This window comes from Orcinus orca, chromosome 6 (genome assembly GCF_937001465.1).
Source record: "Orcinus orca chromosome 6, mOrcOrc1.1, whole genome shotgun sequence".
Taxonomy (NCBI): Eukaryota; Metazoa; Chordata; class Mammalia; order Artiodactyla; family Delphinidae; genus Orcinus; species Orcinus orca.
The window spans coordinates 36327059-36399147 of record NC_064564.1 but is presented as its reverse complement, the minus strand read 5'-3'; the positions used below and the strand labels follow the sequence as shown (position 1 = coordinate 36399147).

At 40.5% G+C, this 72089-nt stretch overlaps 1 long non-coding RNA gene across 1 annotated transcript; it reads left to right on the top strand.

Moving 5' to 3' along the window:
- The first annotated feature begins 20783 nt into the window (after positions 1-20783).
- LOC117197851 (uncharacterized) lies at positions 20784-38377 on the top strand. The gene is made up of 3 exons (XR_004478755.2): positions 20784-20920; positions 36979-37049; positions 37901-38377. It is a non-coding gene; the product is annotated as an uncharacterized LOC117197851 (long non-coding RNA).
- The last annotated feature ends 33712 nt before the right edge of the window (positions 38378-72089 follow it).

The window sequence follows — 72089 nt, the reverse complement described above, 5'->3', positions numbered from 1 at the left end:
TTTGTAGACCAAAGGGCTAGCATGAGCTGCAGCGAGATGAGCTGAAAAGGCTGCAGGCAAACAACCAGTGTTTCTCAGCAAGCTGTACCAACACGATGCAAAAGAGAGAGCCCAAGCAGAGAAGGGCAGCTCATGAACTTATGATGCCAAGCCCTGTCAAGTAAGCCTTTGCAAACTCAATGGTAATCAGTGCCACCCAAGGGCACCAGATGTACCAATAAAAACCTCTTGCACCTTCAGCTGAATGTGTCTTGAGACTAGCATTGGGTGAGAGGGTCTGTTGTTTCTAGGCACTCCGGACTGCCGAATACAAAAGTGACTCTTTTGATATTGATAAATGATGTGACACATGATTCCCACCATAGAAATTGTGCAAATGCTTAATTATGAGGGTACTTTCTCAGGGGCGCATTAGAATATTATGATCAATTGAGTTGCTATCTTCACCTTTGCCAAGGCTTTTGTACAACTGAACAGTAAGCTGCCCTTAGAAGTTTTTGCTTTTGTTTGTAAATCATCAGTTCAACTTGCATTAAGCGTTCCAGGAATTAAAAAGAAAAAAGTCCAGAAAAATTACATACAGTGAAATTCCTAAAGTAGGGTTTTTTCCCCTGTTGGTGAATGGGTCACAAGCTTGCAATTCTAAACAATCTCACAATTAATTCTTGAGTTATGCAGTCCAATTAGAACAAATGAGTCCTTTCTGGTTTAATTAGAGATGAGTATGTGCCTGTGAGCTTATTTGTATAAAATACGTGCTCATTAAACAAGGTTTGGATCAGGTTCAGCTTGTTAGAAATACCATGAAAAGGGAGCTTTCTCTCTCTGTCTCTGGCCCCTTTAACCCCTTAAATGCCCAGAATAATCTCAGATGTGAAGAATATAAAGAGTATCTTTGCAGAATGCTGGTGAGCTTGAAAGAGGTGATGCATTTGTTGGAACTGTTGGTAAACAAGGCCATCCTCTCTTCTCAGCATCTTTCTGTCTTTTCCCCAGGCCACTAGAGGAGGGAAATCCAGCCGGGGGGCTGATGAAGGCCACTCCAAGTGTAGAAAGAGTAGGCTTCTGTGTGATGTGTGTCGCTTCAAGCCTCCCTACTCAGAACCTGAGTTGTGGGCCAGCAGCTAGCTGCAGCATCACCTGGGAGCTCGTTAGAGCACAGGATCTCAGCCCTCCACCCCAGACCTATGAGAATCTGCCTTTTATCAAAACCCCCAGGTGATTTGTGTGCACACGGCAATTTGAGGAACACTGGTCTAAAGGCAGGGAATGATGGAGATTTTATTTTAGAAGATGAAGGGTCCTTGGGAGCCCCTGAGGATGTCACTTCACTTGAAGAGAAACTGGCCTCTGGTCCCCTGTCTACAGTTGGGGAATTATCACTTTGACCTCCCCTCCCCAGCCCCCCTACCAAACTCTATGCTAAAGACTCGAATGTGTCCCCTCCTGCCTCATCCTCTAGTAAGCTGTCAGGACTAAAAGGACCCAGGTCAAGGGGCAGCCCCTCACCATATCTGAGTCTTGGGTCTCTTACTCACCTCTTTAGCACATAACCAAAGCCCTGCTGGCTCTCTGGCTACAGGTAGAAAGGATTTCTGCCCTTGAGGGGCTCCCACTCTCATGGGCTGATGCTGGATGGAGAAGGATGGGTGGGAAAAGTCATGGGACCCCGCCCCCACCCCCAGGCCTAAGATGCCACCAGCGACAGACTGATCAGTAGAGCAGAGGTTGGAAAGGCCACACGTCTCCAGGGAGGAGGGAGCCTTGTCTTGGTGGGAAGGCTCCATTGTGTAGTATCCTGACTTGGGCCAAGAGACAGCTTCCAAGGCTGTCAGTACATTAAAGAGAACTTAACTTGCCAAGCGGGTTAAGTGGCAGCTTGATTTATTATTCTGCTCAACAAGAGTTTGTCCATTTTTTTCTCATTTATTTTGTCAGAAAGTAAAACTTGGGTATAACAAAATGTCAGCCTCAAGACAGTTACTAAGTGGCCTGAGAATCTCTACATTGTTCAGCACTGGCGCTTTCTTTCAAGACCCCGGTGGAGAGAAGATGGTATGCTCCTTCTTCACCAAGTGGTGCCTGGAACAGGGTTGAGCAGGCAGTAACAGATTTAAAATTTCTGTCTTTCCATCCCAGACTCTGAGACTAATGTCATTATTCATTAGGGAACATTGAAGGAGCCCAGACCAGCAGGTAAATTGTCATCGATGAGCCTTGTAGCTGGCCCTGGTCTGACTTGGTACCCTGTTTATTGCCACTGCCCTGGTGATGGACCCAGCCCTGCAGCCCTCACTGTCTCGAAGCTGGAGCAGGACCACAGGCATCTCTGCACAGCCTCAGCTGCTCTTCTCTGACCCTCAGCTCCAGCACGTGCGATGCCCTGATTCCCCCATTCCTGCTCCCTCTTAGATTTCGTTGGTGAAACAAGAACCTGGAGAAAGAGCAGGAAGGGGAATGGGGAAGGAAGCATTGCTCCCTCTCCTTAAGTATGATTTCCCTAAGACCGTGATGATGATGTCATACATCAGCTCATCCAATGGGGATGGAGTATTGGAAGGTGATGGGGGAGAGGCAGGCTCAGCTGGGGCGAGGCTAACTCTGGAAGGGACAAGAATAGGGAGCTGGGATCATGTAACCATGTAGCTTGCTGGAACACTTGAACATTTTGAAAAGTTCATTTGGAGTTCTGGTATAAATGTTTAAATATAAGTTTGCTATTTAAAAAAATCACATAAGCAAAATATGCTCAATGTTGAAAAATAAGAAAATAAAAATTTAAATGATCAAACATCACTCAATCCACCACTCTTAACACTTTGGTATGTCCTTACATATTTTATAGATAGATATTTGTAGATTTAGATGCAGTATAAAGTAGAATCAGTGCACATACTCATTTGCATTGTTTTTTAGTTAATCTGGTATCATGAACATCTACAGTCTCATTATGAACATCTACAGTCTCATTATAAAAGTCATCATTATACATAGTTTTGTATTAATGAATATATTACAGTTATTGCAGCTGATTTGCTATTATTGGATATTTAAGCTATTTTCTATCTATCTATCATCTGTTTATGTTTTACTACCATAAGTACTATTAAATCATATTCTAAGAGTTAAATCTTTGTATATATCCTTACTTGTTTCCTCAGAATAAACACCTAAATATACAATTGATTGGTTAAGGAGAATTTGTGCTTTAGGAATTTTGAATCATATTGCCAAATTGTCTTCCAGAATGCTTGTACTAATTTGTACTCCCTTGTGAAAACCACCTTTCTCACTCTAGCCAGTGGTTTCTGGGGAAAAAAAATTCTCAGTGGTTTGAGGCCAACAATTGGAGTCAACTTTGATAATAGTTCCACCCAGAACTCTCCTGGGGCTCTACTTCAATGACAGATAAGAGAAAATCTGAGGCTTTAGGAGCCTAGAATCTAGATGATGGCATCTGGAAGCCTTGTTCTTATTGCTGGCCTTTCTAACTACTTGGGAGAGCAAATTAAACAATGGAAATCTGAGGCTCTAAAGGGAACCTGGTGTGGGTCTTCAGTTGTCTGTGATGTCTGGGTGCCAGCTAGGGGTCCTATGGAACAGGAGAAACTAATACAGGTTCCAAGACTGCCTGAGAGCCACAGCTACAGGCAGCAAGAAAAAGTACAAAAGTATGCTGTGTTTGAGAATGAAATCAACTGAGGGAGGAAGACCAATGTGATGGGTCAACCAGAGTAGAAGAGATAAAGGAATGCTTAACTTAAAAAAAAAAAAAAGTAAACTCTCAGGGAGATACATTCACAGAACGCCCTCCCCAAAGAATTTTTAACTAAAATGTTTTCTAATGAAAATATTTAACAGAAGAAGGGATAAAGAGAATAATCACTGCTGATGACTAAATTAAATATTTCACAAAGGAAAAATGTGAAAGGAAGGATGGAAAGAAGGAAGGAAGAAAAAGCAACGAGTGAAGTTATAAGTGACCTGGAGAATTTAGAAGATCATATTGAGGAATTTCAATAGGAAAAAAAGGTATAAAGAAGTTATAAATAAATAATAAAAGAAATCATTTTGAACTAAAGAACTTCAATTTTGAAAAAGAAAGGTTCAGCAAGTGTCATGTAGGATTAATAGTAGTATTATTAATAATGATAATAATACAGACCAGACTAGAGCTGGCCAATAGAATTGCCTGCAATGATGCAATGTTCTGTGCCATTCAGAACGGTAGCTATGATCCACACGGGGCTACCGAGTGTGTGAAATGTCACTAGTACGACTGAGGAACTGACTTTTAAATGGTATTTAATTTTAACTAACATTTATGTTGAAACAGTCATACGTGGCAGGTCACCATCACACAGGACAGCTCAGATCTAGACATTTCCTGATGAAATTTCTGGAATGTAAACATGAATGTAAAAGCTTATAAGCTTCCAGACAAATATAAATGCTCACCTTCGAAGTATAGAGAATCGGATTAGTATTGGACTTCTCATCTGCAATTCTAGAAGTTAAAAGAAAATAGAAGCACATTTACAAACTATTAAAAGAGAACGTGATTAAAAATCCTCTATTCTGCCAGGACGTCTTCTAATATAAGGACAAAAAAAATGGAGATTATATATGTAACTATACAGAAAATGCAACACCTTCATCTGAAAAAAGACTCAAAATGTTCTGAAATATACACAGATGAAAGCACAGCAAAGATTCACATGCAGGAAAAATACCATTGTCAAGAAGTTTTGGTGCGTTAATGAATCTTATAGACAGGGTGAGATGTGACTAGAAACTGTGATTTAAATGTTAAATAAAATTTTTTCAACCAAAAAAAATTAGGAAAATCTAATAATCTGACAATTGTAAAACTGTATTATCTCTGCACACAGAGAATATACCGTCTTCTTTTATAATTCATGGAGTGGGGACAAAGATTGATTTTGTCTTTGATTAGAATGAAGACCTAGGAAATTTCAAATAAGGGAGCTTTTGTAAATATCCTTTATCCCCAAACCCTCAAACCTAGAAGAGCTCTAACAAAAAGATGTTACCCCAAATCTTAATTAGTTAAAACTTTAGAAACATTTATCTAAATAACTCTCTATATGAAAGAGTAAAGATTGGAATTAGAAATCATATAGAAAAATTAAAATGAAAACTTAGGCAATACAACCATAGCTATGCTGGGAGGTATATTTATAATACATAGCCTTTATTATATTAAGAAAATTAACTAAAGAAGAATATAGTAAATGAAAGGAATTAGGAGATAAGGATTAATAAAATAAAACTTGAAATTAATGAAATTTTAAAAATAAAATAAAAAACTAGTTTTTTAAAAGATAAAATATATAAAACCATAGAATGGAATGAAAAACAGATAGAAACCAAAAGTTCAACATAAAGAATAAAAAATAAAGTATAATGATAGATACTAAAAAAAACTAAAGGTGGATATTATATGCCAGCGGTACCCAACATTTTTGGCACAAGGGACTGGTTTCGTGGAAGACAAGTTTTCCACGGACCAGGGTGGGGGGTGGTTTCGGGATGATTCAAGCACATAACATTTATTGTGCACTTTATTTCTATTATTATTACACTGTAATATAAAATGAAATAATCATACAACTCACCATAATGCAGAATCAGTGGGAGCCCTGAGCTTGTTTTCCTGCACCTAGATGGTCCCACCTGGGGGTGATCGGGGACAGTGACACCGAAGTGTGTTGCTTATGTCCAGTCTACTCCGTAATCTTGTTTCGGTTGCTGTCACTGCAGAAAACCCTGCTTCACAAAGATAGGATGTTGGAAATGGAAACAGGCTTCTCAGTGCTTCTGTGGCCATCTCAGGATATTCCGCTTTGACTTTAATTCAGAACGTATGGAGATTTGAAGTTGTCTCAAACGTACTTTCAAGGCCACCGTCATTTGCGATCATAAGCAGTTAATCCTCTTCTAGCACGGACAAAGTCGATTCACCTGGCTTTTTCACAAATGGGTCACAGATCCATTCCTTCCCAGTTTGGGAGTGTTTTGTGGTTGGAAAGTAATGCCCACACTCTTTTGAAAGCTGAGATAGGTGATCATGCACCAGCTGGGAGAAAGAAGGCCCCGGCTCAGTCTCTTTCAAAATCTCTGCTAATGTTTGAAACACGTCAAAAATCCCAATGTTCACTTGTCACCCCCATAATTCCAGTTTGGCTTTGAATGCAGCTACTTTATCTGCCAACTTGAACATAGTTGTCGTTCTCCCCTGAAGTGACAGATTGAGTTCACTGAGCAGGTTGAATATGTCACACAAGTAAGCAAGTTTTGCAACCCATTCTGTGTCACTGAAATGTGCTGCCAGTGGTGACTGTTTTTCTAAAAGAAATCTCTGGAGCTGCTCTCGTAACTCAGAAACTCTGGCCAGTGATCTACCTTTAGAAAAGCCATCTCACTCCTGTGTGTAAGAGAAGACGTGTGTGCTCTGCGTCCATCTCCTCACAGATCTGCTTGAACAGACGTGAGTTAAGGGCATGTACTTTAATGTGGTTAATAATTTTAATCAATCCTGCAAAACTTTGTTAAGTTCAGGTGACATTTTTCAGCTAGCCAGCATTTCTTTATGGATGACACAGTGCATAGACTCACATTCAGAAACGACCTCTTTGACCTGAGTAGTGAAACCAGAAAGCCGTCCAGTCATGGCGGCCGCTCCATCTGTGCATATACCGACAGAAAATGACCAATTCAGTTTTCCTGATATGTAATCTTTCAAAGTCTTGAATAGTTCCGTAGCTGTGGTGTTGGTTGGCAACAAAAGTGCACATAACATATAACCTCATGCACATCCTCCTGAAAAATATATGGCACAAAAGCAAGCATTGTTCCCTTGTCGTCAACACTGGTAGACTCGTCAACCTGGGTTGCATACCAGAGTGACTCATTAATCCTCTCTAACAATTGTGCCTCAATAGCCTCTGCTATTTCATCAATTCGTCTAGTTATGGCGGTAGCCGAAAGAGCAACACGTGCCACCTTGTGAACTGCAGCCTCTCCTAAAAGTTCACGACAAATGTCCTTAGCAGCAGGCAGGATCAACTCTTCACCATTAGTAAAGGGCTTCTTAGCTTTAGCAATATGCTTAGTCACTAAGAATGTTGCTTTCAGTGCAGACACATTTGATCAAGTGGTGGCCTTCAATAATTGCTTCTGTTCTTTGTGTTCACATTTTTTTCTTTTGAAAAACTCCAAAGGCTTGTCTTTCAATGCAGGGTGCTTGGTCTCTATGTGGCGCAGCAGTTTTGAAGGTTTCATGGCTTCGTTCGATAGCCAGTTGCCACATATTATACAAAGCGGGCTTGGAGAATGTGAATCCCCTGTTTCAATGAACCTGTAATTTAAGTAGGACTCTTGGTATTTTCTTTTAAATGCAGCTTTTTGTTGTCAGTCTTAGGGTCTTCTGCTGTCTCATCATCGGTTCTTTCCCCCTTTTCAAAGAAGTTCTCCAGCAATGTTTGATTTTACTCATGGCTAGGGTTAGCTTGTGGGCTTAACAAAACTGTGACTGAGACAAGTGCGCAGTGCAGGAAAGAGGCGCGACGGAAGTGGCAAATAAAATAATGGGCGGGCCACGCACGGACTAAAATAAGTGTTGGATTCTGACTTAAAGCCTGCCACCAGATGCAGCTGTACAATTGAAGTACATCAAGTCACTTGCCACTGTAAAGCCTGCCACCAGATGCAGCTTAATTGGTCACTATAAAGCCTGCCACCAGATGCAGCTTGGCTGTCACTTGCCACTCACTGATTGGGTTTTGATATGAGTCTGCAAGCAATTGATTTATTATGGTCTCTGTGCAGTCAAACCTCTCTGCTAATGATAATCTGTATTTGCCGCCGCTCCCCAGAGCTACATCACCATCTCAGCTCCACCTCAGATCATCAGGCATCAGATTCTCAAAAGGAGCACACAACCTACATTCCTCACATGTGCAGTTCACAGTAGGGTTCGAGCTCCTATGAGAATCTAAAACCGCCGATGATCTGACAGGAGGTGGAGCTCAGGTGGTAATGTGAACGATGGGGAGCGGCAGTAAATACAGGTGAAGCTTTGCTCACTCGCTTGCCTGCCACTCACTTCCTGCTGTGAGGCCCCGGGGGTTGGGGACCCCTGTTTTATGCAACTCTACAATACATTTGAAAAATACTGGAAATTGATGATTTTCTAACAAAATGTAAAGCAACAAAGTAGGCCTAATGGTAGAAAACATAAACATACCAAAAATCTACCAAGCTCTGTTGATTTTCACAGCTAACATGCATTTTATAGTCAAAGAATAGACAATCTCTATGTTATTAAAATTTTCTGGTATATCGAAAATGATAGCAGTTTCCCCAGTTCATTTCAAACTGTCATAACCTTGGTATCAAAATTTGAGAAAGATGGCACTGAAACAAAAATTATAGAACAATCAACATATGAATAAGAGGACAAATTCTGAATAAGAAATTACCAAAGGAAGTTCAGGAAAATGCTTAAAAAATGAATATTATAGCATAACACAGTAGGATTTATAATTGAAAAAATTGTTCACCATCAAGAAATCTAGAAATATAATTCTTTAATTAAAGGAGAAAGAACAAATAATGGTATTAATAGATTCTAAAGAAGCATGTGATGAAGTTTAAAGAATGTTCTTCATCTTCTTCTAACTCAGTTTAGACAGAAGTAAACTAAGTAAATATGCTAAAGACTATAAACAAAACATGAAGGGGTAAAATATTTTCAACAATTCAAAGATAAGAGAGTGCCCATGGCCACCAGTATTGTTCAACATTGTTCAAAGGTTTTAGAAAGTTCAATCAGCAGAATACATGTTAGAATGAAAAATCCCCCAAATAATCTTTGCTTTCAGAAAATATTAATTATTCTTAAAAAACTTGAAAGATTATTAAAAAAACATTTAGAATTCATGAGATTTTAATAAAGTATATGTGTTGACTATACATATAAATATACAAAATCAATGAATAGCCCTTTTGTTCTGATATAGCAATAATTAGTTAGAAAAGGGAAAAGGAAAATCCTATTTACAAAACATATGAACACTATAAAATAATCAGGAATAAATTTAATAAGAACAAAAAATGCTATACACTGTATCGAAGGACTTAAAACAAGGTAGAACAAATAGAGAAATATACCACGTTCTTGGAGGAAAAATTTCACATCTCAAGTCTGGACCCTCATGAAATCACTGGCTACATGAAAGGCATTTCCCATCAGGATTCTTCTTTTTTTAATATGGGGCATTAGGAATTGTACCTCTTTATTTGCAATATATATGAAAGTACAAATGTGTAAGATTTTCTAATAAAAATTTGATAAAGGAAAATACCGAGGAATGGCAGAGAGGACTTGCTGAGCCAGCTATAAAACTTCTGGAATCAAAATAGTATGGCACTGAAACTAGGATGGGAAAATACCATGTGAGCCCTCATGTTCCTGGCAGCGGGCAGCTCTGGAGGAAAACTTAAATGACAGGAGAAAGACATGCGGAGAGGTTTTCAAATTGGTGTCTGTGGATATTTGTTGGGATCTGACAATTCTCTCTGCAAACCTAAAATATTTTTTATTTGAAATTATAATGGCAACAAATAAACATAATCCTATTCTGGGTCATCCGCTGGCCACTGATAACTAAGGACTGCCACAAAATCTCCTTGTTATATTTGCTTTTACGGTTACAATGCATTTATTATTGTACTGGTGATAAGTAACACTGATTTAATAGTCCTGTACTAATAAGAATAGAGGTAGATTTAAAACACTGACAATGTGTTTGTGTTGAATGCCAAATACCATTGTGGCTTAGGGACAACAAAAGTGGACATCAGGTCAAACAACAAGACAGCATAAGGCCTTCACGTGACAAATATTCTCGGCATCCCCAGCTAGAAGGGACCTACCCTGTAGGACTGAGTACCTTGTTCAATTCTGATCAGGAACTGTGTTATGGCAACACATTTTTAATTTGTGTTAATTTGAAGTGTACTGGTTTTGTGATTTTCTTTTAAATAAATTTATTTATTTATTTGGCTGCGTTGGGTCCTTATTGCTGCACGCGGGCTTCCTCTAGTTGCAGTGAACAGGGGCTATACTCTTCATTGTGGTGAGTGGGCTTCTCATTGTGGTGGCTTCTCTTGTTGCAGAGCATGGGCTCTAGGCATGCAGGCTTCAGTAGTTGTGGCTCATGAGCTCTAGAGCACAGGCTCAGTGGTGGTGGTGTATGAGCTTAGTTGCTCCACAACATGTGGGATCTTCCTGGACCAGGGATCAAACCCATGTCCCCTGTATGGGCAGGTGGATTCCTAACCACTGAGCCATCAGGGAAGTCCCTGGTTTTGTGATTTTATTTCCATTTAGTTTGTAAAGCAGATTTAGTTGTAAGGCTATAAAAATAAGGAGTTTATACCTAGTATATGTCTGCATTTTGTAATAAAAAATAACAAGCTAAACAAAATTGGATAGCAATGGTACAAGAATAGAAAAACAGATCAGTGGAAAGATCAGAGGCTCTGAAAACAGAGTGCAGAAATAAAGATATATGTGAAGAAAATATGGGATTAAATAACATTTTATTTCAGTGAGAAAAGAATGATTAATAAATAATGGATATGGACATAATTAACGATCCCTATAAATGAAACAAAGATACACCTTTGCCTCACCCTACTTACAAAACTGTATTTTAGGCAGAATTCTCCACCTTGGCACTGTTGACATTTGGGGTTGGATGACTGTCTGTTGTGGGGGCCAACCTGTGCACTGTAAGAGGTTTGGCAGCATCTTTGCCCTCTACCTACTAGATGCCAGTAGCCTCCTCCTCTCCCCAGTTGTGACAAACAAAAATGTGTCCAGATATCATCATGGGGAGGGGGGATGAAATTGCCCCCAGTTGAGAACCACTGGTTTAGATGTACTAAAGCCTTAAATGTAAAAAAAACAAAAAAACAAAAAAACCCCCCAAAAACCCAACTTCATCATCATCAGAAATGTACCAGCCATATTCATAAGAGAAAGCTCCATGGCCATATTTTTAGTGGTAAAGTACAGATAAACAATCTGATATCTATCTATATGGGACTGATTGATTAAACCGTGGTGTCTCCATGCAGTGGAGTATTACGCAACTACTAAAAAGGTTCAGTTATCTCACTGAGAGGGACATCCATGATATAATCTTAAGCAGCAAAAGAGGTTTACAAAATTCTTTGAAAGGCCCTGTGTATGTGTATGGGTGGGTGTGTATAAATATATATTTTCCATGTTTGTATAAGTGTTAATGTTGTGGGGAGAGCACAAACAAAACTGCTAAGTCTGGCCACCTTGAGGAGCAGAGGCAAGACCCTGAAACTGGATTAGGCTGAGCATGGGAGAATCTGGCTTTACTTTTACTGCTCGTCTACTGTAACAAGCACATAATGACTTTGTGATCTGAAAGCAAGAGCCAGCAGAGTTTATGCAGTTCAAAGACTTGATTGTGGCAGCAAGGGGAGGCATTTATGGCTCAGTGTGCTAAGTGCTATAACTTAGTGATAGACATATTTGGGGGGCTATAGTATGCGGTGGGGTGGGGTGGTGGGTTTTTGGTTAGGGGGTAATGGTGGGTTGAAAGCTGGTCAACAAAAAGATCTGTGTGTGTCCAAATCCCTGGAACCTATGAAAGTGACCATATTTGATGAGATGGGGCACATTCAGGATGGTATGGCCTTATTTAGAAAAAGGGTCTTTGTCGATGTAATTAAGGATGTTGAGATGGCATCACCCAGGATGACCCAGGTGGGCTCTACCTCCAATGGCATGTGTCCTTATAAGAACAGGCAGAGAGAGATCTGAGCCACACAGAGAAGGTGATGTGAAGAGGGAGGCAGGTGGGTTTGTTGGAGTCCCAAGCCGAGGATGCCTGGAGCTGCCACAGGTTGCAAGAGGCAAGAAGCAGATTCTCCCACAAAGCCTCTGTAGGGAGCCTGGCCCAGGCCACACCTTGGTTTCAGACTTCTGGCTTCCAGAACTGTGAGAAAATAACTTTCTATTGTTTAAGCCATCCAGTGTGTGGTATTTGTTAAGGCAGCCAGGGGAAACCATGAGGGGGATAATTTATTTTTTCTGGGATGGTTGAGGGAAGCTTCAGTAGAATGGTGGCCCTTGTCTTGCACCTTAAAGGGAAGTGGAAAAAGAAAGGAGGCTGCTCTAGGGGGAGCAGGGGAAGCAGCCTGAGCAAAGGCCCAAGGGCAAAAGGGCAGGGCTGGGTGAGTTTGGCTGGGGCGTGTGGTGTATTTAGTGGTGAGGGTGGGGTGAGAGGTGAAGCATCATCCCGATTTTTTAGCTGGAGAAACAAATTCACAAGTAATTTAGAGATATTTTCCAAGAAGATTGAGCAAATTCATGTCAGAGTCAGAGCTCTTATAAAATCGACCTTCAGTATCACATTCACAAGTGGGGAGATTACAGCCCTGCAAAGTCCCCAGAAAAAGAGAATGTGAGCAGTGACTCCTTGGATTCAAAATGCAGCAGCTTGTTGGATCTTGAGGGCTCTGTTCACCAGCCAGTTTGCTCACATTCCTAGCAGACGGTTTGCTTTGGCATCTATGTAATCCCTGCCAAAATGGGAAGCCCCCAAGCAAGGTAGAAAACAAAATATTTTCATCATTTGACATGATAAAGCACGTGGCTCTTGAGTAAGAAGAACTGGCACCGCCGTGGGCATGTTCTGTCTCATCCCATCCACTCCAACTCCAGGGGAAACAAGTCTTCATCAGCCAGCATGTCTGAGGGGGTCTTCTCGTGGCCTGGGAGGGGACAGGAGCCATGACCTTTCTTTGAGAACCATATATGGCTTGACTTTCCAACAGCATGGATTCTGCTGCTGGTTCAGCAGAGTTTCTGTTGGAGGTGACTGTGCATCCCCCTGTTACCCTTAGAAATACCCTAGTGGGGAACTTCTGGTGGTGCATCTTGAGAGCAAGAAGGAATGAGCTTAGAGCCAGAAATGCTTGCAGATGTATGGTCGAAACATTTGTTTCACAGAACTACTGCTATAAATAGGATGTGGATAAGCAAGAAGGCAACAGTTTGCATGGGTGGCCTTGTCTTTGTGGCAGAGATATTTCCCATAAGCACGCACCACTGGGGCTGACTCTGGATCTAATGAAGCTTCTAAGTCATCACTGTGACATGGCTCACAGCTGCCTTTATGCCAAGTTTTTCCCCTCACTGTTCAAAACCCATCTATAATCATCTGCAAAAACTTCCATGAGAGGCTGGGGACTCTCATCCAATGGTCGTGTGCCATGCATGTGAAATCCTGTCTCCTCTGTGGATGGCGGAGGGTGTGTGTACATATATGTTTGCACGTGAATGTATCTGCGTGAGAGTGTTTAAACATGTGCATGTGTGTGTGCTCCAAAAGTCTCAACCAATGAAAAGTTCTAAGATCTCAGGGCCTGTCTGCCTCTCAAGCGCACGCTGTGGGAGTTCTCACTTGTCCCCCAAGCAGAGGAGAGACTGAAAACTTGGAGCAGTGACAGAGAGGATGCCAAGGAGACTGCAGATTGGGGACTTACCTGGTGGGTGACCAGGAGCACAGTGCAAACAGTGGTGTGTGGATAGCAGTGGAGGTTACTGAGAAAGGATGCAGGCAAAGCTCATCTTTGGACTTCCTGTTCCTGGCCTGTAACCCGTGTGGATCAACCAGAAGTGGAGAGTTTAGAAGCCAATGTGAATATTCAGTCCCAGCAGCCGATGCAAGAAGAGAGAGAATGGGTCAGAAAACAACACTTTTCTGTGACGGAACACGAGCTCAGCAGAGCAGTTGGAGAGCCTTTGTCTGGAAGCTGGTTATAATAAAGCTTTCACATGGTTGGGAAGAAATCATGAGCCTCATTTTCTGTGCTTCCCAAACATTTGTTTCCCATCCCAATTTAGAAATACATGATGGCACTGGGCAGGGTTCTCGGACCTCCATTATCTGGGTCAAGGCTCACAAATCTGAGGTCCATCTCACAAAAGGGGAAATTGAGGCTCAGAATGGTGAAGCAGCTTGTTCAAGATCATAGGGTAGGATCAAAGACCAGGTCTTTGGTGACAGGCCTGGGCAGTCACAGGAGGTCCTGGTCCTGCTTTTCCTGAGGAGTTTGGAGATACTTTTAATGACAACAGAGTTTCTCTTCTCCTGACAGAAACCCCAAGTTCTTATTTCACCTGGGAACTGTAACAGTCACTAAAACACACTATGTCATTTGTTCCTCACAACCCTACAAGCTAGATATCATTACCCCATGGACTGGAGCAACTGAGGAAACTTCTCCAAGGCCACGCAGCAAGGTCATGCCCAAGCCAGGATTCAACACAGACCTGTCTGGTCCAAAAGGCCATGCTCTGGTCCACTGCACTGTGCTGCTTCCCTAGTGGAAAGAAGGCACAACTGGGGACACTCCCTGTCCCTTCACCCATGTCTGCTGGCTCTCCCCAGGAGAGGAGGTACACCGAGGCCATGATGCCCACTCCACATTCCTCACAGGCCTCCTGGGCCTCCCAGGGATTAAGCCCTTAGAACTTCCCCCTGGCCCTGGGTGACATCATAGCATAATGAGGGTGACTGTGATGGCCAAGTTCATGCACTAAACAGAGGTCCCTGGTTTTAATTTATCATCCGAGAGCTCCTTGTACAAGACTGAGCTCCTACTGGTCATTAAGGAAGATGCTTTAACCTGGCTGAATGAGAGCAGGGCTTGGGGCAAAGTGGCAAAGTGGCAGCAGAAGAGAGCTGATGTCATCTCTTAATTTGACATGGTAATGAGGGCACCGGTACAAGATAATAGGGGTAGGCTGACCATGGAAAGGCAGAGCGCAACACTCATCTGAAGGCTTCCTTTTATGTAATTTTCTTGTCAAGTAGCTAAATGATTCTTTGCCTCCTTTTATTTCTCAGCTGACCCTTTGATGGAGCTACTGCTAAATGGTCACATGCTCTGAGCTTGATCACTGTCTACACAGAGCACAAAGATTCTGCAGCATAAACTACAAAGGTTCAAACCCAGCTTTGTCACTTTCAAGCTGCGTGACCTTGGACAAGTTACTTCAGCTCCCAGTACCTCAGTTACTGCATCCATAAAATGGTCATGATGATGCTAGTACCCACCTCATAAGGCTGTTGTGAGGATTAAAGCGATAAATGTTGGGCTGAGGACAGAGCCGAGCGAGTGCACACGTAATAATAATAATTTGTTATTATTACCTTGAAAACTTTAACTATCTTTGTACAATTTTATAGTGTCTTTCATAGAGCAAGTGTTCAATAAATATCCCTTCTCACCACAAAAATGAAATGGTAATTATGTGACAGGATGGAGCTGTTACCTAAGGCTACTGGTGGTAATTGTTTTGCAACATGTAAGTGTATCAAATCAATACCTTAAACTTATACAATGTTACATCTCAATTATATCTCAATAAAGGTGGGAGAAAATCATAATAAATGTCCCTTGAATACATTTTCCTTCTCTTCCTCTTCTTTTTGTCCCTTTCTCTCCACAAATGGGGGCTTCATTTCTACTGTCAAACACAAGCTGAAGTGAAACGTGAAGACCCATTAGCATGTTAAGACAGTGAGGAAGGAAGATGGCAGTGGTTATGCTTCTGTGTTCAGGCCTTCCCAAGGTGGAGAGGTTCCCTTTCATACTCTCAGTATTTATAATTATCTTTCTTATAACATTTTTTGAATTACTTTCAATTCAGTTATTCCTGTGTGACTTTTTCAGTTTATTGTGAGTTCTTCTGAAATCTTTTAAAAGCCATTTTTTCATTCACCAAAAATTCTAGCAATTGTAGAATTCTTTGACTAACTTCTCCAATAGTAATTTATGTTTATTTGTTAAAATTTTTAATTATTTATATAATTTAAAGAAATGTATATTGGATGATATAGTTTTTATCACTTTTGGAGATATCTACAAAATTACATGTGTCTGATTTTTAATTCTTTTCAGAGTAGCAATTTAAGTAATTATTAAGGAACATAGTAGGATTTGTGCTTCTTATGAACATATTTACTGTTCAGAAAAGTGTATTTTACAGTTTCCATGTAAGATTAATACACCATTCACCATAAATAGAAATGCTTGAAGGAGGATATGATGTTTCATTAGAATTAAAAATGTTACAATTTGGCTACTATTGGAAAAACAAATTTAAGAAAAGGCCTTGGTGAAAGGATGGGAAAAAAAGAACAAATTGGGAACAATAAAAATGATGTTCAAAGATACATGAAAAAAACTACCAAAGGGAAGAAGGATGTCCTCAAAGGTGAAGCGTGGAAGCCTGATTAATTCATGAATGCATCCAGAAGTGTGTTGTTATTATGTTCAAGAATATATTCATGAATATATTTACAAGATTATAGGTGAATTTAGATATTCAGCAAATTAGTCATTTGGTGATTTGCTTCTTAGAATTCTTTCTACCCCGTCTTCTAAATTCTGTTATGAAAGAATTCTCTACTTGCCTGTCTGTTACTTGAGAGGAGTTTAAGCAGAAACAAAGTGAATGACTAATTGTTGAGAGAGATCTCCATAATAAATTGATAGGAAGGCAGATCAGGGGATTATTCTAGTAACTATCTACAGTGAAGTATAAGATACATACAAGTGTACAAGTCATGAGTGTATGGGACAATGTAACTTATATGCAGACCAGCACATAAAACATTACCAGCCTTCCAGAAAAGTTTCTTGTTCCTCATCCCAGACAATTTCCTTCCCCAAGGGAACCACTGTTCTGACTTCTGTCACCACAGGCCAGCTCTGTCTTTATATGTATATGTATATAAATGATTCTATTTATATTTATATAAATAGAATCATTCATATGAACTCTGTAGTGTCATCGGCATAGTGTTTGTGAGATTCCTTCTTGCTGCGTGTGGATAGAATTTGTTCTTATTGTATAAGATTCCTCAGTAGGAACATTCTGCTATTGTATCCATTCCATTGTTGATGAACATTTGTATTTTCCTTTGAACCTATTACAGAGGCGGTTGCTATGTACATTCTAATATTGTACATGTGTTTTGGTGATGATATATATACATTTGTTTAAAAGATTTTGAAGATTTCTGCAAAGTTTTAATTTACTGACATTTTAATCTGACCAATTTGAGGGTTATACCTGGGTGCGGATTTGCTGGGTCACAATAGAGGCATATGTTCAGCTTTAGTTGATGTTGCCAAAGAATTTTCCAGAGTGGTTGTATCAATTTACTGCTGGTTCCCACCAGCAGTCTGAGTTCCAGTTCCTCTCCATCCTTGCCAACTCTTGGTATTATGATATATCACGCATATTTTCATACACTTATTTACCACTTTGACTTTCTCTTTTGTAATGTGTCTACTCAATTCTTTAGCACATTTTAATAATGGGATAGTCTGTCTTCCCTATTGATTTGTAGACATTGTTTATATGTTCTGGGTACAAGTTATTCTGGTCACGTATGTATTAAAATCTTCTTCTTACTGCCTTTGCTCTGTGAATCTCTGTTTTAAAATGTAGGGTATTAATAGAAAATTGGAGGTATGGTAAGGCCAACAGACAAGGAGATAAGTGCCACTGAAGAGATGACTTGTTACTCACAGAGCCCAAGAGGAGGGGGCAGGCCATACCATGAAGGGCCACCTGGGGAAGCACCAGGTTGGTCAGTAGGTGGAGCGAGAGGAAAGAAATGTGGGCAAGAGCCTTTACCGTGGTTTCCATGAGAAGGAAAGTGTGAAGCAGGGTGAACTAGGATTGGCTGGTTTGAATAATTTCAGCAGGCCCTGGGGCACAGGGGCATTGTCTGGTACCTGGTCCTGGGGTGGTAGGACAGGCAGATAGTGAGCCAGAGAGTGAAAGCCCCATAAAGGAGGTGGTTGCTGTGTAGATTTATATTTGTAAAGTGTGCTTGTGGGCAAATTGTCTTCTATCTCTAGGAGCTGGCTAACTGGAGGAGGGGCAGTCCCTTCAAAATCAGCAAGGTCCCAGATGTCAAACCATCAGAATGCAGAAGTAAAGACATGGCTACTACAGTCTCTGGACTCCCTCCTTGCCGGAGAACTGTCAGTACCATAAAATAACTTACTTTCAAGAGACTCCCCACGGGAGGCTGAATTGTCCAGTAAAGCTTGTTTGCTTCTGAGCTGAGCTCCCTGACAGCCCCCTCACCCAAGCTGACTGGTCAGCCTGGGGATTCGAGCCTCACCAGGATCTGCCAACAGGGCCAGAGTGGTGCTCTCATGTGGTCAGCTCTTCTCGGAGAAGACATTCATCACCTGTGTCTACCTGTCCAACTGACTCCCCTGCCGTCAGGTTGAGCTCTACTCTGCCTCCCCGCTAAGCCTTCCCAATTCCCCATCTAAGCCCCCAGCCACATCCATGTTTCCTCCCTGAATTTCCATAGTAATATTTTCTCTTCTTTTATGGAACTTTACAACTTCTGCTACTTGACATATGTTGTATGCCCTTGTGTAAAGGGGATAAAGGCAGATGCACAAACAACATCTGCCTTTATCTCCTTTACACAAGTGCAGAGTACGGGAACTGAGTGAGTGTGTCTTGTTCAGTCTCCTGTTACTCCTTCCTTCTCTGCACCCCTGGTGTCTAGCACAATCCTCGGTGCATCCCTGTTCAAGAAGTATTTATTGAATGACAGACACTTAGTATTTTATGTTAAGTTCCCGCAGAAGCAGACCCTAAACCAAGTATTCTTAAATGAGTCATTTACTTGGGCAGTGATCCCCAGAAGCACTGGTGGGTGTAGGGAAGAAAGAGGGAAGATTGGGGAGCTGCCAGTTCAGTGTGGGCTAGAGAATTATTTACCCCTGAAGGCAGTTGTTGCTCATTCCTGCTGGTACTCTTTATAGGACACAGAATTGTTCCATCTGGATTATGTGTCCAGATGTCACTGGGTGTGGGCGGCCCCCTGGACCTGTAAATTCCCTGACACAGAGCAGAGCGTGTTCATGGGGTGGAACAGTCCCTCTGCAGGGTCCTCAGTGGCTACAGTGAGAAACTAAGCCATAGACCTGTGAGTGCCAATGGGTTATGGGTGGGGCACCAAGGCATCCAGGATCCCTCAGTGGTAAAATGAAGGTTACGTAGCCACAGGTCCTAAAATCTAGGTACCTATAAGTATTGACCAAGAGACAGAGAAGAAAAGGGACAAGTTTACAGGCATTTCCTTGAGGGGAGCAGCCAGCTGACACGTGGGGTAGGTAGCTGATGTCCTCATGGGTCTCCCACATTTCCCCACTCTGTGCCTGGCTCCCACAGCTGGGAACAGCTGGGCTGCATCTCCGGCTAAGCTGTCCGAAAAACCATGGCATGGTCTGGGAGGCGGGCAGGGGTCCTCCCAGTTGTCCTACTCTCACATGAGCCCTCCCTACCTCCAAGCAGCACTATTCCTCCGAGCGTGTGCTTTCATCTTTTCCCCTTCATGCAACCGGAGGCCACTTCTCCCCTTTGCTGAGCCTGTTGGTGACCAATTCCTCCCTTGGAAACATCTGTGAGTCCTGGCCCTAAGCTAGCTCAGCCTTTTCTTATTTTGCTCTGAGTTCTCTTGCTGCACAGAGGTGGGGGGCCTCTGGGAGCCACTGGCCACACGGGCCTGGTGAAGTGGAGCAGGGTAAATGTAACCAAGGCTAACAGGAATCAAGATCATGTGGACCCCAGCCCCACCCCCAACCCAGTTTAGGAAACCCAAGTCAGAAAAGCATATGAGGATGCAGTGGGAATGGATAAAAAGTGGAAACTGTGACTCTGGAGTTTGGCTTGAATGCAAACGTCATCATTTTCCTCAACACACATGGGCATCTCAGCAAAGTTCCCTGTTCCAGACATTCTTGAATTGGCCAATTTATATTTTATATTTTTGGACATTCTTCTGGAGTAATCTGTCAATTGACATAGACCAGATTCCCTTTCTTTTTTCTATTAGCAAAATTCTACAGAAATGTTTCCCAAACCCATCAGTTCCCTCGAGCTTTCTAGAAATCACAAGCAGGCGGCCCCATGTGTCAGCCGACTGCAGTGTTCCTAACAGTCCACTGGCCCCATGCTTTGAGTAGTCCCCCAGGACGGAGCTTTCCTCACGCTCTGGCCACAAGCCTAGGCTGAGAGGGCCAGGTACAATTGTGGAGTTGACAAGGGTGTTTTTTTAATAGAGCACATTGATTCTGGGTTATGTTTTAAATACAGTAATGTGCTTAAAGGAAAGAAGAGAAGAACAAACACAAAGGGTACTGCAGATTGGAAACTGGAGTGATGTGGCGAGAACACTGGCCTGGAAGATCATCCCCAAACGTTAATAAATAACATTGTGACCTTGAACAAGTCCCTCAACATTGCTGACTTCAGTTTCCTCCTCATTTCCAAAACTGGGCAACACTTTAGCTCTAAAATTCTTAAGGACACATAAAATATCAAAATACACAGACATGGATAACCTCATACTCTATGGATATGGAAAACATTGCCTTATGTGATAAACAGATACTTGTTAGTGGACTGAAAACTAAGTAGTCCAGGTGAGGATTCTGAGCAGGGAAGGCGAGACACTGGACCATGATGTCATCTCTCAAATTTAATGGTTGTATATTTTTATAATGTGTTTTATGAAGTGTATTAGCAAGATCTTGAAGCACAAAGTGCTGCTCCTTTGAATCAACATTTAAAGATTTTTCTCTCCACTCTTTCAGGTGTCAGGATGAAAACTTCAATTTATCACAAGCCTCTTGTATGCGTGTCAGTATTACGAATTCACATACCAACCCATTCTTGGGTCCTTCTAGCGATGAAGGAGCTGCAGAGGTTAAAGACCTTGCCAAGGTCACGCAGCTAGTAAGTAGAAGGGCTGGGATCTGAAACCAGCACCTGTTTCTGTCCACTCATCACCAGCACAATTCTGGTGATGCCATGAGATGCTCTGAGAACAATGCCTTGACTCTCAAAGTTCACTTGGCTTCTCTCCAATGTACTTGACCTTATGAAAACGACTTTTGGAAACCCTCACCTATCTTTGTCTTCAGAAAAATTCTAGGGGACCAGGCTGTGTGATCTATGGGTGAGCTCAGCATAGTATCCCCAACAAGAAGGAAGGCTCTAGGCTGTTGGTGTGCTGGGACAGCTGTTAGAAATAACACGGGCCAGCTTGCCTGAACAACTGCGATCACATCTTCTGCAAAGGGGTCATTTTCTCAGAGGTCTTTCAATCTAGGCTTTAAGCTTCATCAAATCTCATAAACTGGTACATTGATTTGCCTTCTGTCTTTTGCATTTGGTTTTCCAATATTCTAAGAACAGGTTTTGCAATGTCACCTGATCTGTAGAGTTTCTCACTGAATGCAAGTTTTCATGGTTTCACCTGAAGCTAGAAACAGGATTAAACTCTGAAATGACCATTAGACACCAAATTCTATTCTCATCTCCTCCTGAGACAAGGGAAGGGTGATACAGTTTGCCCAGTCTCAAGTCTGTCCCACACGGCCAGCCTGAAACTGGGTCCTGAGTCAGTCTTCTTGTTTTAATTTGTTTATTTGTGATGGGGACTTGCTGCTTCTAGGAGGGTCTCATTAAAAAAAAAAAAATCTCAGAAGACATCAAAAAGTTCTGACAAAACATCTTGATGATTTAAGTGTAAATATGTCAGAGACATATGGTTTCTATTATTCCTGAAATAACACATGGGTTTAAAAATCAAGGGAAAAGTGTTTGGTAAAACACATTTCAGGACTTGGCTAAACGTTTTTCAAAGGCCAGTTCTGAAGCCTGAAGGGGAAAACACCCAGAGGGGGGCAAGTCCAAGTGCTCCACTCCTATCTGGTTTGTTTCTTTTCTTGACCAAGGATGACAGTTGTGCTGCCACCAGAGCACTGATTTATCTGCCACCACGAGGAATTTATCTGGCGAGTGACGTTTTAGTGAGCAAGTCTAGGTCCTGATCCTATCCCCATTGTTTACTATCAATACCAGTTTTAGTCAAGTTAATGCATCTGAAAAATGCGAAAATTATATATATCATAGGATTGTTGTGAGCATTTGCACTAATACATGTCAACTACCTGGCACGTAGTAGACGTTTAATAAGAGGCAGCATTTAAAACGATCATTATTCTATATATCTGTGGGTCTATTTCTTTTTTGTTATATTCACTAGTTTGCTATATTTAAAAAATCCCACATATGAGCGATATCATACAGTATTTACCTTTCTCTGTCTGACTTATTTCACTTAGCATCATATACTCCAACTAGGGGTTACCAGTGGGAGGGAGGGGCAAAATAGGGGTGGGGAAGTGGGAGGTGCAAACTACTGGGGGCTAGGTAGGCTCAAGGATGTACAACACGGGGAATACAGCCAGTACTTTGTAGTAACTGTAAATGGAAAGTAACCTCTAAAAATTGTAATAAAATTTAAAAATGTTAAAAATAAAAAACTAATTCACATAAAATAGTGTATACAGTAGAGTGATACAGCTTAAAAAAATAATAATAGTGAAACACATGCCCATGTACCCACAACCAGCTTAATAAAAAGAGCAATAATAATACTTTGAAAAAAAGATAAAATGATCATTATTCATTTGAAAAGTGGTTATGGGAGGATGGGTGATGGAACCTCAAAATTGATTTGAGGGTGTGAAGAATCTGTGAGATCACATGAGATCCTTTACCCACCTCCCCAACCAGAGACACAGCTGGTAGAGGAATAGAGTAACAGTATCAACAACTGCAACACAAGAAGAAACAAGAGTGAGCCCCAAACTGGGAGGCCAGGATGAAGTCAGTCTCCACTGACCAACTCATCAGGGCATGTGCACCTCAAGGCATATTTTTACATGGTTTCTAATTTAGGATATTCATTTTTAACTGATATTTGGATAATGTTTTTTAATTAATTAATTTTAACAACTTTATTGAGCTATGATTGACTTACAAAAAACTGGAGTATTTGAAATGTATAATTTGGTAAGGTTTATATTGTGAAACCATCACCAAAATCAACATAGTGAACATATTCATCACTCCTAAAAGTTTTCTTGTGCCCCTTTGTAATTCCCTCCACCTCTCCCCTTCACCCCATGTCCCCAGGCAACCACTGAAGTGTTTTCTGTCACTGTAGATAAGTTTGCATTTTCTAAAATTTTATGTGAGTGGAATCATAAAATATTTGCGCTTTTTAATCTGGCTTCTTTCAGTCAGCATTATATTTTGAGATTCATTTTGTCATTGTGTGTATCAGTAGCTCACTTCCTTTTATTGTTGAACAGTATTCCATTATATAAACATATGGCATTTGTTTATCCACTTTGATGACCATTGGGATTGTTCCTAGTTTTTTGTTTTGTTTTGTTTTTATTATTACAGATAAAGCTGGAATGAACATATGTGTGTAAATCTTTGTGTTTTCTTTGCTCATGGTAAATACCTAGGAGTGGAATGACTGGATATTTTGTTAGGTGTATATTTAAAGTTTCAAGAAACTGACAAACTATTTTCTAAAGTGGTCGTACCATTTTGCATTCCCAGCCTCACTGTATTAGTTAGTGTTCTTGCTGCTACCCATCCTAACCAACACTTGAAATGGTCAGTCTTTTTAATTTTAGACATTTAAATAGATATATTATGGTATCTCACTGTGATTTTAATTTACATTTCCGTAGTGACTAATGGTGTTGGCCATCTTTTTGTGCGCTTACTTACAATTCCTATGTCTTCTTTGGTGAAGTATGTGCTCAAACCTTTCACTTATTTTTAAAAACTTAGGTTTTTATTATTGTTTTTGGTGTTTTTAAAAATATTCTGTGTAAAATTCCTTTACCAGATGTATGATTTGCAAGTGTTTCCTTCCAATCTGTGGCTTGTTTCATTCTCTTTATAAATGTCTTTCAAAGAGCAGAAGTTCTTCATTTTGATCAATCTCAATATATCAAATTTTTCTTTTATAGATTGTCCTTTCAGTGTTGTATCTAAGTAATTTTTACCTAACTCAATGTCACAAAGATTTTCTCCTGTTTTTCTTTCTAGAATTTTTATAGTTTTAAGTTTTACATTTAGGTCCATGATCTACTTTAAGTTAATCTTTTGCATATGGTGTGAGATTCGGTACAAGGCTCCTTTTTTTGTTGTTGTTGTTTTTCTTGCATGTGGCTATCTAATTGTTCCACCATCACGTGTTAAAAAGACTATCCTTTCTCCACTGAATTGCCTTTGTACCTGTGTCAAGATCAGTCGATCATATATGTTTGGGTATATTTCTGGACTCTCCATTTTGTTCCATTAGTATATTTGTCTATTTTAAAACCAATACCACATTTGTCTTGATTACTGTGACCTTATAATAAGTCTTGAAGTCAGGCAGTGTGAATACTCCAATATTTTTCTTTTCTTCCAAAATTGTTTTGGTTCTTTGAGGTCCCTTGCATCTCCATATGAATTTTAGACTCAGACTGTCAATTTCTATAAAAAGCCTGCTAGGATATTCATTGGGATCAATTTGGGGAGAACTAACATTTTAAAAGTATTGAGTCTTCTCACCCATGAACAAGGTGTATCTCTCCATTTGCTTAGGGCTTCTTTAATTTCTCTCAGCAATATTTTGTGGTTTTCAGTCTACAGGTTTTTCATTTCTTTTGTCAGACTTATCTCATATTTTTTGTTATTATAAATGATATTTAAAAATTTTTAATTCCAACTGTTCATTGTTAGTATTTAGAAATACAATTGATTTTTATATATTAATCTTATATAATCTTGGTAAACTTACCCATTAATTTTAGCAACTTTTTGTAGATTCTATAAAATTTTCTATATAGACTTTATGTTATGTGTGCATAAAGACAGTTTCACTTCTTCCTTTCCAGTGTGGGCATCTTTTTCCACTTTCTTACCTTGTTGCATTGGCTAGAACCTTTATGACAATGTCAAATAGAAATAGCAACAGTGGACATCTTTACCTTGTTCCTGGCCTTAGGGGGAAAGCATAGGATCTTTTACCATTAAGTATGATGTCAGATGTAGGTCTCTGTAGATCTCTTTAGTCAGATTAAAAATGTTTCTTTATATTCCTAGTTTGTTGTGAGCTTTTATCAGATTTTGATGATGGATTTTGTCAAATTCTTTCTCTGCATTGATTGAGATGATTGTATGGTGCATTGATTGATTTTCTAATGTTAAACCATTCTTGCACTCTTATTCCTGTCATGATGTATTATCCTTTTTTATATATTGTTGGGTTCAGTTTGTTAAAATTTAAGAATATTTGCATCTATATTCATGAGGGACATTGACCTATAGTTTTTATTTCCTTGTAATGTATTTGTTTGGCTTGGGTATCTTTCTGATTTTGACGTCATAGAATGAGTTGTGAAGTGTTCCCTTCTCTTCAATTTGTCTTAAATTGATATTCTTTCCTTTTTAAATGTTTGATAGAATTTGCTAGAAAGTAACTTTGTTTGTTGAAATGTTTTAACTAAAAATTCAATTTTTAAAATAGACATATGGTCTTCAACTTGTCTATTTCATCTGGAATAAACTTTGATAGTTGTGTCTTTCAATAAATTTGTCCATTTCACATAAGTTCTTGAATTTATTAGCATAAACCTGTTCAAAGTATTCCATTACTATTATTTTAGTATCTGTAGAATTTATAGTGCTGCCACCTCCCTCATTCTTGATGTTGGTAATTTGTGTCTTTTCTCATTTTTTTCCTGACCAGGTTGGCTGGAGATTTATCAATTTTTAAAATCTTTTCAAAGAACCAGGTTTCAATTTTATTGATTTTCTTGATTATTTCACTGTTTTCTATTTCATTGATTTGGACTTTGTCTTTCATTATTTCTTTTCTTCTGCTTATTTTGAGTTAATATACTCTTTTTTCTCTAGAGAGTTAAGGTGGAAATCAGGCCATTTATTTGAGAACTTTCCTTTTTTTCTAATAAATGCATTTGAGTGCCATACATTCCCCTCTATGTGTGTACTGCTTTAGCAGTGTCCTTCAAATTTGATATGCTGTGTTTTCATTTCATTCGGTTAAAATATTTTCTAACTTCCCTTTTAATTTTATCTTTGACCCATGAGTTATTTACAAGTTTGGATTAAAATGTATAGGCAAGTGGAAGGAGAGGGAATAGAATTGCAGAAAAAGAAATATTCTTTATTGAGTCCTTTTTGGGCTTAAAACATGGGCTAAGTGCTTTTACAACATTGACTCTATCACTGCAAAAACTCCATTTCTAAGATATGGAAAACTGGTGGCAAAGAAATTTATTAATGAGCTCAGGTTACACAAGAAGTGACAGATTTGGAATTAGACCCTTTGTCTGCCAGTCTCCAAGCTCACACTATCTGTCTTCTTCCCACATTTGGGGTGAAAGGTAGCAAATCAGAATAATGGGAGAGTATGCAAATCAAGGATTCTTGCCTTCCTAGAGTGAGCTTTGATATTGATTGCTAAGTAAAGCATTGTGACACCTAGACTCTGGCCTTTTTACAGATTCACAAACCTTAAAGCTGATGGAAATGATAATTAATTTAGAGTTCATGTGAGTCACTGTGGTTGACTACAGCATGAAAAGCAAAATTCTACCTCTCATCCACTGACTTATAGAGAACTGGTAGAGAATAATGATCTACATCTGGAGAGCCACTTTGTGTGATGGTGGTGACCATGGGACTGAGGAACAGAGGTTGGAAGACAGATGGTGTTTCTTTTCATTAAGGCTCTGTTATTTCTATCATCTTTTTTACTGAAAAGCTGATCAAATCTTTCCAGTCCCTTTCTTTTTTGGCATTACTGATGTAGATATTCCTGGTTAGAGATAAATGTTATATCAATGTGGGGTGAAATGAAAATGCTATACTGAATTAAATCAGACAGAATAGAGGTGTGGAGGAGTTTATCAAGGAAAAATAACACATCTGGGGCTCAGGTATCCCTCAAGGAGAAAAGAGAACCTCTGCAATGAAAAGAACAAAGGAAGAGAGACACTCATTGAATAACATATAGCAAAGAGTCTATCAAAGAACCTCAAAAAACTGGGAACTACCTACAACGTGCTTTCTTTGCCCAACTTGGAGAATTTCCATGTTGATGGTGTGTCAGTGCCCCTCATATCAGCACCCTGTGACCTGCTTTGTTTGCTGTTTGCTTGTTGTGTTTGCCCTTGAGGACACAGTTCCAATTAGGAAGGGGAGACTGCATACTACCCAGCCTAGCCCTGTAAATATTTGTATAGTGTTTATGACAGATGTTTTCCTGTTATGAAGGAATCTGACCTTCATTAAAAATCTGGAACTTTTTAATGTGATGCCAAAACATCAGAAACAACATCAGGGATTGTTGGTGATTTATACATATTTAAAGATGCAAATTCTTATTTGAACAAACTAGTAATTATCACAACTATTATTATTTGGTGGGAAAGTGGTCATAGGGTACAATATAACCACAGTTCCTTTTTCTTTGCTCTAATCACCATCTTATTTCACCCAGCATTCTGCAAGATGGGTCATTTAATGCTCTCACTTCATAAACCAAATATGTGACTTTTCCTTACATCCCTTGAAGTGTTCTTCCTGATGTTTGGAACATCAATTAAGCCATATACAAATAACCCTCAATATCTAGCTTATGTTATTTCTCATAACCATTTTTCATCAAGATGGTATAAATGTATAACACAGGAAAAACCGCATAAAGGTATAAAGAAAAATACAATACAATGAAAAGGTTAAGTCACTTTAATTTCCCAGAGGTGCAGTAACTTCTTTTAAGCTGAGGCATATACACTTAGACTCACCCACTTAGCTGATACTTTGCCTCCTTATAATTGTTGGGATTTGGAGCCACCATGACTTGTGTTTGCCAGAAAAAAGATACAGGATGTTCTTCAGGGTTTCTGGAACGCAGAAGATATAAACTGTAGAAACCATGTGCACGGGGTCACAATAGAATTCATGTATGTTGTAGACCCAGGAAAAGAGAGTCAGAGTGGTGTGACCAAGAACCCACCCAGGTGCATTCATTACCCATATTTTACCACTGGTCAGTTGTGGAGCTTAGGGTCTCAGTTCTGTACCTGAGGTTATCAGCATTCTGAGAAGGGACCCCATTCATAGTGGGACTTAAAAGAACAATATGCATGCAAATGTTATAATATCAGAATGCCAATTCATTACTTTACATTTTTAAAGTATGGCTTGTAACTAGAAACACTCAAAGTCCTAATGCCCAATGTAGTCTTTGGTTGATAATCGGGGCGAAAATAGGGAATATCAGGATTGAATACAGAATAACACTATGTCCCCATCATCTCTCTGCAGAGTTGGTTTAGAAATCTGTAGTTCAGGCTTCCCCTTATATTTGTATGATACCTGGACTAGCATTGTTGAATTTTGCCCTAGGGCTTCCCATTTTCTGTTTCCCCAGAAGACAGGGCCGTTTTTGATAGCTGTGCTCTTCAGAACATGAATGTTTCATTCAGGTTACAGTTAAATCTTGCCTGGCTTGGGAGTCATTCACTCAACGGACTGTGAACATCCTTGTTGTGATCCACTGTGGGTGGATGGGAGTTTTTAATCTCAGCAGATGATATTATTTCCTCACTTCCAATTTCTTGGAAATTGGGGACTCAGTAAAACCTGCAACACTTGCAAAGAAAGCAACATAACCTGTTTGCAGAGATACTTTGTATTCTTTGACTGAACATACCTGCATGTCACTTTTTCAGTAAAATTAACAGTTGACTAATGTTCATTGTTAATAAAAGTTCTGAAGAGTCCTGCAAGGGACAGGCATGTGTCTAAAAGAAACTGTCACACATCTGCTTCAAGGGGCCATGGACTATGTTCACAGCAGCAGAGTTTGTTACAACAAAAATTGGAAACAACTTAAATATCTACCAAAAGAAGAATGGATAAAGCAGATGTCATATATTCAAAGAAAACCAACGATTAAAAATGTTAATTAGCACTCATGTATTAATATAGATACATCTAGAAAATTAATGAGGAAGAAAAGTAAGTCACAGAAAGCCATGTACAGTATGAGACCATTCCTGCATTTTTAAAACTCTCAGAACAATGCCGTAATTAGATTATGGAAGCATACATGTGTTGTTTTTAAAAAAAATGTTTAAGTATACCCAACAATTTCTCCAGATTGTGGCTTCTTCTGGGAAACTAGGGAACGGAATAGGACTGGGGTGGGTTAAGAAGGGCAATTAAACTCTATCTGCAAAGTTTCATTTCTTCAAAAAATCTGGTGAAATATAGAAAATATGAATAGTTACATAAATCTAGATGGCAAGTACATAGGTTATTATTATACTCAATCTTCTATTTCTCTGTTTTTAAATATTCCATAATAAAATTTTAAAAAGAAAAAGGAATTTATATGGCATGGAAAAACTGATCACAGAAAAATAGGTATTGCTTGATACGATTTATGAAAAACGTGAATATAGATATGTATATTCATATGTAAGTGTATATCTAAAGTTGTAAATGCACAGAATAAGGTAGGAGTGATGAATCACCAAGTTGTTACTTGTAGTTACCTACTGGCAAGAGAGAAATGGGTGAAGACTGTGGGTAAAGGGGTACTTTCACTTTTTTTGAACTCTATATACATCTCTAATTTTATAAAATGTATATGAAGCATGTGTTGACATACTACATCATAATTTAAAAATGAAAATGCAAATCCACCTTCCTTCTAAGAAAACAAAGAACAACAACAACAGCAATTCATACATCTTCCAAGGTTGTCAGACTCTCTCTAGGGAATTCCAGGAACTTATTTATTATTTATTTAGTTATTTATGGAATTTTATTGTTTTTTTATACAGCACTTTCTTATTAGTTATCTATTTTATACATATTAGTGTATGTACGTTAAATGCAATCTCCCAATTCATCCCATCACCACCACCCCCCCTTTCCCCCCTTGATGTCCATATGCTTGTTCTCTACATCTGTGTCTCTATTTCTGCCTGGCAAACTGGTTCATCTGTGCCATTTTTCTAGATTCCACATATATGTGTTAATAAACGATATTTGTTTTTCTCTTTCTGACATACTTCAATCTGTATGACGGTCTCTAGATCCATCCACGTCTCTACAAATGACCCAGTTTCATTCCTTTTATGGCTGAGTAATATTCCATTGTATATATGTACCACATCATCTTTATCCATTTGTCTGTCGATGGGCATCTAGGTTACTTCCATGACCTGGATATTGTAAATAGTGCTGCAACGAACATTGGGGTGCATGTGTCTTTTTGAATTATGGTTTTCTCTGGGTATATGCCCAGTAGTGGGATTGCTGGGTCATATGATAATTCTATTTTTAGTTTTTTAAGGAACCTCCATATTGTTCTCCATAGTGGTGTATCAATTTACATTCCCACCAACAGTGCAAGAGGGCTCCCTTACTCCACACCCTCTCCAGCATTTGTTATTTGTAGATTTTCTGATGATACCCATTCTAACTGGTGTGAGGTGATACCTCATTGTAGTTTTGATTTGCATTTCGCTAATAATTAGTGATGTTGAGCAGCTTTTCATGTGCTTCTTGGCCATCTGTATGTCTTCTTTGGAGAAATGTCTATTTAGGTCTTCTGCCCATTTTTGGATTGGGTTGTTTGTTTCTTTAATATTGAGGTGAGCCATTTATATATTTTGGAGATTAATCCTTTGTCCATTGATTTGTTTGTAAATATTTTCTCCCATTCTGAGGGTTGTCTTTTTGTCTTGTTTGTAGTTTCCTTTGCCTTGGAAAAGCTTTTAAGTTTTATTAGGTCCCATTTGTTTATTTTTGTTTTTATTTCCATTACTCTAGGAGGTGGATCAAAAAAGATCTTGCTGTGATTTATGTCAAAGAGTGTTCTTCCTATGTCTTCCTCTAAGAGTTTTATAGTGTTTGGTCACACAGTTAGGTCTCTAATCCATTTTGAGGTTATTTTTGTGTATGGTGCTAGGGAGTGTTCTAATTTCATTCTTTTACATGTAGCTGTCCAGTTTTCCCAGCACCACTTATTGAAGAGACTGTCTTTTCTCCATTGTATATCCTAGCTTCCTTTTTCATAGATTAGTTGACCATAGGTGTATGGGTTTATCTCTGGGCTTTCTATCCTGTTCCATTTGTCTGTATTTCTGTTTTTGTGCCACCACCATATTGTCTTGATTACTGTAGCTTTGCAGTATAGTCTGAAGTCAGGGAGTCTGATTCCTCCAGCTCCATTTTTTCCCCTCAAGACTGTTTTTGCTATTTGGGGTCTTTTTTGTCTCCATACAAATATTAAGATTTTTGTTCTAGTTCTATAAAAAATACCTTTGGTGATTTGATAGGGATTTCATTGAATCTGTAGATAGCTTTGGGTAGTATAGTCATTTTCACAATATTGATTCTTCCAATCCAAGAACATGGTATATCTCTCCATCTGTTTGTATCATCTTTAATTTCTTTCATCAATGTCTTATAGATGTCTGCATACAGGTCTTTTGTCTCCCTAAGTAGGTTTATTCCTAGGTATTTTTTTCTTTTTGTTGCAATGGTAGATGGGAGTGTTTCCTTTTTCTCTTTCAGATTTTTCATCATTCGTGTATAAGAATGCAAAAGATTTCTGTGTATTAATTTTGCATCCTTCAACATTACCAAGTTCATTGATTAGCTCTAGTAGTTTTCTGATGGCATCTTTAGGATTCTCTATGTATAGTATCATGTCATCTGCAAACAGTGACAGTTTTACTTCTTCTTTTCCAATTTGTATTCCTTTTATTTCTTTTTCTTCTCTGATTGCTGTGGCTAGGACTTCCAAAACTTTGGTGAATAATAGTGGTGAGAGTGGGCAACCTTCTCTTATTCCTAATCTTAGTGGAAATGGTTTCAGTTTTTCACCATTGAGAACGATGTCACCTGTGGGTTTGTAATATATGGCCTTTAATATGTTTAGGTAAGTTCCCTCTATGCCTAGTTTCTGGAGGATTTTTATCATAAATCGGTGTTGAATTTTGTCAAAAGATTTTTCTGTATCTGTCGAGACGATCATATGGTTTTTATCCTTCAGTTTGTTAATATGGTGTATCACATTGATTGATTTGCATATATTGAAGAATCCTTGCATCCTTGTGATAAAGCCCACTTGATCATAGTGTATGATCCTTTTAATGTGTTGTTGGATTCTGTTTGCTAGTATTTTGTTGAGGATTTTTCTGTCAATATTCATCAGTGATATTGGTCTGTAATTTTCCTTTTTGGAATATCTTTGTCTGCTTTTGGTATCAGGGTTATGGCTGTCTCATAGAATGAGTTTGGGAGTGTTACTTCTTCTGCAATTTTTTGGAAGAGTTTGAGAAGGATGGGTGTTAGCTCTTCCCTAAATGTTTGACAGAATTCACCTATAAAGCCATCTGGGCCTGGACTTTTGTTTGTTGGAAGATTTTTAATCACAGTCTCAATTTCATTACTTCTAATTGGTCTGTTCATATTTTCTATTTCTTCCTGGTTCAATCTTGGAAGGTTATACTTTTCTAAGAATTTGTCCATTTCTTTTGGTGGTCCATTTTATTGGCATAGGGTTGCTTGTAGTAGTCTCTTAGGATGCTCTGTATTTCTGCAGTGTCTGTTGTAACTTGTCTTTTTCATTTCTAATTTTATTGATTTTAGTCCTCTCCCTGTTTTTCTTGATGAGTCTAGCTAGTGGTTTATCAATTTTGTTTATCTTCTCAAAGAATCAGCTTTAGTTTTATTGATATTTGCTAGTGTTTTCTTTGTTTCTATTTCATTTATTTCTGCTCTGATCTTTATGATTTCTTTCCTTCTGCTAACTTTGTGTTTTGTTTGTTCTTCTTTCTCGAGTTACTTTAGGTGTAAGTTTAGATTATTTATTTGACATATTTCTTGTTTCTTGAGGTAAGCTTGTATTGCTATAAACTTCCCTCTTAGAACTGCTTTTGCTACATCCCATAGGTTTTGGATTGTTGTGTTTTCATTGTTATTTGTCTGTAGGTATTTTTTAATTTCCTCTTTGATTTCTTCAGTGATCTCTTGGTTATTTAGTAACGTATTGTTTAGCCTCCATGCGTTTGTGTTTTTTACGTTTTTTTCCCTGTAATTGATTTCTAATCTCATAGCATTGTGGTCAGAAAGGGCGCTTGATATGATTCCAGTTTTCTTAAATTTGCTGAAGATTGATTTGTGACCCAAGATGTGATCTATCCTGGAGAATGTTCCATGTGCACTTGAGAAGAAAGTGTAATCTGCTGTTTTTGGATGGAATGTCCTATAAATATCAATTAAATCTATCTGGCCTATTGTGTCATTTAAAGATTGTATTTCCTTTTCAATTTTCTGTTTGGATGATCTGTCCATTGGTGTAAGTGAGGTATTAGAGTCCCCCACTATTATTGTGTTACTGTCGATTTCCTCTTTTATAGCTGTTAGCAGTTGCCTTATGTATTGATGCGCTCCTATGTTGAGTGCATATATATTTATAATTGTTATATCTTCTTCTTAGATTGATCCGCTGATCATTATGTAGTGTCCTTCCTTGTCTCTTGTAACATTCTTTATTTTAAAGTCTATTTTTTCTGATATAAGTATTGCTACTCCAGCTTTGTTTTGATTTCCATTTGTATGGAATATCTTTTTCCATCCCCTCACTTTCAATCTGTATGTGTCCCTAGGTCTGAAGTGGGTCTCTTGTAGACAGCATATATATGGGTCTTGTTTTTGTATACATTCAGTAAGGCTGTGCCTTTTCATTGGAGCATTTAATCCATTCACGTTTAAGGTAAAAACTATCAATAAGTATGTTCCTATTACCATTTTCTTGTTTTGGGTTTGTTTTTGTAGGTCTGTTTCTTCTCTTGTGTTTCCCAGTTAGAGATGTTCTTTTATCATTTGTTGTAGAGCTGGTTTGGTGGTGTTGAATTCTCTTAACTTTTGCTTGTCTGCAAAGCTTTTGATTTCTCCATCGAATCTGAATGAGATCCTTGAGGGTGGAGTAATCTTAGTTGTAGGTTCTTCCCTTTCATCACTTTAAATATATAGTGCCACTGTCTTCTGGTTTTTAGAGTTCCTCCTGAGAAATCAGCTCTTAACCTTATGGGAGTTCCGTTGTATGTTACTTGTCATTTTTCCCTTGTTGCTTTTAATAATTTTTCTTTGTCTTTAATTTTTGTCAATTTGATTACTATGTGTCTCGGTGTGTTTCTCTTTGGGTTTATCCTGCCTAGGACTCTCTGTGTTTCTTGGGCTTGGGTGGCTATCTCCTTTCCCATGTTAGGGAAGTTTTCAACTATAATCTCTTCAAATATTTTCTTGAGTCCTTTTTCTCTCTCTTCTCCTTCTGAGACCCATATAAATCAAATGTTGGTGCATTTAAGTTTGTTCCAGCGGTCTCTTAGGCTGTTTTCCTTTCTTTTTATTCTGCTTTCTTTATTCTATTCCACTGCTGTGGATTCCACCATTCTCTCTTCCAGGTCACTTATCCATTCTTCTGCCTCAGTTATTCTGCTACTGATTCCTTCTAGTGTATTTTTCATTTCAGTTATTGAATTGTTCACCTCTGTTTTTTTGTTCTTTAATCCTTCTAGGTCATTGTTAGACATTTCTTGCATCTTCTCAATCTTTGCCTCCATTCTTTTTCTGAGGTCCTGGATCATCTTCACTATTTTTATTCTGAATTCTTTTTCTGGAAGGTTGCCTATCTCCACTTCATGTAGTTGTTTTTCTGGAGTTTTATCTTGTTTCTTCATCTGGTACATAATCCTCTGCCTTTTCATTTTACCTATCTTTCTGTGAATGTGGTTTTCATTCCACAGACTGTAGGATTGTAGTTCTTCCTGCTTCTGCTGTCTGTCCTCTGGTGGATGAGGCTGTCTAAGAGGCTTGTGGAAGCTTCCTGATGGGAGGGACTGGTGGTGGATAGTGCTGGGTGTTTCTCTGTTGGGCAGAGCTCAGTAAAACTTTAAACTACTTGTCTGCTGATTGGTGGGGCTGAGTTCCCTCCCTGTTGGTTGTTTGGCCTGAGGCAACCCAGCACTGGATACTACAAGCTCTTTGTTGGGGCTAATGGCAGAGTCCAGGAGGGATCACACAAAGGAGTACTTCCCAGAACCTCTGCTACCAGTGTGCTTGTCCCTGCTGTGAGCCACAGCTGCCCCCTGCCTCTGCAGGAGACACTCCAACACTAGCAGGTAGTTCTGGTTCAGTCTCCTATGGAGTCACTGCTCCTTCCCCCTGGGTCCTGATGTGCACACTATTTTGTGTGTGCCCTGCAAGAGTGGAGTCTCTGTTTTCCCTAGTCCTGTCAAAGTCCTGCCATCAAATCCTGCTAGCCTTCAAAGTGTGATTCACTGGGAATTCCTCCTCCTTTTTCTGGACCCCCAGGTTGGGAAGCCTGATGTGGGGCTCAGAACCTTCACTCCAGTGGGTGGACTTCTGTGGTATAATTGTTCTCCAGTTTGTGAGTCACTCCCCCAGCAGTTATGGAATTTGATTTTATTGTGATTGTGCCCCTCCTACAATCTCATTGCGACTTCTCCTTTGTATTTGGATGTGGGGTATCTTTTTTGGTGAGTTTTGGTGCCTTCCTGTTGATGATTGTTCAGCAGTTAGTTGTGATTCTGGTGCTCTCGCAAGAGGGAGTGAGCACATGTCCTTCTACTCTGCCATCTTGAACCAATTTAAATTCCAGGAATTTAAATCAAACCAATTCTTCCCAGATCATGGAGATCTGCATTTTTCACTCCCAAGACCCCCAAATAAAGACCAAGGTAACATTGTCCCAATGGCTATTCCTAGGGATGGGGGAAGGTTGAAAAGACTGTTGATCCAATCAGGGACAAACTAACAAGGGCACAGGGAAAGACTGGAGGAGACTCTAGTTCAGTGTCAAGTAGTGTCTCCGAAGCCATCTGAAGGCCCTGGGCCCCTATGACTGAGTACAGTGTTCTAATATAATTCCTGAGAGAGTGCAGGACTATATTCTTGCAACATGGGATGTCCTCTCACTTCAATTGCTTCCTTAATTCCCTAATCTCTTGGCTTGATTATTGTACCTACCTATCTGGTGAGACCCCAATCTCTGTTCCTGGGCTCCTGGCCCGCATGGCAGAGGGATGGCGGATGACATGAAGCTCCACAGCTGCGGGCCATACTGTCTCCAAACTAGACTCAGTCTGGCTCCTAGCACTGCTCAGGATGTCACCATATTACTAATGTTGTAGTGCTTTCACACCTCTGTAGTGGTTATTTTAAACTTTCTGTACACCCTTCAAGTCTTACCCCAGCTGTCTCTCCTCTGACCTGTGTCTTCAACATTTCCCTCTCTGCTTTCAGCAGCACTGAAACACACTCATATCTCTCATCTTTGACTAAGAGATCCTCCTTTAACCTCATTCACCTCCACCTGGAACTTTTTCTTCATCTTCACAAGACTTTCTGAACCACACTGGGTTCTCTCCCCCAGGTTACCTGGTCCTGCTTTGTCTTAATGCTGCACCTCAGTCCTGCTGCTTGTACTAGTCAGAAACCATGGGTATCCCTTTCCTCACTGATTCTTCTCACCCTGCCCCTCTTCAAGCCCCTTTGTCCTTTCAAAGCAAATCCATCTTTCATTGTGCTTTGCCATCTTTGAAGCTTCAGGGTAGGCCCTAAATTTATTACTGATGTTTATGGCAGTGCCCAGAGGCAGTTCGGTCACCTATACTGAGAGCTGGGGGTGGTTTCCTCACTAGCTACCTCAGAAACAAGCTCATCTGGAAAAAGGTGATAATTTTCTACTAAAGACTAATAGCCTGGTTTCATAAAAAGAAAGCTGAATTCTGCCTTTGAACATGACTTTGACTATCTTTCTTGTGAAATAATAATCTTGGCATTTTTGTTCGCAGGAACTTTGAGTCGCTCCAGAGCCCAAGCCCCTGATCCTCAAATGTCGATCCTGATGGAAGGCTTTTCTGAGGTAACAATGCATCTTGTTTGCCACAGCATAATAACCCTTCTCTGAATGTGCCCTGTAGTCTAACTCATTGTTTACAGGTCTAGCTTCTCTGTCAGATTGCAAGAGGGACCATCTCTTCACGCCATTGTCTTGCTATGCTTTGGAAATGGTTTCATACCTTGGGACAACGGGGGAGGGGCTTACTCTGGATTGTGCCATAATTAGGGTTTGTGACTGGACAAATCTGGATTCAGATCCCATCTCCATTACTGACTCATTATATAATTTTGGCAAGGAACTAATTTCCCTGAGTCTCAGCTTTCTAATTAAGAGAGAAATAATTTCTACTTTAGAGGTTGGTGTTAAGAGTATTTTGTCCATAGTAAATGCCAGAAAAATAATAGCTATTATTTAGTATGTCTATTATGATTAGTCGGTACACAATAGGGTTAGGGACAGTGTATAACTTTGTGATACCGTCTTTAGTTTCCTTTAGGAGGAAAATGGTTGTATCTTCTGAGGTTTCAGTTGGGGTATCCCACAACTGCCCTATAGTGTGAGATCCTGTCATACATCAACTTAATCTGTGTTATCTGATCATGTACTGAAGCCTTAGCATAACCAATCTCTATACCTTCCAACTGCAAATGACTCTTTGGAAGGAAAAAAATGTGTCCTGGCCGACAATTCTATGGCCATGTAACAGGAGACCTTGGTTCAGCTCCAGTGGTAGGTGGGGGGAGGTTGGCTTGGGATGTTGGATGTTTAAAGGATCCCAGGATGAACAGAAATATCATCTGGAGAACAAATTTTCTGTCCTCCCACTGATTTGCTTGCCTTTCTTTTTCTTTTATTTTTTGTTTTTGGTGCAGGAGAGAGAATAAAAGGAATAAAGGAGAAAAGACCAAAAAAATGTGGATTCTCTTTGAAGGTCCCCAGAAGCAAATCCCCTAATTTCTGGGTTGGGATGGGATCACATTCCACTCATCAGTGGGCCATTGGTGCTTGCTGGATAACAGCTGCTCAAGCGGGTAGGGTGAGGGTGAGGGGCAGGGGCAGGTGCTGTAAAAAGAAAACAATATTCTGCTGTTGTAGCCTGGCCCCTGCCTCTACAGTTGGGAGAAATGCTAGGAAATTGGCTCCCAGGCTGTTCAATTTTACAGAATAAGAAAATTTTTAAATAAAAAGAAAACAAAAACAAACCCTGAGAACTACAGAAGTCTGGAACGTTTTCGAGTTTAAAAACCTTAAAGTTTAAAAATTAAACGTTTAAAAAAACTGCTATCAACTCTCACCACTGTTTGACAAAAGAAAGAACAATTTTAACACCAAAAATGAAGTAAAAATATATCCTTGGAATAAAAGAAAGTCCTTTGCAGAAAATGTAGTTTCAACCTTGTAGTTCTTTTTTTCCCTCTTTCTCCATCCATCCATCCATCCAACCTTATAGTTATTTAGTTATTGTATGTCTCCCTAAATATTTATATGATACTATGCTGATTTTCCCTATTTCTCTGTGGATCTTTCATTATGAGCTAGGTCCAGTCCTCAGAAAAGGAGTTTAGAACCCTGCCTTGGAGGTTATTTACTACAAGATTTAGTTTAAAGATGAATATTCTGAAACACAGAAATTAAGTGACTAGACCCTTATGGTTGTACAGCTAGTGGCAGAGCAGAGTTGGGGCCAGTCATCAGATTCCTGGTCTTAAAACCAAATGCTACTGCCTGTCTCATCATTATGTCATCAGCAAAAGGCACAGTCAGCATTCAGGTGTCTATTGCAATGGGGTTCTTATCCATTGGTCACCACCCAGAAACTCAGGGTGGTCGCTTCAGACACTGTCTTCTGTTATAGCCCCAGTCCTGTCTTCACTGATCATAGTCCTTTTCCTGCTTGACCTCCCCCGACACTGGCTCTGTGGGTTAAGTGTGCCCCCACATTGCCAGTGCCCAGTCCCAAGATGGGGGAGGCAGGCACTGCTTGCTGCTCCCTTTCCTCCATCCCTTGGAGATACCAAGTCTTCCTAATTCCATCTCTGAAATGACTCTTCTATCTTGTCATTCCTCCCTTGCCCCAAAGATCTCATTCAGTCCTTCATCATTTCCTCTTCAGAATTGTTGCAGCAGTCTCCTCATCGGTCCTCCTAGCTGCAGATGCTCTTTTTCTATTTATTCTCTGAAACAAAATATCAAAAACAAATAGCAACAAGAAAATAATAACAGCAACAGTAAACTGTAATGACTCCAGTTGCTTCCACTAGTAAATTCTCTCCCTGCTCTCATCTCTGAGCACCATGTCTGAGCTTCACCCAGTTACTGGCCATTCCAGGCCATGTGCTTCTGAGCCTTTGGTCATGCCATTCCTTTGACCTGGAATGCCCTTCCTCTCATTCTCTGTTTTAAAAGCTCCCACCCTCCCTTAATGCTCACTTCAAATGTCACTCCTAATGCCACTTCATTTCTCCCTTCTCCAGCAGAATTAGTTTCTCTCTCCTCTATGTCCCTATAACTCTTAGCCCACCTCTATCCTTGAGTGAATATCAGGGGATGTCATGGATGGTTGTGTATTCCTCCTCCACAATAAATTGTGAGCTCATTGAAGCAATGTTTGGGGCCTTCTCCATCACTGTATCCCTCCCAGCATCTAGTTCTGCACCTGGCTCCAAGTGAGCATTTGACTAAAATGTGTTGAATGAGTGAATGAGAGGTCTAACCACATCTCTTTTAGGAAGTACAGAAGCAGAACTGGGAGGATCTATAGGCTGGATTCAATGTCTGGATATTTAAGAATTGAGTGGGAAGAGATTTGAAGTGAGAAACTTGGTTAGGTATTGGGGGGAATGTTCCCAGGCTAGAGCTTTCTTTCTGGCGGTTAAAATATGGAAAATTTTCACTCTGGGAATGAAGCAACTTCTTGTCAATGGGGCCAAAATATTCACACAGATTTATTAGAGGTTGAAAGACTCTGAGACAATCCACCTTAATCCTACACCTGTCTGTAGGATTTGTATTAAATTAAAATTTTAATAATGAACTAGATTTTGATATCAAAAGACTTTGATTTTATTTTCAAACAAATGTTAAAGAATAACTAAGAGTGAGACATTTTGATGCCATCTAACTGAGGTGACCATGCACACTGTGGAGAGATCCAGGGGACTTTGTACAGTTTCGGGAGGCAAGGTGGGAAAGTGGGTCTGTCTACCTCTGTAAATTATTCTTTTGTAATCTGACATCTTGAGCAGCTTTCGATATAATGTTCTTAAAAATAAAGCCAAACACTCCAATGGAAAGTAGTAGAAGACCTGAGCTCTAGTATCTGATATCTAAGTGTGGTTGGGTCACTTAAATTCCATTAGCTTCAATACCCTCTGTAAAATGGGAATAATGACACAGCACATCCCTCACAGGATTATTCTGATAACGTAATAAGATAACATATGAAACATAACTAGCTAGAACCTGCAACATAGTGGGTCCTCAATAAATATTATGTTAATTCCTTTTTAAAGTAGATAAGACAACTTGGATAAAAGTTACAGGGAAACATCTGAAGGTCATAAGCAACCTTGGGTTGAGTTAAACAGCAATGTTGGCAGAAAGGACATGCAACTCTCCAGGCCTGGTCTGTAAAATCCTCCCTCATAAGATGTACTTCTCTTCCCCATCTGCCAGCCAGATAGAAAGGATCCAACAGAGGGGTCAGAGGCTGTAGAAGATGGCAAAGATGTGGACAGCCTCGGTCCCTGAGTCACTTTGTGGAAGGCAGCCTGCTGAACCGTTATGAGCATGAGAAACAAATTTCTATCTTTTAAGCCACTGAGACGTGGGTTGATTGGTTACAGCAGCTAGCCTACCCTGACCAAGGGAGTCCTGAAAATATCACTGCTCTGATGCTCTGCACTTATCAGACTCTTAACAGAATATTTATTTCCTGTTTTGATATTTGTGATCCAAAAAGGCAAGAAGAAGCTGGAGAAAGATGAGAGAAAATTAGTCACATATTAGAAAAAATGATGGCAAACTTGTCCTTACAGAGATTTAATTTAGAAAAAGGGCTGAGGGCAACTTTATTTTTTCAGCTTTAGAATACTGTACTTATTGTGTTGTGTCTTTATTTAAATTTTGTGATAAAGCTATCAAAGCTTTATCTCTTTTTCTTTAAATTTTTTAATATGAAGTATAGTTGAAGTATAATATTATATAAGTTACAGGTGTACAATACATTCACAATTTTTAAAGGTTATACTCCGTATATAGTTATTATAAAGTATTGGCTATATTCCCTATGTTGTACAAGAGGGCAACTTTATTATACAAGTCCCTTCCCATTCCAGTGTATGTAGACTTATATCTGGGCACCTGTTCTGAGTCTGTGTCAGTGGTTCTCAACTCTGGCTGCACATTAGAATCACCTGGAAGCTTTTAAAACTGTATCCCCAGACCAATTCAGCTGTAATCATAGTTCTAGAAGTGCATATGCATTTGAGAACTATTGATTTATGTAAATCACAGGCTACTTTTTATGACTTAGATGTTCAGAGTCATAATATCAAATAGACATTGGCCTGGAGAACCAGACACACTAGAAAACTCCTTGGCAGAAGTGGATTGTAGAAAGGGTTTGGATTTGGGAGCCAAACGAACCTGGTTTGAAACCAGGTTTGCTTGGTTGATCACTAGCTGATGGCCTTGAGGGAGTTACTTCAATGCTTTTGACCCTCTGTTTCCTCAGCTATAAAATGGGAATTCGACAGTATAACCTACAGTGTTGTGAGGAGAAAAATGAGCTAAAGTCTGTACAGCTGGAAATAGAGTAGATACTCAACAAATGGTAGTTATTATCATACCCAGTGTTTATAAACAAAGAATGTCAAATTTACAAGCACCACATTAAAACTGCTGAAGAAAGATATCCTGAAAAGATTCTAGACAATAAGCAACGGTAAATTGTGATTAACTGGACAGTGTGTTCATCATGATTATTTTAGGATATATAAAGTACTGTTGATGTTATCTTTACAGAGTGTCTTATCTTTATTGCTTTAGTTTAATGGATATAAAAATATTTATAAGGATCACTAGTGACACTGGTCTGCAAACCCTGTTTTTCCACACACTCCTGACTTATTCAATTTGAGGACTAAATACTGCACTTTTTTTGCCTAAAGAAATAGTTTTTAAGATGAGGGTTAACCTAATCAGTCAGCTCTTGTAAAGCAGGTCTTTGAAATATATAGTGATAGACCCTGATGAAGATTGGGAAGAGAAGCGAGACCCTGACCCTGTGTTCCAGAAGCTTACAGCCTCCGGGGACTGGTGTTGTTGATGTTGATGCCCTGGTTGCCCTTTTGCTTAGCTTTATGTCATTACAAAAAACAGCAGCCAAGGATGCAATTCAGTATGATCAGTGCCCAAAGAGAGGTGCAGAACATAGGCATGGCAGATGTCAGAGAAAGAGGTGTTCGTTTCCGTTTTGATGATTGGAGAGATTTCCCAAAGGAAATAGCCCAGGGTACACATGGATCAGGGGATTAGGAAGATTCCACTCTTGGAAAAGGAGTCGGTGAAGGAATGGCCCATGCATGTCTGGAGGACAGCAGTAGAATCAGTTTGCCAGCAGTCTAGGGAGGGTTAACATTGGGGACACAGTAGGAGATGAGGCTGGTCAGGCCATGCAGGCCAGCTTGTCGAGGGTACTGAATTCCAGACTTCTCCTTTGCTACATGCCACATCTTCACAGTCCATGCAAGGTCCTATCTTGCTTCATTTCTTCCTTTTTATCCCCATTCCATACTCCCATTCTGCCCCCTCACTCCAACCGTATACAATACATACATCTAAAATGTATTTTTACAAAACAGGACTGGTGATTTTGTAGCAGTTACTTTAATCTCTGAACATGGTATGGTATGTCTCATTCTGATTCATATTTTTTTCGCTCAGTGATACCATCTTATGACCCATCAGTATTGCTACAGGCCCATCACAAATATCGCTTCCAAATGCTGGGTAGTATCCTATGCTGTGCACCCACCACACTTTACCACCCACTGCCCCAGTGATGGAGGCCTAACTTGGCTCTGCTTACTTGTCACAACCTTCTTACATGACCTGTGTGAGAATTTCTTTGAGATACATACTCAGGAAATTAATGGCTGGGTCATGAGTATGCAACTACTTCATTTAAGTCAATTGTGCTAGACTGCTTTCCAGGATGGCTGCACCAGCCCACTCAGCCTTCAGCAGAACATGGCACTCCTATACTCTCACATCTCCACTAACACTTGGTGACATCCAGCCTTCTAATCGTTGCCAACCTTACAGTTGTTAAGTGATAAAATAGTGTTGTTTTATTTTGCCTTCACCGATCACTAATGAGTTTGGACATCTTCATATGCTTAATAGCCCTCTGGATTTCCTCTTTTGTAAACTATCTATTCATATCCTTTCTCTGTTGTTTTTCAGGTTGCTGTCTTTTTCCAAAAACCAGTTCTTTGCATAATATAGGCTAGATCCTTGCTACTCAAAGTATGGTCTCTGGTCCAGCAACATCAGCATTATGTATTAGATATGCAGAATCTCAGGTCCCACCCCAGACCTGCCACATCACAACCTGCATTTTGACAGGATCCCCATGAGGATATGTACATTGAAGCTTGAGAAACATTGGTCTATATCTGTGCCGTCCAATATGGTAGCCACCTGCCTATTTAATTTCATTAATTAAAATTAAATTTAAAAATAGTAATTTAAAAATTTAATTAATCTAAGTGTGCAGTTCTTCATTCACCCTAGCCACATTTGGCTAGTGGCTACTGCATTGGGCAGTGCCGATACAGAACATTGCCATCACTGTAGAAAGTTCTGTTGAACAGCACTGGTAATTTTTTTTTAAATCCCTTGCCAGATTTTTACACTGGAAATCGTTTGTTCAGTTTTTATTTTTTCCTCTCTAAGTTGTGGTGAGAAGCCTGAGGAGTGGGGGAGAAAATTAATGACAGTGGGGTTTGGTGTTTGTATGGAGGGCTCATGGGTTGGAGGGAAACAGCACTAGGTGTGAGGGTCCCTGGATGAGGAGTGTTTGCTCTATCCACCTTTATCAGGAGAGTGAAATTCTGGGATGGATGACTGAATGAAGCTGTGGAATCCCTACTTATAGGCAGAGTCAATGACAAAGGGGACAGCAGGATGATGGGGGAAGAGTATATTTTGAGCATGTCCTATGAGCTTGACTCTGTGCTAGGCAATCTACTCACCTGGTTCTTCTTTTCACAGCTCTATGGGGTCACCAGCTATCCCCATCCCACCTATGAGACCACTGAGGCTCACTGAGACCTTAAAACTGTGGCTGGCTCCAAGTGCTATTCCTTTCCCACTGAACTATTAATTCTAGATATTTTGGAGATCATCTGATGACATGGAAGTGGACCTGATGATCACTCTAACTCCTTTCCATGTGCCTACCTGAACATGCTCAGCTCAGAAAGGAATTTACTTGGGATGAGATAAAATTGCAGGGATCTAAGGCTTTGAACGTTTCATCAGCTGGCCAGCCCCCTTTATAGCACTTCTCTCAAAGCTGCCCAGGTGGAAGGAAAATTTAGTGTTCTGTCATCACATGGCACTGTCATTCTGGAAGTCCTTCTTGCTTCCACCAGCTGACTCAGTGTGGTAATGTGATCCTCCCTTGGCCCCAGAAGGTGGTGGGTTTGAAAGCAGACGCATGTGAATTATGACACCAGACACTTAGAACCGTAGGGAGAGCTCCAAATCGCTATTTTTTAAAGTTCCTATAGGACACGATATCATAATGAAACTTATCCTAAGATTGAATGCAAATCCACAGGAAGCCTCCCTTTCTATTAGCAAGGCTTTAGCCACAAGACGGAGAATGCAGAAATCAAGAACCATGTGAGAATGAAATGAAGAACTTAAAAAGGGAGAAACCACTTGCTGGGTGAGAGCTCTTCGGGTAAGAATTTGCCAAAGAGAAGGAGGGGGATTCAGGGAGATACTGAAATGTAGTTACTTAAAAAAATGATTTCTTCTGCGAGGTTTTACTTCTGAATCCACCTTGGTCACAAGTTCATAGGCAGCAGAATGAGCGACACACCTCAGTGAAGTTCATGTCTCCTAAGAGAATGGAGGGGAATTTTTTATCAGTGGAACCCTCTATCATCTCAATTCTGCCCTCTGACCCTTGTCATCATGCACACATGTTTTGTAATATTTACAACAGTCTCATGAAAATGTTGGAACCGCATTTATGCTAAAGTATAAATGACTAATAAAATGTCAATAACTTGGCATGGTTTGTGTTAGGAACAGAGATCAAAGCCTGAGCTGAGTCTTATTCAGAACTGGACTAAAGTATTTATGAGCATATACTCTGTGCAAGCCTTGAGCTATGGTTTATAGGGGGAGGGGAAGCTGAGAAGGATAAATTGAGGTTCCCATTTCATAAGATTTCAGAGTGGTAAGGGGTGGTGGTGGTAGATAAGTATAAATTACTCCAGCAAGATAGAACATGTTAATGTAGATCCAAATGCTGCGAGTGATTGTTTGGACAAGTGGATTCCAACTGGGAGGGTGGGAAGGGTAACTTGAGAGTAACTTAAAGGTTACTTAGGGTTTAAATATGCAGAATTTAAATATGTGTATGGTTAAAGCTATTCCAGGCAAAACGGAACAACTTGAATAACATTTATTAAAAGAAGGGGGCAAATGTGTGTGGAATAGGAAAGATGAGTAAGCTGCGTTACCAGCACGTAGAGGATAAGAGACAATGTAAAGAAAGACAGTGGCACTAAGGTCAGTTAGGGATTAGGTAATTGAAGGCCATGAGTATCGAGCTAAAGCTCTGTTCTGTGTGCCACAGGGAACCACAATGAGTAGCTAAGCTGAGCGGGATGGATTCTCTTCCAGGGCACTTTCAGGTCTAAGGGTCAGTACATTAGGGAGGATTTTTTAGGGTGGAAACTGAGCCCATATTTCAGGATTTAGCCCTAAACTTATATTATATTAGGTATCTGCTATGCTAAATGATTTCTAGGACGTACAAAGAGTGGAAAAAATACAGGATATGATGGAGTGAGATTTGTCAATTACAGAGCAGAGAGAAAGGTACTTTGTGAATTTAGGCAGGAGGAAGTGTTGAGTTAAATGGGGAATCAACATGTCTCTGTGGGTCAGGGGAGAAACAGATATTCTTTCTTAATTTTGGACCCCTTTTCATTCCCCACAGAGTGCAAATACATATTCTTCAAGGTCTCTTTCTCTTTTCTTAAGAGAACAGTTGAAGGACAAGGTGAAAGTGACTGGGGAGGTTTCACGTGGGGAACAGCCAGATGATTGCCACTGGGATATGCTGGTTATTCAGGACATTAAACAGTTCTCTTTCTTCTGTGGAAGCAGGACAGGTAAGTTTTACAGTCCCTGATTTGCACATGTGAAGACTGAGGCACCAAGATACTGAAGACATGAAGCTCTCTGTCTTCTCACTACTCTAGAACTATCTGGAGTCTCTAGAATAGTCATGTCCTTGGCTTTTCAAGATTGAATTACATCTTTCCAACAAGGAGGAGCTAAGGGCTGTCCTGTAGGAGATGATCCCAGTCTTTGTTCTTCTTCAATTGTTCTGGTCTAGGAGCATGTTATGTGTTGAATTGTGTCCCTGTCAAAAGATATATTGAAGTCCTAACCCTTAGCGACTGTGAATGTGACTTCATTTAGTCAATAGGATCTTTGTGAACTCAGCCAGCCTCTGAACCTCTGCAGGTTCCACCCATCCAACCAACTGTAAATGAAAAAAATACTACGCCGGGTACTGTTGGTTGATCCAGATGCGGATCCGCGGATAGGGGAGACTGACTGTAAGGGACTTGAGCATCCTTGGATTTTGGTATCTGCGGGGGTCCTGGAACCAATCCCCCATAGATACCAAAGGATTACTGTATACTCAAGTTCAGACATGATTATGAGAATGTGCCCTAAATGACAATTACTGGTGTCCTTATGAAAAGGGGAAACTTGGATACAGAGACACACACACACAGAGAAGATGATACAGAGATTGGTGGCATGAAGGCAGCCATGTGATGACAGAGGCAGAGATTGGAATTATGCTACCATGAGCTAAAGGAAGCCCAGGGCTGGAAAAGGCAAGGAAGACTCTTACCCTATAAGGCTCTGGAGGAAACATGGCCCTGCCCACACCTTGAATTAATCTTCTAGCCTCCAGAACTGTGAGGTAACTAAGTCATGTTGCTTTAAGCCATCCAGTTTGTGACGCTTTGTTATGACAGTCTTAGGAAATCAATATAGAGCACCTGTCAGCTGTTTTCTGAAAAAGTCTTATAACTGAGTTGGGAATATAGCACATGGATAGAAAACATATTTGATTATGTTTTTATTCTAAAAGCATCCAAATAGCTCACTGACCTCCAGAGCTCTAGCTAACATCATCCTTTGAGTATAGGAAAGCACTATCATGATATAGTTTGAAGGGTGTCAGAGGCCCCCTTTGCCCCCCACAATTTTCTTTCTTCATGTCCTACCATGAGAAATTCTTCCCCTTCAGTTAAACATAGTCCGTGTGCCAACTCCCTTTTAAAATACAAAAGATTCTTGAGAGGGGCCACTCATTAAAGAATTAATATCTTGTTCTGTGCTTTCTGGGGGAGGGTGGTAGAGACAGAGCCCTTGAAAGTGAAAAAGGAGCCAGGAACTTGAGATGGAACCTGGAACTGAAACTCTACCTTACTTTACCATATTGTCCTGAGCTATTCCTAAATGTTTTGGAGGAACTTCAGCTATGTTTTAATAATCTAATTACTGTAGAAATCTGAGAAATTTCCAATGCATATTTGGAAAGTAGTAAAGAAGGAACACAGTCATTGCAGGTCATCATAAGACTATTACCCTTCCCTTCTTGGTGTGCTTCTTTCCTTTGCGTGTGTGTGAAAAATAATTCTTTTTTTCTCATTCCCCGAAGAGATCCAAAGCAATGCTTCTTCCTAGCTAATGAGTTGTGTTTAGAGTTTAGACAAGTAACCCTAAGAGCTCTTGAGGATGGAGACATGGAGGCATTTGCCAGGGAGTTGGCTTAGGGTTCTATTTGTTGGGGTTCTTTTAAGGGTCAAGATAAATTTGTATGGAGATAAAAGCAACCCACTTGGCAGAGATGAGAAGATGCTTGTTTCTCCAGGGGATTTTCAGGCTGTTGACCAAAGAACTACTCTTTCATCCCTTCCTAAAGGGAGTTTCTGACAGCAGTCCTCAAATCAAGTGTTTCCAAATATTTATTGAGTCTAGGTTTTACTCATAAAGTATTTCTAATCAGGAAATGCAACTAGATATCACCCAAATTCAATTTTAGAAATAATTTCCATGCAGCTGAGTTCACATCTCAACTATTGACTTGCTCCATTGGCGGAAGAAGAAAGACTATGAAGTTATATACATATTTTTAATTGAGACTGTTTTGTCCACAGCATCTCACGATCAGGTCACCAGTCTTTGGAGTTAAGTTATGCATACAAATGAGTCAGTTTTCAGGTTAATAGCAGAGATAAGGAAGGAATGTTTCAGTCCAGAAAGAAAAATCAAAACATAGTACAGCATTAAGGAGGAGAAAAAGAAAATCTAAGAAAAAAAAATTCAGCATGAAATTAAAGGAGAACCTGACTATGATCCCATTTCCCCATCTGAGCCTGGAAGATAAAAACGGTAATAAATTCATTCATCTACACCCACTTTAAATATCGGAGCCGATCAGCAGTTCCACTGATGTACAGCCAGACTTTGAAGTCTGTCTTAGCTCTCTGGAACTCGACCAGCCACTTTCCAGACCATGTAATGTATTGCAGATCTTTCCACATTATGCATTCCAGATGGCCACAGTAATTCTTTGTGTGTTTTCTCCTTTCTTATTTGGGTTACTGGGGTAATTTGGGAATAAAGCATGCATGCTGCAAAGTGAAAATTGACATACAGTTACTGCCCTGTGCTGCTCAGATGATGATGGATATTAAAGAAACTGAAAGAGTTAAAAATATATACAGTGAATGGAAAGGGGTGGAGAGAAAGGATGGAGGGAAGCTTCCTTAACAGTTGTTTTTGCTGTTTGCCAAGTGAAGGGCGCTGGCTGGTTATTGCTTCATGACTGTTTGGGGGAGTTACTAATCATTCTTCTTCCCGACACTCGCTTAGCCAATGTGCAATCACCTTGACCTTGAAGTTAGGTGACCATATGATTTATCCACAAACTGGGATAAGTCTGGGAGTGAAAGAGGTGCTATTAGCAATTACACCTGGGGAATGGGTTTAAATCCCCTTTACAAATAAGGACGTGTGTTCATGCAATATTGAAAAGTAACTTCTAGCAGGATGCTGAGCTGTTCAAATCCTGGTTGTATTTAATTCAGCGCTTGTTCAGTGCAAAGAGGCCGCCAAGTGGCTGTTGACCCTTGGGCTTGTGGTAACTGGACTCTATTTCCACACACAAAGTCAACACATGCGCTTAATAGGCAAAAAGTATTTGGTCACCAGACGGGCTGTTTTGCCTCGGCAGCACTCACCCCGCTCGGTCCAGCTTGCCCAAAGCTGATTTATGTGGCATCCTAGGGCTGTGACTGGGTGTGCTTTTGGGTTGCTTTATTGTTCCTATTCAGACTGTGAGAGTATTCTGTGAATGAAGTGAAATAATGGCATGGAGCCCTTTCTAGCAAAGGAGACAGTCTTTTAAAAAAATAATTTTAAGGCTGAATTTAAATATCATGACTGCAAATGCTGCATATGCTTTAACCGTTGCTGTTTTTCTACTCGAGTTCCCCTTTGGTGTATTGCCATAACAGTCATTCTCAAACTTTGCTCTCCACCGCAATCATCTGTAAATCTTATTAAAATGTAGATGCCAGAGCCCCATCCCTGGAGATTCTGACTGAATAGATCTCATGAACATCTGGAAGAATCTATAGGAGGCAAAAGTCCTATAGAAATCAAGGCCCCTGAAATCGTATTTCTCATTTTCTCATAAGGTTCTCCATCCTGTCCATGAAAACATAATTCTGGAAAACTTGCCAGCTTTCCAATTTCAGAGCAGGGAATGATTCCCCCTCCAAATCATCTGAAAGCAATGACTCTCATCTGGTGAAGAAAGATGGACTTTATTTTGTGAGACACCAAACAAACTATTGCAGGCATCTTGCTGTTTTTCCAAGCGGTTCTCATTTTCTGCCCTGATGGTGAGGCCTGAGCACACAAGGGCAGTTTTCTTTGCGATGAGGCAGGAAGCTGAGGAGTGTCTTCTCCCACGGGAGCTTCAGCTTGCGTTTCACAGACGCAAGAGGCTCTCAGATTTGGAGGAGGCAACTGGAATCCTGGACTTGGAGCCAAGCTCCCAAATATTCTAGGGTAGCACAACAGAAAAAGCATGTGTATTTGTGTCTGTGTTTTCTTGCTCCAGTATAGACATGGACAGATAATTCTCATAGAAACGTTTCATTTTTCTGGAACCTTCTGGTAAATCCCACCTTTGTTTATTTGCACAAAGACCGCCATGTGATTCAGATGCACAACCAGTCAGGAAAACGCGCTGCCATGTAAAACAGGATCTTCTGAATATTTTTTTTTTTGTCTTTTTTTCTGACTATAACAATATTACATTTTTTAACACTTGGAGAAAAACAGAAAAGAATGACAAGAAAAGCAAACCACCCAAAGCCATACTTTTCAGGGAAAGTGAATGCTAATATTTTAGAGTATTGCCTTCTGAGTTTTGTATCTTCTTCATACATGTGTCATGACATGGAAATCATAATTAGTATACTGTTTGATAATCAGGTTTTAACTTGATGTATTTTGAGAACTGCTCCACACTGTTAAATATTATTCAAGCACAAGATTTTTAGTTTTTTTATTTTGTGGCTTCCCTAGAAAGATAGATTAAAAAGGAAAAAACCTGCCTGTCGTCTGACATTTACATGGCTTCCTTTAAAAAAATGTTTGTATATTCTTGCAGTGAATACCCTGTGTTAAAATGTCTATTTAACATGATTGATTAATGTGTGGAATGTCCATTGGTGCACATTGCCAATCTGGAACCTGGGCAGTCTAGCTCTACCAATGGCCATAGTTGATTGGCTTCCATGCGGACAAACTCTTGGACAAGCTCTTTGACTCTGTAGCGGGAACCACAAAACCTCACCCAATTCCCTGGAAGGGTTGAGAACTCACTAATCTATGCCAACCTTTCTGACTCTGGCCCTTTTTCCAGTTTTGCTCTAATGGCAGGAGCCATGAATTCTAGGATTTGAAGAATGGGGTTTGTGGTGGATGGGGTTTTTCTTGGTTTCTTAGTAGCTGTCACCATCATTACCTATGTTCCCTTTGTGGGGGAATAACCTAGACAAGAAAGACATCATGCAAATTAGAAGCAAAAGAGCTTTTTCTCATTGACATCTTCCTATGAATCTACAACATACAGTACAGGAAGCAAGTCTGATGAAGGGAAGTGACTATTTAGTGTCTTCTTAACCTCTGTGGTCTGGACCTCCTACTTATATCTTTAATCTATCCCTTGTCACTTTCAATCTGCAGGGTCCAGTCTCAGTGTCTCAGCTACACTCTCCTGCTAGTGAGTTATCCCTCCCGCCTCCTGTTTTCTCTGCCAAGACCACTCCCCATCCCCTCTTCTCCTCCTCTTGGGTGAACTTCTGCTTGCCTTCAAGGTTTCAGCTTAAGCGAGCTTCAAGCCAGGTCAGTGCAGACAAAATGGGGCCTTGAACTTTGAGGAAGCCCCTCCCATAACATTGGGGGATACAGATACTTTAAATTTTTGTGAACTTGGTAGGTGGAAACTGAAAGCAGTCTTTTGTTACAAATTGCAGATGTTGTTATTGCAGGAGATGGAGACAAATGTTTCTTGAGGGGAGACTGTCCTTTTGTCTAGGAAAAACCACGCTGAGGGGACACTGGGTAGATGTGTGTAGAACCAGGGTCTGCACATGCTGTGAAGATGTTGTTCTAAGATGCTCACACTGCTTCATGGGTGAGAAAGAAAAAGGTATTTCTATGAAGGAGGCAGGGAAGCATCTCTGTACACTACCTTTATTTTTAGGTTGCTTTTCGAGAAGTATCACAATGAGTAAGATGTCATTGTCTCACCTTGACCTTGGAGCTGAGTCAGGGCCTCCGTGTTTGGAGAAGAGAGACTAGGAACTGAGGAACTGTTTCTATGGGAGACTTGGTGAAGCCATGGTCACAATCAGAATTCTTTGGAGCCCAAAGGGACAACACTCAGCACCTCTATGATACATCCAAAGACTTCTGTTTCCCATAATATGTTCCAAATGGTTTTGTAGGTAGGTGGGGAAACCATGGTCCTTCTGGTATTTATTGGATAGCCATCAATGTTACCAAATTTTCCTATTGGTGTCAGTGATATTTTAAGTAATTCTCTTGGGTTTCTAGGTAAATAATCATAGCACCTTGAATAGATAATACTTTTCCTTCCTTGTAATTATACTTCTAGTTTCTATCTTATGTCTTTTCATAATGAAATAAGCCACATTACACCCAAATCCAGTGCTATAAAAAAAACTTAAATGCTGTTAAGTTTCTGAGCAGCTGTTGGGAATGAAGAATTTATGAGCAGACAGAATGAACAACTAAGACACCTTTTTAGCATTTTGAGAGTGAGGTAATGATGTCCTAAGGTAATGCTTTGTTTTGTTTTGATTTGAAAACAAAAAATATGTGCACACACATACACACACATACATTCATACATACGTATATATTTTAGATGCCATATTGAGTGGGTTTGGTGATATGGTAAATCAATAAAACAACTCAGGCTCAAAGCATGAAGCTTGGTGGTCTAATTAATTGTTAGCAGGAAATTATTTTTAATAGACAATGAAATCATTCATTTATCTGTAAAGAGGTGATAGGAAGTATTTTAATTAAAATACTCAGTTTACAACAAACACATTTAATACTGTGGATTTGGGGGAAATTTTTAGTTCAATTCTTACTCTTCTTTTGTGGTCTGAACTGTAACCCAGCTGTACACCAAACTCTGTTAATTAGCACGTGTGCTATGCTTTCCTGGCCTTCAGAGCCACTTTATGGGAGTGTGATCTCATTTGGGTCTCAAAACAACCCTTCGATATGTATCATAACAGAAATTAACCTCTGTTGAGCACTTTACAACCGCAAAACACTTTCCCCTGATACAGCCTTTCAAGGTCACGTACATATGCATTGCTGGTGACATACAGTCCAGCCTAACGGTGACACCACTCGGCACCACTCTGGACATAGTGCTCCATTTTGTGCTCTCGTGCCTGGGTGTCTCTTGTTCCCTCTGGTGAAATGTCCCTCCCTGCCTTGTCTAGCTGCTGAGCCCCCTGAACATTCAGGAAGGGGCTCCCCTTCTCCCCCAGGGGGTGATGGAGTCGGGTAGTGTGGGGAAGTGGGAGCAAGCATGGGAAGCATGGTCCTTGGGAGGGAAGGATTTGGCTCAGCTAGTGACCGCTGTGGGACGGGGAGGGGTCACCCTCCGATCTGCTTCAGTGACAGAAGCTCAGGCCTGCAGGTGCCTCGGCCGTCCATGGATATGCCAATGGCGTCCTGACAGCGCAAAGCTACATCACCTTGAGCTCTGAGGTATCTTCCTTCTGCACTTCTGCTCCTTAGTCAGCTCGCTTCCGTCTCCAGGGAACAATACTGGACGCTCATCCCAGGACCCTGCCCACCCACCCTTAGAGGGTCCCATCGAGTGTGTGTGTGCGTGTGTGTGTGTGTGTGTGTGTATAGTACACTTCTTCTCAGAGGAGAAAGGGAAAGAAAATGAGTTGTTTGTTCATTTTATAAAGGGGAACAAAACAATGGAGCTGAGTGCCTCGGGGTCTTGTCGTTGTTAGCTACATCTGTTTAGGTACCACTTCCACCAGGAAGCTTCCGTCTGGTCCCCAGCCTGGGTCCAGTGCATCCATCCACCCTCATGCTCTCCTAACTCCTGCCTATACCCATCTTTTGGTACATGGAATAAATGGCACTCTCTTGGCAACAGGGGACAGAGTCCCAGTTCAAATTAGCTCAAGCAAAGGAAATAAAAGGAGGAGGGGGTTTATTGAATGAAATAGTCAAACCACAGAGAGGTCTGGGTGGAGATGGCCCTGGGTCTCGATGCTCTCAGGAGGCTGTGTCTCTGCCTCATCTTTTCTCCTCTCAGGGACTTGACACTGTTCTTTCCTGTCATGGTGGCTTTGATGGCCTGGGTGGTGAGCAGAGAGAAAGGACAGTCTTCCCTACCAGCTTGGATAACAGGTTTATTCCCAGACCAGTCGCTCCGGTCAGAAGGTTGACATGGGTTGATTGCTGAGGTCGTGAGGCTGGAGCTCTTCCTGGAGGGGCAGTGGTGCACTGCCCCTGACAAATGGAGAAACCTGTGACCTGACCCATCCTCCTTTGTTCTGTCTTCTGGGAGCACTCACTCCTCTGCTGTAACTGTTATTTCTCGTCTGTCCTTCCCTCACCCACAACCCCTCAAGAATGAAGATGATATCTGTATCCATTGTGTGTCTTTGCTTTAGCACAGGGCCTGGAATTCAACAGCTCTTTACTAAATATTTGAAAAATGAAGGAATGAATGAATGAAATCATATGTGACAGTAGGGGCCATATTAAATCAGAAAGGAAAGCCCTGCTCGGGCACAACGACAACACACATGGTCTCAGGTATGTTCTTGTGTGAAGTGGGATTTAGTACCCATGGGCTCTGTGCTTCTGGGTGATTTTTTTCACTTTCTAAACCATAGGCCACACTGGAGATTAAGACTAGAGCTCATGAGGCAGATGTGAGTGCGTTCAAACTGCTCCGGCACCCCCATCCTAGAGCCTCTAGCTGGGTATCTCGTCCCCCCTGAAAAGGCAGATGCACTGAATTTGTCTAGAAGTCTCCACGTCCCCCAACTAATGTCAAAAATCTCACATTATGGTCGGGTGAACTAGGAGAATGTTTTTCCTGCATAACCTTCCTAAACGCCTAAGTGGCAACATCACCGTCAGAAAATGCTTAGGCACTTTGTTTTTCACGACCCTGTTTGCAAATAACAAATTAGGGTAACTTGACTTTCTCCTGGAGCATTGTTTATATTGCACTTTGCCCATGAGGAATGTTTTGAATTCGAGCAAATTAAGCACTCTCCAAACGTGGTGTTTAAAATAATAAAGAACTCTCCGGAACGTTTAAGCGAGGCTGGAGGCTTTCCTGACAACACCTGTGATTCAGCAGCTGTTGCCATGGAATTTGGCCACGGACCCTCAGTGTGTTTTTCCTAACATTAGTTTGGCAGATGTCATTACATTCAAAGTCCTAAAGAGAACCGTTTCTCTCCCTAGGACTTGCTACAGGGAATGAAGTTGTCTTAGCATCTAGTCGAGAGTCGCTAGCACGAAACAAAACGTAATGAGATTCCTTAAAATATGGGGTGTTTATGTCCCCAGGCTGCTAAGACTTCTCAATTCATAGGAGACATTATTTTGGAGTTCTGTGGGGGGGCTGCCCTTGAAAAGTAAAAAACAAGAAAAAAAGAAATACTCTCACCTGAAAGTTTAGTAGGGTGGCTTTGTTTGGCAGGGGACCTGTTTACCACAAAAGTAAATGAGACTATTTCAGGACATGTCTTGCTAAAAAGTAAATGAGACTATTTCAGGACATGTCTTGCTAACTTCTGGAAGGCTTTATGAGGAAATGTGTCATGTGTCATGGTGGTAATGGAATTATCATTGCTCTGTCCTTGTTATTTCATAAAGTACTAGAATTTTTATTTTTTATTTTTTGCGGTACGCGGGCCTCTCACTGTTGTGGCCTCTCCTGTTGCGGAGCACAGGCTCCAGATGCACAGGCTCAGCGGCCATGGCTCACGGGCCCAGCTGCTCCGCGGCATGTGGGATCCCCCGGGACCGGGGCACGAACCCGTGTCCCCGGCATCGGCAGGCGGACTCTCAACCCCTGCGCCACCAGGGAAGCCCAAAGTACTGGAATTTTTCACACTGAACCTCCATGACAAAAGATCATTTCAAAGTTTGGTTGTACAGGGTCGGGAGGAAACCAAATATGTAAGTTACTTCTGTGCTCTTTTCTTAACACACTTTTAAAAACTATTATTTTCTTTTAAAAAGTGAGGGATAGACTAATTTACTATCTCAGATTGAATGAATTTAAGAATTTATAGTGGTAAAAGTGCTAAATTATGCCCAAATTAGTTTATATATTGAGTGCAATTCCAAAACAATCCCAGAGAGTTTCCCTTTTAACTCGGCAAACTGATTGTAAAATTAATCTGGGAGAATACTTTTATGAAAACAGTTAAGACAATTTTGGGAAAGAAGATGATAAGGGAATATTTGAATTATCAGATATTAACAAATATAAAGCTATAGTGTTTTGAAAACCATGACACAAAATAGATGACTTACTTGAAAAGGAAGTGTTCCGAAGCTGTCTCTGATGGCTACAGGAATTTTATATATGACAAAAATGGCATTTCAGATAAGTGAAAAAAAGAATAAACTATTCAATCGATGGTATTGTGACAATTGGTTAAACATTTGGAAGCAAAACAAAGCTACTTACCACCACAAACATAAATTCTAAGACTGAAGATTTGAATACTAAAAAGAAAGTAAAGCAAAGGAAGAAAAAATAGGGAAGGCTAGATAAAGTGTTCGCTAACATTTCTGATACAGGTTTTATATGTGTGTGTACGTGTGTATATGCGTGTGTGTGTGTATGGATGCCACATATATGGTCTCCATTTTAACCTCCTTTTTACCCTGAGAATGAACGAGGACCCAAATATAAACATGTCACTCCCCTATTTGAAGTCCTGCAGTGGATCCATGCCACCTGCCTTGGTATGGTTAAATCTTGAGCCCTGAATACTCTTTGCAGTCTCGGCTCTTGTCATTTTCCCATATACCCTCCATGAGGACTATGCCAAGTTCTCAATTTTTTGAAGAAGCAACAACCTTCCTTGCCTCTGTACCTTGTCCATGCAGTTCCCTTGGTCTGAAATGCTCTTCTCTTCCTCTGTCACTTGAATGGCTCCTGTCATCCCAGATGTATTAGTCAGGGTTTTCCAGAGAAATAGAACCCACAGTATATTTATTTGTACATTACAGAAATTGTCTCAAATGATCATGGATGTTGAGATTATGCACGCTGGAGAAACAGGAAAGCTGGTGGTATAACTCAGTCTGAGTCCAAAGGCGTGAGAACCAGGGGAGCCGATGCGATAAGTCCCAGTCTGAGTCTGAAGGCCAGAACCAGGGGCACTGATGTCTGAGGGCAGGAGAAGATGGATGTCCCTACCCAGGCAGAGATCAAATTCCCCTTTTCTCGGCCTTTTGGTTCCACTCAGACCCTCAGCAGATTGGATGATGCTTACATACATTGATGAGGGAAATCTTTACTCAGGCTACAGATTCAAATGCTAATCTCTTCCAGAAGCACCCTTACAGACACACCCAGAAATCACGTTTTACCAGCTATCTGAGCATCCCTCAGTTCAGTCAAGTTGACACGTAAAATTAACCATCACACCAGGCAGGCTTGGACCTACCTCCAGGATGTTGCAGATCAGGGGTATCTCCGTTGAGCACTTAACCAACTAGGCTATAATTACTGAAGTTTGAAAGTTGTATCTTGATATATGATAAATTTGCCTCATAGGAAACAAATAAAAGAGGACAAAAGGATATCAAGTGTAAAGTTTCCCTCTTCCCCATTCCAACTTCCCTCCAGTTCCACTTTCCAGAGTTAACTTCAGTTAACAGTTTCATGTGTCTTTACAGAGATCATCTGAAAGTATAGATATAGCATAGATACATGCCTCACCATCCTTTTCTTACACAGATGGGATCAGAGCATATATACTGTCCAGCATATTGCACTTTATATAATTATTACTTTTACTTGTTTGTCTCCCTGAGCTCTCACATAGATATCGGCATGAAAGGCAACCCCAGAGTTGTTCAGCGTAAAACCTGCGTAACTGTACATGGCAGTCCAGCTGTCTTCCTTGCTACATTGGGAGCCACTTAAAGGCAAAGACTGTGCCTATCTTTTATTTCTGCCTGCTACAATTCCTGATATATAGAACTGAATGAATGAATGACTGAAAATCTCTAAACATAAAGTCTTATATTCCCTTGGCTGTTAATATTCATGGTCACATAAAACCTTCAGTTCTATAATATTAACACAGCTATGAATGTATCCTAGAGAGGTAACCACTTTTCCAAGCCATCCGTCAAACTGGGGTGACTATTAATACTAGTCCACCTCTTTGTGATATACTTGGATCTATGTTAGGTAGAAGAAACTTTGGGGATCAATTACTCCAACCACTTACATCTGTGGTCTAATTTTACAGATGAGGACATTAATCCTCAGAGAGGCAAAGTGTCTTGCTCTTGGTCATGAGATAAGTTAATGATGGAGTTGAGAATTCACTTTGGGAGTTTGGACTCTGAGACACACATCCTACCTCAGCCCCTTGAAGACGCAACATGGAAGAGTATACGGAATTGTAGATGTTTGGGTAAAACTTTGGGAAGTGCTAGGGATTCCTTAAAGAATTTGGTGCTTTATGTCTGCCTAATTATTTCCAGGAAGCCTGCTTTATCATTTAAGATTCTTTGGGCTGCAAATAACAGGAAGCCTAATGCACACTGGCTTAAATAAGAAGGGTATTCATTGATTCTCCTAACTGGAAATTCAACTGTAGGCTGAGATTTGGAGTTTGTTTCATCTGGGGCCCTGGTTCATTTCTCTGAGGTTCCATTAATTATGGCTTGCTCTCTGTGTTGGCTTTATCCCCAAACTGGCCTTCCTTTTTGGTAGCAAAATGACCACTGCAGATTCAGGCTTCATATCTCCCCTCTGCCAATTCAGGGGAAAAGAGAATGCTTCTGTCCCAGGCTTCCCAGCAAGAATCCTGAAAGTCACCTGGATTGCATCAGTTTAGGTGGCATGCCCACCCCTGAATCAATGACTATGGCCAGAAGAAGAAAGCACAATGATGGGCTTAAGCTAGGCTCATGCCCTACTCCTGAAGATTCCCCCCAAACAGAGATCACATGGGGTGGTGGGAGGAGTTGGAGGCAATATGAGGTTCTAGATACTGTTAGGAAAAGGAAGGGTGAAGTTGGATGCCAGATTAGGCAACCAATAAAGCCTGTTTTCAGTGCTGCCTGACAGTCTCCTATCTCTATTAATACAGGACCCAACCAGGGAAGCCTTCCCCACCCCATGGATTTCCAAGCTTCCGCAGAAGAATGCTCATATGGGTTCACAAACCAGTCTAATCAGCCCAATGACGATATCTGAGGGTCTTTTTCCCCCCATTTCCTTCTTTTCTTCTGCCTATTCTACCTCCACTGGACACTGTCTTATTGGCCAAGCACTGTTAACATGTAGATCAGAGATGACCAGCCCATCATCCTCCATCTGGCATCCCCACCATCCCCACCAGGGCATTCGCCTCCAAAGAGGAGAGTCTGCATTGGTTTCACAGTTTTTAGAGAGGTCTTGAAGCATAGTTCCTTGTGCCCCAGTGTCACAAGGAACTCTTAGGAAAATGATTCTTTCGGTATTTTCTTTATGAAATGATTTGAGGAACAATCTGAGGTCAGACACCTCACTAGTCAGAACTGATTTTCTTCTCCAATGCTGAGGTCATTTGGCTGCCTGAAAATGCCTTCCTTAGGATAGGGGCTCTTAGCAGGAGTGTCCATGAACTTGAAGGGGAAAAGATAATCTCTATTTTTAACATCTAGCTGAAATTCAGCATTTCCTTCAATTATAAATGTAAGCAACTGACCACAAATTGTAAGGCTTGTGACTTTGCCACCAATGCAAACCTCAGAATCCTACATATCATACACAATACCTGAAGCTACCAGGACTGCTCTTTACGTACACCAGGAATTGGGAATCATAATAGTTACTAAACTCACCCCTGGATCTTGTTATTTAAAGAGTCAATAGAGAAGCACATATGTAAATGACTATTTGAAATATTTATTTTACTGGAGTATAATTGCTTTACAATGTTGTGTTAGTTTCTGCTATACAATGAAGCGAATCAGCTATATGTATACATATATGCCCTCTCTCTTGGACCTCCCTCCCACCCCACCCCTCATTCCCACCCATCTAGGTCATCACAGATCACAGAGCTGCGCTTCCTGTGCTTTATAGCAGGTCCCACTAGCTATCTATGTTACACATGGTAGTGTATATATGTCAATCCTAACCTCCCAAGTTATCCCACCGTCCCCGTCCCCACCCCCCACCATGTCTACATGTCCGTTCTCTACATCTGTGTCTCTATTCCTGTCCTGGAAGTAGGTTCATCTATACCATTTTTCTAGATTCCACGTAGACATGTTAATATATGATATTTATTCTCTTTCTGACTTACTTCACTCTGTATGACAGACTCTAGGTCCATCCACATCTCTACAAATAACCCAATTTTGTTCCTTTTTATGGCTGAGTAATATCCCATTGTATATATGTACCACATCTTCTTTATCCATTCATCTGTCGATGGACATTTAGGTTGTTTCCATGTCCTGAATATTGAAAATAGAACTGCAATGAACATTGGGGTACATGTGTCCTTTTGAAATTATGGTTTTCTCAGGGTATGTGCCCAGTAGTGGGATTGCTGGGTCATATGGTAATTCTATTTTTAGTTTTTTAAGGAACCTCCAACCTGTTCTCCATAATGGCTCTATCAATTACATTCCCACCAGCAGTACAAGAGGGTTCCCATTTCTCCACACCCTCTCCAGCATTTATTGTTTGTAGATTTTTTGATGATGGCTATTCTGACTGGTGTGACACCTCATTGTAGTTTTGATTTGCATTTCTGTAATAATTAGTAACGTTGAGCATCTTTTCATGTGCCTCTTGGCCATCTGTATGTCTTCTTTGGAGAAATGTCTATTTAGGTCTTCTGCCCATTTTTTGATTGTGTTGTTTGCTTTTTTGATATTGAGCTGCATGAAATGTTTGTATATTTTGGAGATTAATCCTTTGTAGCTTCATTTGCAAATATTTTCTCCCATTCTGAGGGTTGTCTTTTTGTCTTGTTTATGGTTTCCTTTGCTGTGCAAAAGCTTTTAAGTTTTATTAGGTCCCATTTGCTTATTTTTATTTTCATTACTCTAGGAGGTGAGTCAAAAAAGATCTTGTTTATGTCAGAGTGTTTCTCCTATGTTTTCCTCTAAGAGTTTTATAATGTCCAGTCCTATATTTAGGTCTTTAATCCATTTTGAGTTTATTTTTGTGTATGGGGTTAGGAAGTGTTCTAATTTTATCCTTTTACATGTAGCTGTCCAGTTTTCCAGCACCACTTATTGAAGAAGAGTGGCGAGAGTGGACATCCTTGTCTTGTTCCTGATCTTTCACCATTGAGAAAGTTTGCAGTGAGTTTGTCATATATGGACTTTCTTATGTTGAGGTAGGTTTCCTCTATGCCCACTTTCTGGAGAGTTTTTAGCATAAATGGGTGTTGAATTTTATCAAAAGTTTTTTCTGCATCTATTGAGATGATCAGATAGTTTTTATTCTTTAATTTGTTAATATGGTATATCACGTTGATTGATTTGCATATATTGAAGAATCCTGGCATTCCTGGGATAAACCCCACTTGATCATGGTGTATGATTTTTTTAATGTGTTGTTGGATTTTGTTTGCTAGTATTTTGTTGAGGATTTTTGCATCTAAGTTCATCAGTGATTTTGGTCTGTAATTTTCTTTTTTTGTGATATCTTTGTCTGGTTTTAGTATCAGGGTGGTGGTGGCCTTTTAGAACGAATTTGGGAGTGTTCCTCCCTCTGCAATTTGTAGGAAGAGATTGAGCAGGATGTATTAGCTCTTCTCTGAAAGTTTGATAGAATTCGCCTGTGAAGCCATCTGGTCCTGGACTTTTGTTTCTTGGAAGATTTTAAATTACAGTTTCAATTTCATTACTTGTGATTGGTCTGTTTATATTTTCTAATTCTTCCTGGTTCAGTCTTGGAAAGTTGTACCTTTCCAAGAATTTGTCCATTTCTTCCAGGTTGTACATTTTATTGGCATATAGTTGTTCATAGTAGTCTCTTATGATCCTGGGGCCATGGAAGGAAGTGTCAGTTGTAATTTCTCCTTTTTCATTTCTAATTTTATTGATTTGAGTCCTCTCCCTTTTTTTCTTGATGAGTCTGGCTAATGGTTTATCAATTTTGTTTATCTTCTCAAAGATCCACCTTTTAGTTTTATTGATCTTTGCTATTGTTTCCTTCATTTCTATTTTATTTATTTCTGCTCTGATATTTATGATTTCTTTCCTTCTGCTGACTTTGGGTTTTCTTTGCTCTTCTGTCTCTGGTTGCTTTAGGTGTAAAGTTCGATTGTTTATTTGAGATTTTTCTTGTTTCTTGAGGTGAGATTGAATTGCTATAAACTTCCCTCTTAGAACTGCTTTTGCTGCAGCCCATAGGTTTTGGGTCATTGTGCTTTCATTGTCATTTGTTTCTATGTATTTTTAAAAATTTCATCTTTGGTTTCTTCAGTGATTTCTTGGTTATTTAGCAGTGCAGTGTTCACAGTGTGCTGCTAAATAACCTAAAGGCTAAATCCTCCATGTGTTTGTGTTTTTTACAGTTTTTTTTCCTGTAATTGATTTCTAATCTCATGGTGTTGTGGTTGGAAAAGATGCTTGATATGATTTCAATTTCCTTAAATTTACCAAGGCTTGATTTGTGACCCAGGATGTGACCTATCCTGGAGAATGTTCCATGTGCATTTGCGAAGAAAATGTATTCTGCCACTTTTGAGTGGAATGTCCTATGAATATCATTTAAATCTATCTGCTCTATTGTGTCATTTAAAGCTTGTGTTTCCTTTTTAATTTTCTGTCTGGATGATCTGTCCATTGGTGTAAGTGAGGTGTTAAAGTCCCCCACTATTATTGTGTTACCATTGATTTCCCCTTTTATGGCTGTTAGCATGTACCTTATGTATTGAGGTGCTCCTATGTTGGGTGCATATATATTTATAATTGTTATATCTTCTTCTTGGATTGATCCCTTGATCATTATGTAGTGTCCTTCCTTATCTTCTGTAACATTCTTTATTTTAAAGTCTATTTTATCTGATATGAGTGTTGCCACTCTGGCTTTCTTTTGATTTCCATTTGCATGGAATATCTTTTTCCATCCTCTCACTTTCAGTCTGTATGTGTCCCTAGGTCTGAAGTGGGTCTCTTATAGGCAGTATATATACAGGTCTTATTTTTGTATCAATTCAGCTAGTCTGTGTCTTATGGTTGGAGCATTTAATCCAATTACATTTAAGGTAATTATTGATATGTATATTCCATTACCATTCTCTTAATTGTTTGGAGTTTGTTCTTGTAGGTCTTTTTCTTTTCTTGTATTTCCTGCCTAGTGAAATTCCTTTAGCATTTGTTGTAAGGCTGGTTTGGTGGCACTGGATTCTCTTAGCTTTTGCTTGTCTGTAAAGCTTTTGATTTCTCTGTCGAATATGAATGAGATCCTTGCTGGGTAGAGTAATCTTGGTTGTAGTTCTTTTCCTTTCATCACTTTAAATATATCCTGCCACTCTCTTCTGGCCTGCAGAGTTTCTGCTTAAAAATCAGCTGATAAATTATGGGGATTCACTTTTATATTTTTTGCTTTTCTCTTGCTGCTTTTAATATTTTTTCTTTGAATTTAATTTTCATTAGTTTGATTAATATGTGTCTTTGTGGATTTCTCCTAGGATTTCTCCTATATGGGGCTCTCTGCACTTCCTGGACTTGGGTGGATATTTCCTTTCCCATGTTAGGGAAGTTTTCAACTATAATCTCTTTGAATATTTTCTCAGACCCGTTTTCTCTTCTTCTGGGACCCCTGTAATTTGAACGTTGGTTCATTTAGTGTTGTCCCTGAGCTCTCTGAGACTGTCCTCAATGCTTTTCATTCTTTTTTCTTTATTCTGCTCCTTGGCAGTTATTTCCACCATTCTATCTTCCAGCTCACTTATTCATTCTTCTGCCTCAGTGATTCTGCTATTGATTCCTTCTAGTGTATTTATCATATCAGTTCTTGTGTTGTTCATCTTTGTTTGTTTGTTCTTTAGTTCTTCTAGGTCCTTTCTAAACATTTATTTTCTCGATCTGCTCCTCCATTCTATTTCTGAGAATTTGAATCATTTTTACTATCATTACTTTGAGTTCTTTTTCAGGTAGGTTGCTGTTTCCTCTTCATTTATTTGGTCTTGTAGGTTTTTACTTTGATCCTTCATCTGTGACATTTTTTCTGTCATCTTATTTTTTTTTTGATGGGTGGGACTCTGTTTCTGTCTTAACTGGTTGTTTGACCTGAGACTTCCATCACTGGAGTTTGCAGACAGTTGGGTAGAGCTGGGTCTTGGTGCTGATATGAGAATCTCTGGGTGACCTCACTCTGATAAATATTTCCTGGGGTCTGAGGTTCTCTGTTAGTCCAGTGGTTCAGACTCAGTGCTCCCACCACAGGAGCTCAGGCCTGACCCCTGGCCCATGATTCAAGGTCCTGAAAGCTATGCAGTGTGGAAAAAAAAAAATAGAGCAGAACAATAACAAAGAATAAAAAATAAAATAAAATTACAAAACTAACAGATATATTAGAAAAAATAAAAATATAAATGAAACAACAACCAGAAGTTAAAACAGAAATACAGTAGCAAAAGAATATAACCAAAAAAGGTCTTGGCTGTGGGGGGCAGGGCTTAGGTTGAGCAGGGTTTAGGCAGCGGTGGGGCCTATATTCACGACCCATGGCCAGAGAAGGCTCTTGTGGGGGATGGAGAGTAGGGCTTAGGCTCAGCACAGCCAGAGGGGGGTCCCAGGGTGCCTCCAGTCTTGGAGGGTGGAAGGCCAGGCCCAGGACCTCAGCAGCCTCTGCAGGACCTGAGTGTGTGGGGGAAATGCTAGTGGAGTTCCCTCCCCATCCTCCTTCCGCAAGGGTCCCTCCCCACTCACCGCTACTCTTCTTCCCCCCCTCCCTTCCATGGCCCCAGTACCCATGCAGCCAGAGGAGGCCTCGGAGGGTGGAATACCAGGCCAGGGACCCCAGCAGGCTCCCCAGGGCCTGAGTGGCAAGGTAAAAACTAGCCATGTTACCCCCATCCTCCAAACCCCTGAGGTTTTCCCCTTGTCCCGTTGATTCCCTCTCGGTGAGTGGGCCTCTTCAGGCATGGGAATCCCTCTCTTCCCCCATCCACCCCTCAGGGGTGCCAGTGTCATCTGACCTCCACTTCTCTTCCCCCCTCATTCCCCCCAACATCCTACCCAGTCACTCAGGGGTTCCTCCCATCCCCTTGGGTGTTGAGGTCCCCCACCAGCATCTGGTAGGTACCCTAGGTGTGAGGAGATGCGAACTCTGGGTCCTCCTACTCCACCATCTTGACTCCTTCCCCCCTCGACTTTTTGAAATATTTTGATAAATAAATTTTGATATCATTAATTGTCTTTATAATCCTATGTATTTTGCTTAATTCTAAAAAGATTATTTATCCATAGGCTTCACCAAACTGCTAAAGAAATCTATGACTCAGCAAAGATCGAGACCCCCAGCCTTAGGAGGACTTGTTTCTCTAGGGACAAAGCAGAACTGGTATTTCAGTTTCTAAGTTAACTTTTCTTTCTATGTAGCAATATCAATGTGTGCAGTGCTATAAATTTAGGATCTGATTATTCTCCTTCACTGTCCCTACACTTTACCCTCAAACTATCCCCGAGGAAAACAGCAGACAGGGTCCCTTCCCTCCCATCACTTGCCACATTACCAGGGCCCCAGTGGTCAAGGGCTGCTTGTTATAAAGGCAGATTGGTCTAGAAGACATGTGCCTTCACTCTGTGGTCCCAAATGAGCTCTTCTTCCTTCCCAACTAAGGATTATTCAGAAATATCCAAATGTCTTGATTTTCTTCTAATTGTTTGGAAAAATTCATTTCTTTATATCTCAGCAATGTGGCATTACCCCCCCTTCAATTTCCCTCTTATAACTAGGGGAGGGGGGAGTCACGTGTGAATCTCACATCTCTGATGATCTAATTACTTATTGCCCCAATATTTCCAGAGGTCCCATCTTACATATTTTCCCTCTTGCATACTTTTCTATCACAGATTTTCCAACCTGTTTCTGAAACCTCTCTGGCCTCACTCTCTCAGCCTTTCCACTGTGTGTTAAAGAGAATTTCAAATGTTCAAATAAGAAAAAAATTACCACATCGACATGTCCAAATGCTTATCACTGTCGCAGGCAACACTTTTGTATAACAATTCAAGCTACCTCCTCCGTTTAGACCTTGAATCATTTATAAAGGCAGGTCCCTCCCTACGAAGCGCAGAGAGAATAGCCGCCTGCGTGGGTGGTCTGGGGCTCTGGAGCCAAAACTCTGAGGGAACAGATGACATCATGGATTCACATGGTAAGTTTACGAAGCCACAGTTCAGCTCCCTGGAGCAGTAGTTCTGAGCGGCCTACACTATCTCTGCTGTAGCATTCAACGCTCCAGAGTCACAGGACAGGACCGGGACACATTGAAATATTTTTAAACTTGACATTCAAAAAGACTGGAAGATTTACAAGCATTAGGGAGACACTTCTGAAACTATACATCCCAAAGAGGAAGGTCGGAGTGCTGGGAAGGGGGGTGGTCATCTCATGGAAGGATTTTGCCAACTGACACACCAGTCCCTTTGCCTGCCTGAATTACTTATTTTATTTTCCCTCCCCAAAGGACTGTTATCTGTCTTTTCCCAGGCTTCTGCTAGGCATTCTGGGCTGGCACAGAGTGGAGCAAGACACCGATTTCTGCAGGGACCCTGCAGGAATTTCAGTCTGGGAAGGAGGCTTCTAAAAACACACGTTAAATCAGACATATGTGGAGTTTTCACCGGATTTCAAAGTTATTGGAGAACACCTGCCCCTCGTGAGAATGTTCCTGAATGCCAGCCCAGAGACCCACTGAACTTTCTGCTCACCTTGGGCTCTGCCTAAGCTGAAGAGTCTGAGGTCAGCTGCCTCAGGCAGCTTCCCTCCCTTTCTCCAGGATTCTCATCTGCCAGGATGTCCAGGTGACATTTCTCCTCTCTAAATAGCCATTCTATTATAAGCAATTGCTCTTCCTTCCCTAGCTATGCATTATCCTTTAATAACCAATATATTAGTTATGTTTGGGTATCTCCTCCAATAATAACTATGACTCTTCCCCTCAAATTAAATAATTACAGTTTCAAGCTATAATCATTTCAGAGTATTCCAATATTTAAGAGCTCAGTGGATCCAGCCTACCTGAGTTTAAATCTTGGACTAACTCTCAATAGTTTTGTGAACTTGGGCAAGTTCCTTAACTTTCTCGCATCTTAGTTTCCTCTTCTGAAAAATGAAATCATAATTATTAGTATTTAACTCATAGCACTGTTTGGAGAACAGATAAGTTCATACATAATATAACACATGAAACGCTTAGAATAGTTAACATATAGTAAATGTTGAGTGAATATTTTCTAGCTCTTTTATTACTATTGTTATTGTCATTTTCCGGTTTGTGATTGATATTTTCTGATGTCTTGCCCAGGCCATTTCTGTTGAAATCGTCTTTCCCTCCCTCACGGCACATCGTCTTGATAAAGAGCACTAGACATTTGAGTGTAAAAGTCTAAAACTCACATGACTTTCATACCCAGCTGAAACTGGTCACTGCCCCAACATTCAAAATAGGAGGGAGGCTTGGGACTGTCTGAAGGAGATTTGTTGCTGCTTAAAAAGGGAGCGGGAAAAGTGTCATCAGCAAAGGGAAACCTTGAGTGTGTTTTTCTGACCCACTCGCAGCATCTGAAGCAGCAAAGGGGAGTTTGTTGCCCCAGGAGGCCACGCAAGGACACGGTACAGACAGCAGATCCCCAGCTGTGCCTGAGCCTCTCTTCTTTTCTCAATAATAGTGCTCTGCTATCCAACAAAACACGTCTGGTCTCTCAGGACCGTTGCCAGGAAAAATTGATCGGCAAGCAAATAATGTTTTTCTAAACCTAGGTACCTGGAATATTTCTCTCTAACAGTGTTTAAAACAACTTTATCATGCAGGAACTTGGATGAGAATCAGATGGGGGCAGATAGACTAGGGGTGAAGAGCCTGCTCAGCCTTTGGGGACCAACAGCCTCAGCTTTCAATCCCGGCCGCCCGCCGATTGGCTGTGTCACCTTGGGCAAGTCACTCCCCTTCTCTCAGCCTTGAATGTACCACCTGAAAAAAAATACAGCGTAGTATCTGCCTCCTTGGGCTGTTCTGAAAGATAAAATGAGATAATGTATCAGTAGAAGGATGTAAAAGTTTAGTGTTAACAGTGTCAAGCATTGGGGGGTGGGGTTTGCATCTTCCCTTTCTTGGTTGCTTCAGAAGAAGTGGGTCATCACCTCTCCCATTTCTCTTGAGAAACAGTGAACCAGTTTTTCTGCAGCTAATGACTTGGGATTTGGCTTTAACAAGTTATAAGATCTATTGTGAATAGTGAAACCTGACTTGGGATTGAGGATTAAGAGAGTGCAGGGATGGGAACCTTAGGGGATGGAGTATGGAGTGGGTTAGTGGGGAGAAGGATGATGGGGTTCTGATGCTTGGGATGGCATCCCGGGGAGTTGTCAATGGGGGAGTGGGGGTGCTGGGCGAGGGCATCAAGAGAAGGATCACAGGGAGGGCCTTGATGGGCATTCTTACCACCACACCCCTGAGCCCCCATGCATCCCTTCCTCCAGGACATTCCCCAAGTGATGATTCCATCTTCGCTGCTGGCAACTCTATGCCACCTGAACTGACTCACCAGTGGACAAAGATACCCAGCCAGGCCTGCAGACTTTGCTCTGCTGCCTTCCTACCAGGAGCGGGTGTTTAAATGGAGACACTCGCACTGGATGAAGCCATGGTTGAACTGAACCATGGTCTGTGAGCCCCATGTTACACCTGGAAAGTCCTTGGCACACTGCTGGACACTCAGGGCAGCTGTCATCGTTGTTTCCCCTAGTTGTTGAGAAAGGTTTAAATGCAATTACAAATGCAGCTTGTTTTTAACTTTTTATTTTTAAGTGGCTACTGGACAGCAGTTCTCTGAGCTAAAGTATCTCTTAGATTCTCCTCTAAATTTCTCTGCAACCATCACCCTCGGGGATTTTCATCTTTGTGTGTGTGTGCGTTGTGTGTGTGTGTTTTCTGCTTTAAATTATTTTTTTCTTTTTTAATTGAAGTATAGGTGAGTTACGATGTAGTGTTATATATTCAGTTTTTATATTCTTTTCCATTTTGGTTCACCATAGGATACTGAATATAGTTCTCTATGCTATACAGTAGGACCTTGTTGTTTATCCATTCTATATATAATATAAAAACATACATCTGCTAAAAGAGAATCACTGACATAAAGAACAGACTGGTGGTTGCCAAGGCGGAGGGGGTTTGTGGAGGGATGGAGTGGGAGGTTGGGGATTTTCATCTTGAATATAGGTGTGTGGTTGTAGTTACTTGCATGAATATTTGTAGTTCGTATTCAGCTTGAACATTTCACCACTTTGTCCTTTTAGAAAATTCTGCAAAGAGTTTCTTATTTTATTTCTTTATTTTTCCTTAGACAGACTCCTGCTGGAAATGAAACTTCTTCTGAAGAATGGCTGCCTCCTTCGGGACACACAGAGAGTGTCCAGAGAGGATGGCAAGATGTGACGGCTAAATCACATATGTGTTCCATCTTGTTTTTTTCGTCACTTTTCTTTGCATTCTATACATCTTCTCTCTAGGAAAGCCAACACCTAACTTCTAGAATTAGGTGAGGAAATAATTTTACAAAACAATGTGTTAGTTATCTATTGCTGTGTAACAAACTACCCCAAACTCAGCAGCTTAAACAAGAAATGTGTATAATGTCACGGTTTCTGAGGGCAGCATCACTGGATGGCTCTGGCTCAGGGAGGCTATAGGTTACTCAGCTAGGAGTTGAGCTGCTTCCAAGCCCACTCTTGTGGTTGTTGGCAGGGCTCTGTTCCTCCAGCTGTTGGCCAGAGATGTGGGTTCCTTACCACATGAATCTCTTCATACGTTGCCTGAGTTTCTTCAAAATGTGGCATCTGGCTTTCCTTAAAGTCAGTGTACCAAGGGAGAGATCCCAAGTGGAAGTCACACTCTTTTGTAACCAACTCTCAGAAGTGGCCTCCCATCCCTTTCGCTGCATTCCATTGACTGCACACACCAGCCCTGATGTGGAAGGGGCTCCACGGGGTATGAATGCCAAGAGTCAGGAAGGCTGGAGTCTCCTCCAATCTTGGAGGCTGGCTACCATCAACTGGAAGTCTTTCATATTTTCAATATTTGTTCTCGTCAACACACCACACACACACACACACACACACACACACACACACTTCTTACTTATTTGCCTCTAAAGCTGATTTTTCCGTTTTTAAAAGGGTCTTTGTATTCACTTATATTGGCAGCTTTTTTTTTTTTTCCACTGCAAACTTCAAACTCATGTCCTATAGCTGCTTATTTATTCAACAAACAGTGACCAAAACACACAGTGTTTGTGGCACAAAATAGAAAATCAGGTTAACAACCAAGACAAGAACTTATGGGCTTACATTTCTTGTCCCATGTGGGTATGATTATCCATAGCTTCCATGTATAATTGCCCAGCATCCAATCACAAAGCACTCTCTCCCCATGCTGGAGTCCACTGTCTGATGGAGCACACTTGCTAAGGGCTATGGTAAAGGGAGTTGGGAGAGAAAAGAAGAGGGACAACACCATATGCCAGAGCAAAGCAGGGAGGTTTACACAGTAGGATCAGTTTGAGGGGTTTCTTTGTGTATCTCTGCACACAATAACAACAAAAGTACAAGATATTCTCTAAGTGCCTCTTCATTTCAGAGGAACTTTTAGACCAAGTGGAGTTTCCTATGGTTTAGGGTCAAAGTCACATTGCAACTCCCTTTTCTACTTTCTATTTCCCTACCCTCTCAACCATCTCTCATAAAATCATGCTCTCAGTGTTGTACCCCAGGAAATAATTTAATCTGGCACACTTGTTTACATCATGTCCAACATCCTGAACCCATTTTCTTTAAACCCTCCTTCCCAGCACTTCTCCCCACATTTCCTACCTTGGTTTGGTTAAAGATTGTCTAGGTCAATTTATGTTTACAGCTGGCGAAGAAAGCATAAGAGTGGAGTCCATCACCTCAAACCAAGTTTTAATCATCAACAAAGGAAATTCAACTAAGTAATGTAGGTTTTCTTGTTAACCCATCTTTTTCTTGATACCTCTCCTTCTCTCTTAGAGTAGTCAAAATCATAGAGACAGAAAGTAAGCTGGTCATTGCCAGGGGCTGGGAGGGGAGAAAAATGGAGAGTTAGTGCTTAATGGGTATGGAGTTTCAGTTGGGGAAGATGAAAAAGTTCTAGAGATGGATGGCAGTCACGGTTGCACAACAATGTGAATGAACGTCCTTAATGCCACACTTAAAAATGGTCTAAATGATAAATTCCATATTGTATATATTTTACCACAATAAAAAAATCCCAGAAAATTCACTTAGTTTCAATATGAAAGGAGGTGTCAGAGCTTAACTGTGAGATTTGAGGTTACTGGTAGCTGTTCAAATTCTATGGCTTTAACCTGAGAGATGGAAAGTGTCTCTGCACTCTTCCAGTACCTTTGTTAAACAATTAAACAGGAATGAAAATAATTAAAATGTCATGTGTTTTGTTGTAGGCCAACCACAAATCCCCTCGTGTGCTTCCTAAGGCATCCTGAAATTGGACCTTAGCATAGGAGACGGGAAGAGGGCACGACTCTAGCCCACTTTAAGTCAGCATTACTGAAAGTCTAAATTAGTGCTTTATGGGGAATTCCCCGGCAGGCCAGTGGTTAGGACTCTGCGCTTCCATTGCTGGGGGC